Source organism: Vigna angularis, chromosome 2 (genome assembly GCF_016808095.1).
Source record: "Vigna angularis cultivar LongXiaoDou No.4 chromosome 2, ASM1680809v1, whole genome shotgun sequence".
NCBI lineage: Eukaryota > Viridiplantae > Streptophyta > Magnoliopsida > Fabales > Fabaceae > Vigna > Vigna angularis.
The window spans coordinates 22,538,647-22,610,735 of NC_068971.1; the positions used below are offsets into that span (position 1 = coordinate 22,538,647).

At 34.7% G+C, this 72,089-nt stretch overlaps 4 protein-coding genes across 5 annotated transcripts; 3 read left to right on the forward strand and 1 right to left on the reverse strand.

The window, feature by feature from the left end:
* Window positions 1-5,258: 5,258 nt before the first annotated feature.
* LOC108327407 (G-type lectin S-receptor-like serine/threonine-protein kinase At1g11300) lies at window positions 5,259-9,277 on the reverse strand. Of its 2 annotated transcripts, XR_008247223.1 has the most exons (8): window positions 8,013-9,277; window positions 7,818-7,925; window positions 7,499-7,728; window positions 7,213-7,423; window positions 6,753-6,990; window positions 6,532-6,682; window positions 6,081-6,460; window positions 5,259-5,584 (listed from the first exon to the last, which is right to left on the reverse strand). XR_008247223.1 is itself a non-coding variant. In XM_052873572.1 (7 exons), exons 1-7 carry the CDS (start codon window positions 9,250-9,252, stop codon window positions 6,152-6,154), a joined length of 2,487 nt encoding a protein of 828 aa, XP_052729532.1. In that variant the 5' UTR covers window positions 9,253-9,277; the 3' UTR covers window positions 5,982-6,151. The 2 variants fall into 2 exon arrangements, 1 of the variants encoding a protein (XP_052729532.1); XM_052873572.1 differs by lacking the exon at window positions 5,259-5,584 and having other exon boundaries at window positions 5,982-6,460.
* Window positions 9,278-23,009: 13,732 nt separating this feature from the next.
* On the forward strand, window positions 23,010-26,433 carry LOC108327406 (G-type lectin S-receptor-like serine/threonine-protein kinase At1g11300). The gene is made up of 7 exons (XM_017561113.2): window positions 23,010-24,297; window positions 24,417-24,524; window positions 24,663-24,856; window positions 24,931-25,141; window positions 25,280-25,517; window positions 25,588-25,738; window positions 25,828-26,433. The coding sequence occupies exons 1-7, from the start codon at window positions 23,010-23,012 to the stop codon at window positions 26,134-26,136; spliced, it is 2,499 nt and encodes an 832-aa protein (XP_017416602.1). The 3' UTR covers window positions 26,137-26,433.
* Window positions 26,434-30,427: 3,994 nt separating this feature from the next.
* Window positions 30,428-33,634, forward strand: LOC108327405 (G-type lectin S-receptor-like serine/threonine-protein kinase At1g11300). Its single transcript, XM_052872563.1, has 7 exons — window positions 30,428-31,709; window positions 31,803-31,907; window positions 31,997-32,226; window positions 32,299-32,509; window positions 32,652-32,889; window positions 32,960-33,110; window positions 33,193-33,634. The coding sequence occupies exons 1-7, from the start codon at window positions 30,428-30,430 to the stop codon at window positions 33,496-33,498; spliced, it is 2,523 nt and encodes an 840-aa protein (XP_052728523.1). The 3' UTR covers window positions 33,499-33,634.
* Window positions 33,635-37,966: 4,332 nt separating this feature from the next.
* LOC108327403 (G-type lectin S-receptor-like serine/threonine-protein kinase At1g11300) lies at window positions 37,967-43,618 on the forward strand. Its single transcript, XM_017561111.2, has 8 exons — window positions 37,967-38,109; window positions 40,165-41,486; window positions 41,574-41,678; window positions 41,774-42,003; window positions 42,074-42,284; window positions 42,507-42,744; window positions 42,817-42,967; window positions 43,057-43,618. The coding sequence occupies exons 1-8, from the start codon at window positions 37,967-37,969 to the stop codon at window positions 43,363-43,365; spliced, it is 2,709 nt and encodes a 902-aa protein (XP_017416600.1). The 3' UTR covers window positions 43,366-43,618.
* Window positions 43,619-72,089: the final 28,471 nt, after the last annotated feature.

The window sequence follows — 72,089 nt, forward strand, 5'->3', positions numbered from 1 at the left end:
ACCTTTATAAATAAAACAAACAATAACATTCCAAATAGCAAATTACATTACATAAACGTGCACTAACAAATCAACCTAGTTTCAACAACATTGATATTACAATTACATTACAAACACATATAACAAAGACCATCCCCATTAACACCTTCAACCCTTTTTCCAACTTAACAACAGTTTTCTCTAAACAACCTATTTTTAGCTGTTCAACATGTGTTTCTTCCATCTTCATCAGACTTTGTTCCATGTTCATCAAACTTCCACCCACTTCTTCATTTCTTGCACTCCTTTCTTCTAAATTCACCACATTTCGTTCATGAATTTCTTCTTGCTTGCACCACTCAAAGAAGTTGCAACCAACAAAATCTTCACTCCCACCCTGTTGAAAAAAAAACACACTCCCTCGTCAAAAGCTAGAATAAAACTAAGATTTCTGCTTCCATTAAACTTTCCTTGAAGTTAGGGCAACCCCAGAATTTTTTGCCCTTGTTTTTAGGGGTTCTCGCAATGCGGGAGACTGCATTGTGACCATAGAAGCAAGTGGATTTTACACTAAACTTGCTCCCACTGCCAGAACTCTGGTGAAAGTGCCAACCCGTGCATTTGCAAAAAGAAGATGAACTAGACATTTCGTCAACTGAACAGTGCTTCCAGAACTCTTCTTCCCAGACACGAACATGTATAAGACTTTGGATGTCAGGGGTTCCTTTAATTTAAATCTTAGGGCTACCAACATAAAAAATTAACTTCTCCTCGTGGAATGGTTGATTGTGCAACAGATAACCCATTCAATTTAATACACAATGCCACGTGATCTAAAAAACATACACCTCAGCATGTGTAGACGCCGTCAGTGAAAACTTAATAGAGAGGGAAAAATTGGCTCAATTTTATAAATATGTGGACCAAATTTTGATAGTTAAAAAACAAGGACTCACTTGAGATTCGCCAACAAATACGAGGACTAACCGAGGGTTTAAACGTATATTATATTAGGAAATATAGTAGGCAAAGATAAATGGATATTTGAATTGGTATTGACTTTACGACATGATGAAAATCAATATGTTAGGAAGATAACAAAAGTAATAGGCAGAAGAAGTAAAACTTCCATCAAATATATCCTATGTAAATAATATGTAAATAATAGGATACACAATAAAAAAGAGAGAAATTAGCAGACAAAAGCTTTTAAATGCGGGAAGAACGGACGAAAAACTTATATGATCTAATACAAACTTTCACTAATAATAATTAATGGTACATAAGTTTTTTTGGAGTTTCCAAAAATTAACCAAAAAATATATTTTTTACTAACAAGATGAATAACAACACAATAAAATCACAATGCGTACTTAATTAAAGAATATAAAGAACCAAATATATGAGATGTGAATAAAACCTCATCTCTAAACTAGCTTCTTTGCACAAATTTGCATAGGGTACTGATGAGTGCATATTTATGTCCATATTTATGCTTTAAAATTCAAATTTTTGATGGGATAATTGTGCTTAAATGGTTTATTTTAAGTGAATTTGGGATGATTGGAATTGTTGGGTTTGAGAATTAAAAGGGACTTAAAAAGTGATTTTTAGTTGCATAAATTATTCTTGGAAATTCTTACGTTTATTTGTGCAGCTGAGAATATAAGTTTTATTGGTCCAAATGGCAATTCAAGGCCTAAAATAAAATTTTGTTTGGAAAATAATATACAAATGGGCCGAACAGACATACTTTACCCTTACACCTCCTAAAATCCCTACATACACTCCTATTTCTGAAACAGGCCAACAACCAAGCTCAAACACTAAGCCTTTTCTACTACACCTCCCTAAGTTTCCTATACACACCCCTCCTAAACTAGACTCCACCAGATCATGCCATGTGGCAATCTAAAACCCTAAGTGCTATCTAACCGCATGCTGCCACATCACCTTCCTCTGCCATATCATTATCATCTTTCACCCACTGAAACCCTAATTCCTAATCCTCCTATGCACCGCTGCCAGTGGCTACCAGCAACCAGTTTCGCTGCCAACAGCAAAACCTGAGTTCTTCACGCCGTCGCGCCGCTGCTCACCGTCGCACCACCAGACCGTGTCCGTCACTGTCGAGCCACCACCACGCCGCGACCTCCATCATCAATCTCGCACAGAAATCGTTGCCATCTCCCTCACGCCACACCCCAGGTGTGACCTTCTAGCCGTCATTCTACCTTACCGTGTCGTGCCGCTGCAAGCCCTCTGTCACCATCGCAACCTTCAACGCACATCGCCATCAACCTTGCCGTGCCGCAATCGCAAGTCGCCGTTAGTCGCGAATGCTCCTTAGCCACTGCACAAACTTTGTGCCGCTACCAAACAACCATAGACCGTCATCCCCACCATCCTCCATCACCGCATCAAAACCTGCATCAAAACCAGATTTGCAATAAACCCAGCAATCACAGAAACAATGCGCTTCCAAATCGCGACTTGAAGAAGCAATCGCGACTCCACCTTGCTGTCGTGCCACCGCTGATTCAAAATCCATCATCGTCACTCGCGATCTTCATCAACAAGCATCTCCGATGACCAGCAACACCATCACCGCAAAAATGCGAGCAGCGTAGAGGAACAAGGCGGCACAAGTTTTCCCTTTTCCCCAATTTGCTGAAGCCCTAATTTTGGGTGGAGAAGGAGCCTGCCACGTGGCAAGCTCTCATTGGCCGTGTCCTTCCTTGGTCAAAACTGGTCAACAGATTTGAATCTGGTCAAGGTTGGTCAAACAAGGGTTCTGGTGCAATTTTGTAGAATTCTGAAGGGCTAAAGTGCAGATAGAGGAAATTTTAGGGTATTTGTGCAATTTTGAAAAGTCAGAAAAGATAAAAGATAAAATTAAGTTGTTGAATTAATTTAATTTGGGAATATCAACAGAAAATATCTTCCAAATAATGTTATAATTATCTAAATCTTTTAGTTATTTAGAAGATATAAGATAAAAGATTATGTCAGCTGAATATTCAAAGTTCAAGCCCAATCAAGCCCTATATAAAGAGACCCAGGGGAGGCAGAAAAGGGACTTCACTTCATTCATTCACCACTTCTCTCTCTTATTTCATCTTGTATTCAACTCCATTTATGGAGAGTTAAGCATCTAGGACCATTTATGGAGAGCTAAGCTTCTATGGCTATTCTGTTGTAATTCCATTATGGATTCTGAGGTTAGGTTGAGTTAATGAAATTGTTTATTTGGATTATTGATTTAAGTTGTTCTCTCTCTATGTCTTTCATCTCTCTATCAAATTAAAAGCAAATATTTTTGCATCATAATGGGTTTGAATCTACATGCATATTGATTATATGAGTTCTAAGGTTTCTAGGTTTAATTGAGAATCTACTTTGATTTAATTTAGGAACTTTCATATGATTAAATGGTTTTTACTAGGAGATTTAAGAATAGACATGATTAAACACAATATAATTTGATTGAGAATGTACTTTGGTTGAATTTATTGTGAATAATCTAGAAAGATTTTGCATTTGATTGAGAATTTACTTTGATTAATTGCATGATTGCCCTCAAATTAATTAAGAATGTACTTTAATTAATTTGAAATTTAAACAATAATCAATTGAACAATGAATTGTGAAAAACCGATGATGAATCTATTTTGGAAAAGCAGTGGAATTAGCCTATTTCATTATAATCATTTTTAAGTTTCTTATTTGTTCTTTAAACATTCTCCAAACATCATTTTTAATCTTAACATTGCATTCATAAGATTCAAATATTAAAAGACAATTCCATATTCGTTGGGAGACGACTCAGGGTTACTTTAACCCTATCTACTTTCTTGAATACTACTTGGCAATACTGAAGTTTCCTTGAAAAGTAGTATTAATTTGATAGCTTCAACGACAGCGTATCAGGTACACTAGTTGCTCTTTTCTTCTTCACTCTCTTAGTAACTTCTTTTCTTTTTTCATTGAAACACTCAATGTTATTGTCTTTCTATCTCCCTCCTGAAAACTTGACGCAAAGGATTGTATTATTTTAAATTGTATAATGGACTGGTAGCCTATAAAGAAAAATAACTCTTTCCTTTTCTTAATTAAATCAATGTGGGCTCACCTGACAAATCTCCCCTCACCAATTAATTGGAGCCATAGTCAACAAAACTCATTTTGTCCGGATAGATACCAAATTTTCCCATAAATAAGATTTTTGTCATCATATCTCAACCATTCTCATCATTATGGATTTTCTATAATGACAATTGTTTCATCTCTAATGCATCATGTATTCAATGATATCAAACTTTAGTATGCTTTGAATTGAATGAAACGTCAAGTTCTTGCTAAGACGAGTTGTACTTTGACTATCACAATATGAAATATATTTTTCTTGTAATAATCCCAAATTTTGTAAAAGTTTTTACATCCATAAGAGTGTTGGGTTTATCGAGGAGGAGATTATCCAGGGAGACACAAGCACCAATGTGATCTGAGCCCATCTATATAATAGGGATTGACACCACTCTCTACCCAAAACCTTAAGGCAATAGGTTAATGGGTCTTTCACCTTTATATACTGCTCTACTTTCTCATTTTTATCCAATGCGGGACTTCGATTCCCAACAATCTCCCCCTCAAGGGTGAGTCCCTTCCACATAGGTACACTCCCCCTCCAGCTGAAGCATTCCCAACCAACCACAAGCACGAGTAGCCCTTTCCAATCGCCGTTCATCTTAACAGGACTTGGTTACCTGAATATCATACCATTGTTGTATCTATCAAGGAGGAGGTTCATTGGGGAGACACAAACACCAATGACATCTGAGCCCAACCATATAAGGGATTGACACCACTCTTTACCCAAAACCTTAAGACAATGGGTTAATGAGTTTTTCACCTTTATATATTGCTATACTTTCTCATTTCTATCTAGTGTGGGACTTAGACTCACACTTGGATTCCCAACAAAGAGCTCCTTATTAGCTTCTATAATAGCAATATATTATACCTCTATAGAAGATAGAGCATGACACTTTTTACTTTGGATTGTTATGACACTGCTACCCTGTAAAAGTCATCATATAACTAGAGATGTAGATTTCTTAGAATCCACATCGCTAACTATGTTTGCATCTCTATAATCATCCAACACAAGCTTATCACTTCAAAAGCATAAACAAACTCTAGAAGTACCTTTGAGATGTCTAAGTTTTCACTTTACATCTTTTCAATGATCTTTCACAAGATTAGGAAGGAACCAACTCAAAGCAGCAACAACATGAGCAATGTCCTTATACACACTGTAACATACATCAAACTACCAATTGCAAATGAATATGAAATTTTATGCATTTTTTCTTTATTTTCCTCATTGTAGGACACTTCTTTGAGTTCAACTTGAAGTGACTTGCAAATTGGAGAGCTTGTTGACAACCTTTTTAGTCGTAATAAAGGCCAACAAAAAAATCTTTTGTCTTTTTTTTATCTAAATATCAAATTTTGCTTGTCATTGATTCTTGGTGAAGTGAAGAAGTATAGAAGGTTTTGTCTTGTTTGATCTCCCCACATACGGTGCCACTTGTTCAGATCTCTACAAACAAGACACAAGAATCGTTTAGATCACTAGAAACAAGACACAAGAATCGAGAAAAAATCGACTGAAAAAACATTGCATTCAAAATTTCTCAATAAAGGAATGCATCACGTATATATGTATTACGATGAGAAGAATGCTACTGAAAAAACAGAACCGTTAAAACGGTTATGAAAGATGAAACCTATATGAAGGGTCAAACAGCAACAAATACAAAGAAAATTTTCAATTATGTATCCAATTAAGAGTATATATCGTAATGACCAAACTAATTATTTATAGACTTAGTTGTCTTGTAGTAACTATCATTAGCTAACTAATTTGATTATAACGACTTAACTTACTATTAAAAACTATACACTCTAACATAGTATTAATGAAAAAGTTCCCTTTCCAACCATCAAACAACTTATTACAAAATATCCTTAGATATATTATAATGTAACCAAACATCATACTATCCTTGTTAATCTCTGCATGGCATACGTACTACCTGTCTGCATAGCCACGATCTTCTCTGTTACGTAATCAATTTCATGAGTTATCTTTCATAGTCTTCTTTTGCTACCTACCACGGATTTCTGTAATACTAATAATATTCACGGAACAAACTCTTTGACTTTTTTCAGACAACTCTGAATTAACCACGTTTTGCACCCGGATGAATGCAGGTTGACTTGGAGGAGGAAGAAAGACAACATCACTATTAAGCATAGAAACTACTGTAGCCATTGTGGGTCTGTCTGAAGCAAGTTCTTGTACACATAAAAGTCCTATGTGAATGAGCCTTAACATATCTTCATGATCATTAGGATCATATATTTCTGAATCTATTAAAGATAATATATTGCCTTCTTTCCACTGTGCCCAGGTCTGAAATGAAAACAAAAACAATTAGCTTTCGGCAAAGATTCCTAAAATTGAGTTAGAAATTGTTGACTTACATATCCTAAAAGGGTAAGAGAATGCTCATCAGCATAAAAGCTTGAGTTTCTTCTTCCACTAACAATCTCTAGCAGCAAAACACCAAAGCTAAAGACATCCGATTTCTCTGAAAACAGTCCTTGCATTGCATATTCAGGGGACATGTAGCCACTGCGTTCAAATTTCAACCGTTATTCTCCAATAATTTTCTTCAGATAATGGATAAAGAAAATATACTTACTATGTCCCAACAATCCTATTAGTATTAGCGTGATCTTCTGTTCCTCCAAAGATTCTAGCCATACCAAAGTCTGATATTTTTGGATTTAGCTCTTCATCTAACAAGATATTACTTGTCTTCAAATCTCTGTGTATAATTTTTAGTCTAGAGTCTCTATGAAGATAAAGCAACCCTCGAGCTATTCCTTCTATTATGCCACAGCGCTTCCTCCAATCTAGGAGTTTACTTTTTGATGGATCTAAAATATAATGGTAGAATTATACTGTTAAGAACACAATATTAGAAGTGGAAGTTATGAATCTGAGTCATGTAAAGGCCCTGGATTAACATGCTTGCAAATAAAACTCCCTATTTATGCAATGAATGTTTACATCTTAAACAATTGTATCCTAAATAAACAGAAACAATTAATATGGAATTGATTATGAGAAAAATACTAAAGAAGGGATAAAAAACTAACCAAAGATTAATACATCCAAGCTTTTATTTGGCAAGTATTCATAGATCAACATCTTTTCGTCACCTTCAATGCAACAGCCAAAAAGTCTTACAAGATTACGATGTTGAAGCTTGGAAATGACCACTACTTCATTCATGAATTCTTCTTGACCTTGTCCAGAGGCTCTAGAAAGTCTTTTAACTGCTATTTCTTGTCCATTTGGCAGTTTCCCCTGAAAAAAAAAAATCTATGAGGGCAACTATAAACAATTAATGGATTCAAATATGATAACTTTGTTTCAAGGTACCTTGTAAACAGGACCAAAACCACCCTGCCCAAGTTTGTTGGACTGGTGGAAGTTGTTTGTGGCAGTCGCAAGCTTTTCAAAATCAAACAGGAGCAGCTCCTGTAGTTTAACTCGTGACAGTTCTTCAAATACTTTGTTGCCTGTTTGTTCTAATGGTTCATCGTTCTTGAAACATAAAAAACCTTTCTTGCCCCTTTTCATTGCTGATTTGATTGAGTACCATATTTTAGCTAGAGTTATAAAGAAAATGTATGTTTATCTCCTTTACCAATAGAAACCAAACTGAATAATTGGCTAAATTCTGAAGATGGTGTCTTACCTGGACGACAGGAAGTCCTCCTCCATATTACACATGCAGAAGTGACAATGATCACAATTCCTATTATCACTGTTATTGTAATGATAATTGCTGTCTTTTTCCCTTCATCTGTTAAGAAAAAATATTAATCTAAAATATAGGGAATTCCGTACAAAAGAAACTATGTTTAAAAATGCTTGAGCAGACGTAGCATACCATGTTCAAGTTCAGAAGAGTCTACACGAACATATAGATTAAGTCCTCGACTTGAGAGTTGTTGGATGTCTAGTAGATTGTCATTCCAAAACATACAACCAATCCCATCATCGTGAGAATACGCAACACAAGAGCAATTTTCCAAGCATTGGCTTCTGCATGTCTCTGGCTCAGCACTAGACCATTCAGAAAAATCTGGAACTTTCACCATTTGCAGTTCCAAAAATTGATCTACATTTGTATCTGTAGTTGTGTTTTCATCTTTAACTCTTTCACACTGCAAGGGTGTGCTCCTGAAACATCCACCAGTCCAGTTTTGTGCATCCCATTCCTCTTTGTTGTTTGGCTCAAACCCTTCCAAACAGCTGCATATCGGTGAGCCATTTGTTCCTTGGTTGTGTCCATCACAAATTGCAAACGACCCGCATACACCATAAACATCACAATCCGATTGTTTACTCGTCCAAGTAAGTTCTAGTTCTTTCTTCTCATCATCCCAATATTTTTCTTCAAACTGACCTTGAGAATTCAGAACGTAGATTCCAAATTCAGATGCACTTGGGTTATAAGAGACTTCACCGTCTACAACAGAAAAGCTATTTAGATATGCACTAGCCATGTGCTCTACCCCTGTAAAGACCCCAACGCTCCAAGGACCACTGCGCCAGTATGGTCGAGTTTCATTCCAAATGAACACTTCAACGATTTTTCCGCGTTCAACAACACCCAAAGAGAAGTTCCCAACAGAGGGATTAGAAGGGTTCATCCATGATGTAAGTCTTACTCCCCTACCTGTTCTATTGCTTGAAATTTTCATTTGGGGCAGTAATGTATCTGAAGGTTCTTGAAAACTATCCCATAAGCTGTTCCCTACTGTAGTTTCTGTGATTTCAAGCTTCCCCTCGTCTGAAAGCCGGGCACATGTAATGGAGGATGTGTTTGACACAATTGTTGACGACCAAAGAACTTGATCTCCATTCAGCACCAAAAGATTGCCGTCTTCAGAAAAGGAAACAACTCCTGACGAATCATTCAGTGGTTGATTTCTGTTGGCAACCCATACGACTGTAGATTGAGACTTCCACCAAATTCCAACGTAAGTGTTTGTCGAGTTTGGAGGAATGAAGAACCCCAAAGTGAAATTACCATCTTTGGAGATTATAGTTTCTGGATCCTTGATGGATTCTGATGGTGTGATGGTGTCTGTGGCAACAACGTCCAACACATAAAAACACAGCATGAATAAAACAAAGAACAAGTTTGCATGGCTGTTGAAACCCATTATTCCGATTACAGAATAAGATCTACACATTATATGAACTCAGTACTCCTTTTAACGTTTGACTCTTCTCTGTTAAAGTAAACAGTGTAGTTTCCTTCCACGAAAGTTAATTGACACTTTCAAACTAATATTAGTCTTTCTATTACAATTTTTCAACCAATTCTCTAGATGGATACAGAACGTGTTTAGAATCAAAGGCTGCTAACAGATTTTTCCTCATTTATTCATACTAAAATATAGTAAATGGTTGTTGTAGATTAGTAATCTATTTGACCCGGGGTTGAAAGACAAAAATACAGAAAAACAGTATGAAAAGAGAAATAACATAAAAAAATTAAATTAAATGTTTAAATATCTTTGTCAAATTTAGGCTTTTATAGCTGAAACTATATTGATACTTCTTTTCCGGAGATATTCCTTTTTGTTTCTTGAGCGTGTTAATATAATTTCCAATCAGGCTGTGCTTCATGTGTACAAGGCTGTTGGTTTGAGTGTTGTGGATGGTTTACTTGCCAAAATCTAGAGCATGGAGTTCGAGGGATAAGTTCTTAATAATGCATGTGATATTTTTTTTATCACAATTGTCTTCTCCTTGTATTAAGGAACATATGATCTTGACGTAAATTGTTGAAGAAGTTTATCTAACTAGTTCGGAAGAGTGCAAATATCATTATTTTGTTAATAAAAGGTAATAAACTTCTCATGCATTTGGTTTTTTTTTAAGAAACTTGATGTGGCTAACGTCTGGATTAATGGAAAGCAATTCCTCATAGTAAAGGGTTCTATGAATTTTTTTTTCTTCGCTCAGGATATAAGAAGGATTTGGCTATTGGAGTATAAGAAGGGTTTTGGCTATAGGAGTTTGAAATTTGTCTCTTGGAATCAAAGCTCACAAAAATCCAATGGTGGGTGTGCATACATGACATTCCTTAGGAATATTGGCAATTAAAGGCGATTTTTTCAATTGCGCGTGACATTGGCAAACCCTTATCTTTAGATGATTATACTAAGAACACATTTTGAAGTTTCTTTGTTCGTGTCTTGCTAATGTTGATTTGTTATTTGATTATTGCCTAATCAAATCTTAGTGGAAAGCCCAAGATTTTCTTTTATTGTTGATGTGGAGTATGAGAAATTGTCTTATTTTTTGTTCAAATTGTTGTAAAATGATTGATCAATGTAGATAGTTACAACAAGATGCCAATGTAATTTTTGGTGGAGAGCAAAAATACAACTTCATCATCTTAAGGTGGTTGGTGTCGAAGACGGGAATAAGAATTCTATAGGTTCGGTTTTAAAGTCTATGGAGGCTAATGTTGAGCTTGTTGTCAAGCCTAGTGTGGAGTTCCTAGTTGAGCCCTTGGTGGAGCCTATGATAGAGCCAATGGTGGAGCCTATAGTTGAGTTTGTGGGACAATATGTTTCTTAGTCACAACCTGAGCCAAATAATAATGTTTGTGTTGTGCATGAATATTCTATTGTTAAAAATCTAAATGTTTTTACTAATGGTATGACAATGTATTCTGATTCATTGACTAATATGTCTCTTTTAAAAGATGTCACTCCTATTATTAATAGTTTGGAGAGTTTATTATAACACCTTAATTTTTAGCTTCCTAAAATCTATAATTAACACAAAATTACATTATTAAAATAAAATTTTATTCCTATTTTATTTGAAATCTCAATAATTTTTTTTATTATTTTAAAACTTAATTAAAAAGAAAAAATATTAAACTAAAAGACTGTTCTAAATCTTTCGATATTGACCCTTTTTTCTTCTATTGTGCATCTATTTTAACACCTTCTATCTTTATTGATCTTTATATATCTCCATATACTCTTCCAACCACACTTTACATCAAATCGGTGTCCTTATTTTGAATCTCACAAATTCCAACCTATCCCCTGATAACATTGACTCTTTCAACCACTTTCATTCTATTTCCTCTACTTTGAATTAGATTCTTTCCATACCTCCATGTCAGATGTTTTCAGTAGTAGTTTTGACATCCTGTGCGTATGTTTGTTGGTTTGATTTCTTCCTCCAGTATACCGCTCTGGTCTCTAATTTCCTTGACTCTGTTGTTTTCCTTCTTTCACTAATAGATTCTTCTTCTTTTCTTCTGTATCATGGTTCCAATCCTTATAGTATCTAGTTCTCTTTCTAGTTTTGCCACATTTTTAACATAAAAAAAAAACGGACAAACCCATATCTGCTCCCCCTCGAGTTTAACTTCCTTGAGATAAATACCTCCGCCACTCTTCCCCGTCATTGCCACATATCGGATTCTCCGTAGTTGTTTGGAAAATGAGAGAAGAAGAACGTTGTTAATGCCCCCCGTGCGATTGGTTCCACCATGAACGATTTGTGGGTGACCTCCTCCCTTCCATATCTAGCTTCACGGATGATCAGTATTTTCAGAAGAAGATCAAAGTTTTGCTTTTATTATTAGTGTTTCTCTCTTCAGTGTAAATTACGTTTTTTTTCTTTTTATTTTATTTGATAATGTTAATTTTGGCTCTGGGCAATTGTTATGGGGAAATTGAAATGATCTTGGCTGAATTGGGATATGTCCACGTATAATTGAAATGTAGTTTTCGTTCTCCTTGGTAGTTAAGTAGTAATGTCCTTCTAGTTACTTTGAATTAATGAGAGATGTTTCTAAAAAAAATACTTTAACACTGAAAGTGAATGTTTAAAAAAATAGCAATCTATATATTAGGATTGTCTCTTATGTTTATAATACTTCTAGTGACTTTTACATATATGGATCTCGTTGATGAAATCATGTTAGTTCTATTATTGGATTACTATTTTAACTTTCAAACGTATAGGTTGTATGTGTAAGGATCTTCTTTCAAGCTTGGGAGTGTGCTATTTTAGAGTCATCTATTAAGATCTTGATTGTTCACTAACTTCTTTTGTTTTATTGTGTTCAATCTTAGGTTGTATAATGATAATTAATGAAATTTCTTATGCTTTTATTTGTATATTGTCTAATATCTGAGTGTCTCTTCAGGATATTAAGTGAATAACAAAAATGTGTTTATACTAAAAAAAACTGTTTGATTCACTTAAGAAAAGAAACTTATACTTTAATTACCTGAGTATAGGTTACGATTCTTTAAATGAACTGTAGTTTATATACTTAGACACCTAGGCTTTCTTCACTTGAATGGATTTGAGGGAGAGTGATTGAGTGAATTTGAAGATAATTTTTGTTGTTGTTTATTTGAGTGAATTTGGAGGTAAATGAGAATGAATTTGAAAACAACATTTGTGAGAATTAGTGTAGGATTTGATTGATTTGACAGATTAAAAAAATTTACTTTCAAATCCATTCTCACTTACCTCCAAATTCACTCAAATAAACAACAACAAAAATTATCTTCAAATCCTCTCAAATCCACTCAATCACTCTCCCCCAAATTCATTCAAGTGAACAAAGGGCTAGAGTATAAGCTACGATTTTACAGTGAATCGTAACTTATTCACCAAGAAATAGGGCTACTTTCAACACTTTTGTTTTCTCTCTGGTGCAAAAGACAAACTTTCTCTCTTGTTTTCTTCCTTTGGTACGATCAGGTTCTTGAAACTTAGTTTTTCTCTCATTTTTATCCTCGTCTGAGTATACCCACATGTTTTGATCATCTCAGATCACAGTCCCAACTGTCTTATGAATTGAAGATGTTCTCGATTCCATCATGGAATATCAATTAGAGAATATGATTATTATATTGGTACAAAAACTTTTTTCCAAGCGCATGTGTACGACATGATGCCTATTGATGCAGAGACTTCATTGTATGTTAGTTCAACTAAGTTCACATAGTTGTTAACAATGTTAAGGTTGATGAATTTGAAGGCGACTAATGGGTGAACCAATAAGAGTTTCACATAATTTCTCGTTTTGTTAGATGAAATGTTTCCAAATGCAAATACAGTACTTTCTCATAATTATGAGGTCAAGAAAATTATTTGTTTGATAGGAATGGAGTATAAAATAACACATGCATGTCTTATTGGTTGCATATCACAAGAAAAAAATTTAAGGTTGAAAAAAATGTCCATGTTGTTTATCACAATAGTGAAGATAGTCAAGAGATAGAAAATGATGCCCCTTTATGGAAGTTGTTTACTACCTTCCAATAATACCCAAACTTAATATTTTGTCTGCGAACCTAGAAGATGCTAAGAACCTTAGATGGCATGTAGATGAGAGAAGATGTGACAAAATGGTTCGTCACCCAGCTAATTCAATGCAATGAAAGAATCTTGGCAAGGAATTCCTTAGTTTGGTCAAGAATTTAGACATTTTTAGCTTGGTTAGCTACAAATGGAATGAATTCATTTGGTAATTCAAGTACTAGCCACAGTTCTTGGCCTGATATATTATTTATTTACAACTTATCTTCTGGATTTTGCATGAAGAGAAAGTACATGATATTGGTTTTTATGATATCTAGTCTAAGACAACCTGCAAATAATATAGATGTTTATCTTGGTCTACTAGTTGAATATTTGAGGTTGTTGTGGATTGATGGGGTTGAAATATTTGATGCTTTTTCTTTTGAAACTTTCACGATGCACGCGATGTTGTTTACTATCAATTACTTCCCATCTTACAACAACTTATTAGTGTTGATATGAGGATTTTAGCTTTTATAGATTATGGTTTTTGATGATGAATAGGTCTAAATGATTAGAAATGTTTTTAATCATTCTTGCACAACAAAATGGCATAACAAATTTTTAAATCATTTACATGTTAGTGCTAGATGTTTGAATTCATTTTTATGTAATGAAATTAGGCCTAACATAGATTTAGAATCTATTTTTTGGTAATTATAATCGATTACATAAGTTATATAATCTGTTAGATTAAGCCAAAACACTTAGAAAGCTAAACTGGAGCAAATCACTTTATTATAATCAATTACATAAGTTACATAACCGATTAAAATAGAGAGATAGGAAAATGGATGACTAATGAGGCGAAGTGTCAATGTAATCGATTACATAAGTTAAATTATCGATTAAAACAGAAAGTAAGGTCTAATCCATTATACCGATAGCTTAATCTGTTAAGTCTGTTAGAAGGATCAATTATAGGCATTAATGTTGAAATAATTGATTATACATGTGTAATAATCTATATAAACTTGACTCGAGACCTGTTTCATTAATGGTTTAATTTTCAAATACTGATATACTTTTTGAGTTTTGTGTGTAGGGTCTCTCAAGAACGATTCTTAGAGGAATTTGTTAACGGTTGAAAATACCGTTATTTGTGATGTAATTTTGATACTAAATACACCTTTTTTCACTTAGTAAGTTGCTTGGACTCATGCTTTTTCATTTAATTGTGTGAATAAGAGAGTTGAGGTTGAATTTGATGATTTTATGACTAATTTCCCTTGTTTTCATAGGTAATGAGAGAATGCGGAAAGCAGAGATGAAGTGCTAAGGAGTTAGAGCTCAGAAAGGCCTGGAAAAGCACCAAAAGGAGGAACCGCACGAAGCTTGGGCGCCCTGTCCGAGGCTTGTGCCTCGAAAAATCGACGTCCACTGCCCGGGCACCCTCCTAGGCCGCTCGAGCGGCAGCCCCTGAAGCCTGGGCGACCAATTGAAGACTCAAGCCCTACATGAGGACCGTCCACCGCCCAGGCGCCTTAAATGGGGCGCTCGAGCGTCGTGCGTTGCAGATCCGACCCAATTTTTGCTCTGTTTTGACTTTTTTGGATCGGGCCCTGTTTCTACTCTTTTCTAACTTTATTTAAAGGACCCAAGCGCTCTAGGTTTTATATCTCTGGCTGGAGCAACACAACAGCACACTCTTCTACTCTCTGAAGGTAGATCTGGAGGCAGGAGCTTCCTCTTCTACTTTTAGGGTTTTACTATCACATGCCTTTCCATTGTTAATCTAGTTTTTCCATGCCTATGGGGAACTAAACTCTATTTGTTGTTGGGGAATGATGTAACCTTGTGAACTCTCATTTATTTGAATTGATTCTTAATTTATATGCTTTATTCATTAATTGTTAGGGAATTCATATGTTTCAATGCTTGCTCTATTTAACTCATTTAGTAGCATGATTTATGAATTGCATGAGTGCCGGGAGGTTCCTTACAATTCAGGTTCTTGTTCAATTCTCTCAAGGGTAATATTTCTCAGGGATGAGGGTATGAGTACTTGGTCGTCTTAAGCTCTTAATCTTCAGGAACGCTAGGAATTACACGAACTAGGAATTAAGGCAGGCTTAGTGCGCCGAGAGATCGGGTTCTAAGTAATTTAGTGAGTGACGTTGACATTAATGTATAAAGAGGAATTCTTATATACATGAGAGGGAACTTGGTGAAATCTAACCCCTACAACATATTCATCTCATATTAAAGAACATCCGTCCATCTTTGTGTTACTCTACTATTGATCAATTTGCATTCATATTTAATTTTATGCCTTTGCATTTGAAACCAACAATCTCGTTTTATTTAAGTCTTAATTAATTGAGTTATCACACAATTGTTTAGTGCCGAGAGTCTTCAGGGATACGATACTTGGTCTTACCATTTTATATTACTTGTGTGATTCGGTACACTTGCCGATCCATCAACAAGTTTTTGGTTTTGTTTCTGGAGATCAAAAATATTGTTAACAGAATTCAAGCATCATTGGTGATCAAACATTCAAGATTTCATTCAAACCAAGTGGACATTATTGTCGCTGATATATTTGCACTTGAAGAGTGTATTCTGATTAGTGTATTATATTTTCTACATTGTGTAGCACCTATGCGAGTAGGTTAGGGAAGAGATTGAGGGTTTTCATCTCTTGTAGTTGGTGAGAGTGAGTGTTTTCTTGTGTTACTTGTGTTATAATCTGATTTGAGAGTGGTGAGGATAACTATTGAGAGTTTCATTGTATTCCCAATTCAAATTTGATTTAGTAGAAGCCTCTGAACTCAAGTTGTTGGGAGAAGACTGGATGTAGGCTTTTTATAAGCTGAACTAGTATAAATCTTTGTGTTCTTTGATCTTTCTCTTTACTTAGTTGATTCATCTTATCTTTGATTATTGATTTCAAGTTTCAAGAACTCATAAAGATTTGAAAAACATTTCGAAAAAGGTTAAATCCAATTCACCCACCTCTTGGATTGAGATATAAGGCCTCCTATTTCTAACAATTGGAACCAGAGCTAGAAATCATATTTTAATTGATTTAACAGATCCACTAGGACTAGTATATCTCAAACTTTTGGAGAAGGTGCATCCACAAATATGCCACCTCTATTTACGGGTGAGAATTATCTTTTTTGAAAATCAAATGAAGATCTTCTTGGAATTAATTCACAAAGATGTATGGAATGTCGTGATCAATGGACCCTATGAACCAACCAAGATAGAAAATGGAAAGACCAAACCGAAAGATTTTTCTGAGTGGATAGCAGAAGAAAGTAGGAGAGCTCACTATGATGTGAGGGTCAAGAACATCATCTCCTCTACACTTACAGTTGATGAATTTTGCAGAATCTCGGTATGTCAAACAACCAAAGATATGTGGGATGTTTTGGAGGTAACTCATGAAGGAACAAATGAGGTAAAAAGATCTAGGAAGAACTCTTTGATCCAAGAGTATAAGATGTTTAGGATGAAGAATGTTGAGACTATATATGATGTTCAGAAAAGATTTACCCACATAGTGAATCACCTTCTTGCTCTTGGAAAGACATTTAACAAGGAATAGAGCTACACATTAAGATTCTAAAAAGCCTGAACCAAAATTGACAGCCAAAGGTTACAACTATCTCTGAATCAAGGGATTTAACTACTATGAGTATGACTATTTTGTTTGGTAAACTAAGGAAATATGAACTAGAACTAGGAAGATTGAAAGAAGAGGAAGAAAGAGAGTAAAGACACACAATTACTTTCAAGATTGTTGTAAGAACAACAAATAAAACCGGTTGAGGATGAATCAAAATACATAGATAAAAATACATAATATAATAAGAAAAATATATAGATAAAAATAAATCACAACAGGAATAAAAAAAACAAACAAATTTATTCATCTAACCTTAGAATCCAATTAAGAAATTACAGCACAATCAACCCTAGAGGCTTAGTACTCCATGGAATGTGGAAATAACATAAAAATGGAAGAAGAAAGGATGGAGAACATGAGACAAGAGAGAAAGGAAAAAATTTGAACCCCCCAAAGGGTTCCTAAGCTTCGTTAATGTATTTCCCTAAGTCTCTTTATATAAAAATTGGATTGAGCTTTGTTTTAGGCTTTTCTATTGTTGTAATCTTCTTTATGATAATGAAATCTCCTCCAATTATCTTCGCCATAATCCAATATCTTCAAGATATATTTGATTTTTGTGGAGATCTAAAAATATTTGAGAAGAAACTTGCTAGATTAAAAAAGATTTGGAAAATATTATCTTTTGATATTTATTGATATAGTTAAATAAGGTAATTATTTAACAATATCAAATAAAATACCTTAAGATATATTTTCCCTAAATTATCTTTAATCATAAACATTTATTAATTATCAAAGTCTTCTTTATAGAAAAAATAGAAAAAACCGCAAGATCCAATTTTTTTTGCTTCTTCGCTTTTCTTGACTTAGCCAAATTTCTTCAGTTTTTCATGCTATGTTTGGCTCGACTTCTTGTGGTCTTGATTATTTGCTATTCTTGTATTTATCTTTAAGGTGTCATGAAACTTTAACCAATTTATTTCTACACCTTAATGAGATCAACTTAGCTGCAATTGCACCAACACACCTCAAAATATCCAGAGAACATTTATGTAACTAAAAAGCTATTTTTAACATATTTTTGTATCTCATGCTAAATAAACCCAATTATAACAAATCCTAATTAAAATATTTTATTAAACTACAAAAATAAATTAAGAATCCAATATTAAAGGCTAAATGATGGCATAAATATGCACTCATTAATTACACTGGTTGGTACGAATGTGAACTGCTTTGTGTTTGACTGAATTGCATCATAATTGTTATGAGATGAGGTTTTGATACATTTGAAACTGTTTTCCAATCTATTTAAGCTTATTACAACTCTCTGGCTTTAGTGTTTGCTAATGTGTGGGCTTACTCGATGTGGAAAAGAGGCCAAAACTGTTTGAGATTATTGATAATAATATAAGCTTTATTAGATTAGAAATTACTGATGAAAGATTATTAGAAAAGTTTTTTATGCCGTTCAAAGTGATTGCAGTGATACCTTGTTTGTTGTTATGTGATTTTCGTGGCTATAAAATGTTTTAATATCCTTAAATATATAATTTGGTACTTGTTGTTTACATTAACACTAGATGAGTATATGAGGGTTATACTTTGATGTTGTATGGTTCTTCTAAGTAATGCCACTATTGTCTAAATGAATCCATAGTTTTGAATGTTGTAACATAATCATTTTTTATCTGATGGTGCATGTTGTGAATATTGGTTATATTTAATTTGGAATTCTACACTATTTGATTTTGGTTACATCTAATTTTGAATTATGCATTGTTTAATTAGTCTTTTGTTTAACGTTGTATGTAGGAAAAAATTGAAGAATATGAATCCACAACATCATCATCTCAATCTTAAGAAATATCCAATGCAGATTCATCGGTTCAAGCTTTAGGAACCCAAGAGCATTTTGGACGTGTTCGTGGTCTAGTGCATCATCTATAGCTTATCCTTCTTATGTTGAATTACAAACTGAACTTTAATGAATATTTGACCAATATTTACTTGTTTTGTTCCTTTAATGATTAATTTGTCGCTACCATTTTTCTTACCTTTAAATTCATTTTTAGTATTACAGGTATTTTCATTGACATCATAGGTCAATGAAATGAAGGCCATGATGACATTCATGTTCAAAATTATCAAGGTCATTTGCCTTCATAATTTTCCATATTTCAACCATCACCAGTAATAATAGATAAATGTATGAAATAATTTATTTAAAATAGATTAGTGACTAACTATTTTTTTATATTATAGGTATAGGATCAAGGAAGTGTACCAAACGATGATTGAATGAAGAAGATGACAATTAATTATTTTTAGTGAACATGTTTCTCTTTAATGTGTATTTGAGTAATCTTATTATTTTATGTTGAACAATTACTTGCATCAGAACATGTTTATCATTTATTTTATATAATATTCAATATTAGTTTCCATTGTTTTTTCATTTATTACAACATTTTTCTATCATAATAAATTAAAAATAATACCAAAAAAAACATTTTGATATGCATTCCTGACAGTTTTGGAACCCCTATAAGTTTCGATGGTTTCCAAACCCTAGTTAGTTCTAGTGTTTCTCTACAAGTACCAACGGTTTTGTGTAACCACAATAAATAGCTGTGGTTTTGACCAAAACCTCCGAAAACTACGACGGTTAGAGAAAAAACTGGAAATAATCATTTACTGACGATGTTTTTCCTGGTGATTTTCATAACCACAGGAAATTCATTTTCTAGGGGTTAAAACCATCGATAATGATAAAAATAACTTCTAGTAAAATTCAATTTTTTGTAATGCTATAAGCTTATTAGTTTGTAAGTTAAGTGTATAGTTTGTTAAAATTTTATTTGACGAATCTTATTTGAGAAAAGTTATTAATTTGAAAGAAAAATTAGCAATTTTTGGAAAAGTATCAAAATATCAAGAAGTGTTTTCCGTGTATAAATCTAAACAAAGAAATGACATGTCTCTTATAAATTGAATATATTTAGTTGGGAAATGTACTTATAAGAATTTTATATTTTGCATTTTAAATAACATTATATTGTTAAATTTCTATTTTTGATGAAGAAACAATAATACATTCAAAATACCTAAGAATGCAGCAAATATAATTTCTCCTAACTTGCAAAAATCTACTATGAACAACTACCATGAACAACAACAAATCACCAAAATCATAATAAAGACACCAATATTTTTAACATGAAAAACCTCTTAAAGCAAGAGTATAAACCACGAATTATCCCTACCAAAGAAACATTTCTACTAAGATTAACAAAATTTCTTGAACCTATTATTAAATTTTCAACATCCAATGGTGAACGAATATATAATATCAATTTTATATCAGAGTTATGTGAAAAACATAAATAATTTTCTCTCTTCTTCTCTTTCAATGTGTTGGTGTTTTCTAATTTAATGACTCTCCTTTTTTTTTTGTTCCTCTCATACTTTTCAGTCCTCTCTTCGCTAGGTTAAGTGAGAAATTAAGTGGGTTTTTCAACTTTAGGGCCTTTTTCTCCACATAGGAAGGGGGCCCAATACCTATCAAATCTCCCCTTTACAACTTGTGGAGATTACTGCCAACCGATGATCTCACAACAAACGTCAAACTTCTATCTTGGTAGTGCCTTAGTTATGATATCAGTACCATTGTCATATGTCTAATGTTTTTCCAACTCCAACAACTTAGTATCCAAAGCATCATATATCCAATGATACGTTACATAAATATGTTTGAATCTAAAATGGAAAGTTGGATTCTTACTAAGATGGATAGCACTTTGACTATTCACAGATAATGGATAGTTGTTCTGCATAAAACCGAGCTCTTACAAGATTTTATTCAACCACAACAACTCCTTGCATGCTTTAGTAATAGTAATGAACTTTGCCTTTGTAGTAGACCATGCTACACATCTCTACAATCTTGATTGCCAAGCCACAACTACCCCTGCATCAAATAAAACGAGATGTACTTCTTAGAGTCAATGTCTTCAACTATATTTGAATATGAGTAGCCTATAAAATTAGGCTTATCACTTCCAACACAAAGCTTCATATCAACAATACCATGAAGATATCTCAAAATCCATTTCATAACATTTCAATGCTCTATCTAGGTTTGACAAAAGTCGTTTGATTATACCAACCACATGTGCAATATCTAGTCTAGTGCACATAATTGCATACATCAATCTGTCCACCACAAATGCGTAAGGAACTCTACTCATACATGTCTTCTCACAACCTTAAAATGCGTAAGGAACTCTTCTCATATATGTCACTACATATTGCAGTATAACACATGTTGGTGCTCAAAGTCCCATTCTTCATCATATAAAAAATCCAACTTTTGTGTAGCAAAGACTAGAAGATGCAATATCTTCACAAACAACAAGTATTTCATCATGCCCTTTCACAAATGATAACTTTTACCATTTATAAAGTAATCATCTTTGTATTTGCCTCAATCATTCAAAGAATTAAACTCTAAACCAAGAGCTTTGATGTCACTCTAATGGAGAAAACAACAACACAACCAAAATACCAAACAATGCAGTGAATATAATTTCTCCTAATTTCCAAGAATCTATGAGGATCAATTTCCAGTGAACAACAACAATAAACCACCAAAATCATAAACAAAGACACCAAGGTTATTAACATGGAAAACCCTTCAAAGTAAGAGTAAAAACCACAAGTCTTCCAGACTAAGGAAATAGTTCCACCATGATCAACAAATAGTACAAAGGAGTCTTAGTCAATTGCATAAAATAACCAAACAGCAAAGCAACATAGCTTGCAAATAGAGAACAAAGAAGATAAAGAAAACTTAAATACACAGTTGTAGTGAAAACTAAATTTCTTCCAATTCATATCTCCTATCAACAATCTGAACGGTTAGAATGAAAAACAGGATTTCTTGAACCTACTGTTAAATTTTTAACTCGATCCAACAATGAATGAATCTACAATATCGATTTTACAATCATAGCTTTGTGAAAAAACATTGATAGTTTTCTCTGTTCTTCTCTCTGAATATGCTAGTGTTCTCTAACTGAGTATGACTCTCGCTTTTTTATCTCTCATACTTTTTCAGTCATCTCTCCACTAGGTTAATTGATACATCAAGTGAGTTTCACGGGTCTTTTCTCCGTGTAGGAAGGGAGTCAATACACAACAATTTTGTGTATATTTCTTTTAATTATATTAATGTAGATATGATTTAAATTTCAAAATGAACATAGTAAATAAAATGTCTTAAATTCATAAGAAAGATCTTCATTTAATATTAATATTTATGAAGTTTTACATTATATTCTGTCAAATATAATTGAAATGTATTTAAATTGACATATATGAGATATGAGACAGGAGAAAAAATGTATAATAAACTTTTTACTGTAGAATGTTTAAATCATATTCATTACAACCCTTGACATTACTATCAAATTTTTAACCATTTAAAAGAAAAGTCATTTCCTTAACCATTTAAACCTCTTATTATTATAGCCTTATTTTCTTTCCAACTGTCGCAATACTAGAATACTAAGAAATTGCAATGAAGACTTTCCCTTTGTTTTTAATGTCTGAATGACCGCAATCCAATCAACGTGGGACAATTTGTTTGAAGACCAATTAGAAAACTGAACCATGCTAGTGTCACAGACAACTTAAATAATTACGAAGTTCCATTTGACACCTTCCCAGAAATGAGGATAAAATATGATAACTTTAAATGATAATGTGTGAAAGAAATAAAAACACGTACAAGACTGTAGATTAAGCAGTGCTAAAAAGAGTAGCACGACACCAAACCGTGTTGATTTTTATGAGAAGTAACAGTCAAGAATGAAGTAGAAAAATGTTACTTGCAATTGCCTTAAAATTCATCTTATGGACAAGATATAATCACAATCTGTAATGGATTACACCAACTGCACATACTTGTTCTTCGTTTTGATCATAGCATGTTTTCTTTTTTCAGATGTTGGTACTGCCACAGACACCATCACATCATCTCAGTTCATCAAGGACAATGAAACTATAACCTCCACTGGTGGCAACTACGCCTTGGGGTTCTTCACCCCTCAAAATTCCACAAAACGTTATGTGGGGATTTGGTGGCAACCCAAATTCACTGTCATATGGGTGGCTAACAGAAACCAACCACTGAATGATTCTTCTGGAGTTGTTACCATATCTAAAGATGGCGATCTTGAGGTGTGGAATAGTCAGAATCATGTAATTTGGTCAACAAATGTGTACAGTGTTGGATCCAACACTACTTCTAAACTCTTGGATTCTGGGAACCTTGTCCTTCAGGAAAGCTCATCAAGAAGAACTATATGGGAGAGTTTCCAGCATCCTACAAATACTTTGTTACCCAATATGAAGATTTCAACAAACAAAGTAACTGGTGAGAAAGTAAAACTAACATCATGGAAAAGCCCTTCTGATCCATCCACTGGTAGCTTTTCTTTAAGTGTTGAACGCCTTAGTATACCTGAAGTGTTCATCTGGAATGAAACTCGTCCATTATGGCGAACTGGTCCATGGAATAGTAAGATCTTTACAGGGCTGCCCTATATGAAAACGTATTATCTGGAAGGGGTACATGTTGGAGATGACGGGGAAGGAAATGTTGAATTCCATTACAAGGGAGTAGAAGAGATTGGCTTCCTAATCTATATTCTGAATTCAACGGGAAATTATGACGAGAGATTGTGGAATGGAGAGAGGAAAGAATGGGTTGTCACATGGAATAGCCATCAATTTGAGTGTGAAGTTTATGGTGTATGTGGACCTTTTGCAGTTTGTAATTCTGAAAGCTCACCAACATGCAGCTGTTTGAAAGGATTTGAACCACGAAACAGAGAGGAATGGAATAGACAAAACTGGACTAGTGGATGTTTCAGGAAAACACCTCTGCACTGTGAAAGAGCCAGCAACCAAAACAAAAGTGCAGATCATACAGATGATGGATTTTTTGAAATGAAGATGGTCAAAGTTCCAGATTTTGCTGATAGCTCATCGCTCAGACTTCAACCAGACACGTGCAGAAGCCGATGTTTGAAAAATTGTTCATGCATTGCATACTCATATGATGCTGATATTGGTTGTATGTCTTGGACTGAGAATCTGATTGACATAACACAATTCTCAAACGGAGGACTTGATCTACATGTTCGAGTAGCCTACACAGAACTTGGTATACACTGTATAATGCTAGCTGTTATCTGCACAATAATCTTTATTAACTTTCTTCATCTGAGAACCTTTCTCCAGTGACAGGACTAAATTTCCTATTTTCATTTTTCGCAAATGCAGAGAAAGAGAGAAACAGCACAATCATCATTATTGTTACAGTGACAGTAGGAACTACCTTAATTCTCATTGGTACATATATCATGTGCAAAAGGATTTGTAGTGGCCACGGTAATTTGTCATCATTATCTGTTTAAATTACTCAAACTAGCTCATAATTTTGTTTTCTTTTTTGATTAACATTTTTATATCACTGCTAACTTATATTTGTTAATGTTGTTGCTAATTTGTGCCACTGTAATTAATCAGTAGAGATCATCAAAAGATTCCTTCAATTTAATGGAGATGGAGCACCTGCAGAATATATAAATGACAATGCATTTGGTGATCTGCCACAGGTCAAACTCCAGGAAACATTTAGTTTTGAAAACCTTGTAACCGCCACAAACAAATTTCACCCATCGAACAAACTAGGAGAGGGTGGTTTTGGTCCGGTATACAAGGTACTTAACATTTAGCTTCCTCATATATCAGAAAATATTATCAATTGTTTCTTTTTCTCATTGTTATGTTATAGGGGCAATTGCAAGATGGCAGGGAAATTGCAGTTAAAAGACTTTCAAGAGCATCTGGACAAGGTCAAGAAGAATTCATGAATGAAGTAGTGGTAATTTCCAAGCTTCAACACCGTAATCTTGTAAGACTTTTTGGCTGCTGTATTGAAGGTGACGAAAAGATGTTGATCTATGAATACTTGCCAAATAAAAGCTTGGACAAATATATCTTTGGTTAGTTCTTTGATTTCCCTACCTTGCGTCCATCAACAATTGTTCTTTCTGGAAATTAAAGATAAACTGTGAAAAAATTAGATTGTGCTTCATCTCAAAATGTTCCAATTCATACAATTCTACCATTTGATTCTTTAGATCCATCAAAAGATAAGGTTCTTTATTGGAGAAAACGCTTTAGCATAATAGAAGGAGTTGCTCGAGGAATACTTTATCTTCATAGAGATTCCAGGCTAAAAATCATTCACAGGGACTTGAAGGCAAGTAATATCTTGCTAGATGTGGAACTAAATCCAAAAATATCTGACTTCGGTATGGCTAGAATCTTTGGTGGGAATGAGGATGAGGCAAATACTAAAAGAATTGTTGGAACATAGTAAGCATACCTCTTTCTTCATGATTATATTCGTATACTTGGAAATAAATTGTGGTACATTTCAATGCAGTGGCTATATGTCTCCTGAGTATGCAATGCAAGGATCGTTCTCTGAAAAATCAGATGTTTTTAGTTTTGGGGTTTTGCTACTTGAGATTGTTAGTGGAAGACGAAATTCAAGCTTTTATGATGAAGAAAACTGTCTTACCCTTCTAGGATTTGTAAGTCAGAAAAATTCTTTCGAAGTTCACCAAAGGGGTTCGTATCCTTCTTCTGATAAAACTTTCAAATGTTTGAAATTTCTTTGCAGGCCTGGATACAGTGGACAGCAGACAAGATTCCCTCTCTAATAGATCCAGGAATATATGATCCTAGCCTTTATAAATATTTTTATAGGTGCATACACATAGGACTTCTATGTGTCCAAGAATTTCCAGCAGATAGGCCTACTATGTCTACTGTAATTTCTATGTTAAACAGTGAGATTGCGGATCGTCCTCCTCCAATGAAACCTGCATTCATCCTGAGAGAAAATATGTTAAGCTCACTTCCCTATGTAAGAGGAAATGACTTGATCTCCCTCAACACTGTCACTATTTCGGACATACAAGGCAGATAGAAAACCAAGAGCTCTCAGAAAGGTGTATGGAGGAAAAATGGGGATTATGATAGTACTAAAAACAGAGTTAAAAATAGTAATACTGTAGGTTTATCTGTTTTTTTGTCTATAGGTATGCATTGCTAGGGCTATTTAGAGAGAAGTTTTTAGTATAGAAGTTTGGCTATTTATAAATAGTGTAGGAAAAAAATATTTATGTATTACCACAAATGTACAAATGTTTATCAGTTTAAACTCATGTATCACACCTTTGTTTACATATGTATTCATTTGATCACCAACAAATGAAATTAGATTCCCAGCTTCATGCCTTCTTCTACATGCTTCCATAACCTATTATATAGTATAGAGACAATAGCATCCTCAAACCTTTGATCTTGAATTTTGTAAATGCATAGTAAATATCATTACTTGCTGTTTCAAAGCAGAAGTTGAGTTTATGCTTGCTGTAATGCTTAAGAATGCTGCAACTAATGTCATTCCTTTGAATTAGTTCAAAGTTTGTTTCTTGATTTAAGTAGTTTGATAAGTTCAGTACTTTTAGTGTGTCTGATCGAGTCCTTACTAGAGGACATGCTCAATTTTCATATCATAGGTGTTATGTATATTTTGAGTGAAAATTAACTATTTTCTTCTGATCTTTATTATTCTTTCTTAAACACAGAGGTGTCAATTTGACCCATAACTTATAGGTCATCTCCATCCACTTCTGAATAAGACCTTTTTGTATTGGTCCACCACATGAGTGGATTAAAAAGGCTTTAGCACCCAAAGTATCCTCTTAAAGTGGGTTGAGATCAAGGTCAAAATGAATTTGACCTCACTATAAGACTTTATATAATTCTTAAGTATTTTTCTCAATAATAGAGTTTAAAAATATTTTAAATTGTACATCGATCTCCAAATATATTACATTAATTATAAATTGGTTCTTACTTAATTTTTACTATTTGCAACTTAACAAAAAGTTGGGGCACAACCCAATTTGTCCAACTAGGTCAAACCAATCCAATTTGGTTTATCCTAGACATGACATTGTTTGATGTGAGTTTGAACTTGGTGGATCATGTCTAAACCCAAATTAACATGGCATGATCAGAACTTAGTTTGCCATCAACCTAACGTGGGTCAAACTCAAATCTAGCCATTGCCGATCTAACTAAACTTGACTTAATGTGAGCCTAACTCAACTAAGCTAATGGTTGGTTCAAATCGACTCAACTAAAGGTGGTTTTGATAGGTAAAATTGACTCAATCTTATGTGGGAACAACTAGACTCAGGCTAACATCGGTTTGACTCAATCTAACATGGCTTAGCTTAATTGACCTAACATGGACACAACTCTCCTCTACCCAATATGGGTATGATTTGACTAGGCTCGAGGTGGCCTGACTTGACGCAGTCCAAGGTAGGTCTGACATGTCTCTACTAAAGGTGGCGGGACTTGACACAACTTGAGATGGGTTCGAACCGACTCGACTAGAGGTGTGTTTGATATGACTTAGCTAAAGGTGGGACTGTCATGATTCAACAAAAGTTGGGCTTGACATGACTTGCCTAAAGGTGGCTCCTACATGACTCGGCCAAAGCTGGGTTTGACATGAGTCATTCTGATGTGGGCCTGCATAACTTGACCACAGGTGGGCCCGACATGACTCGACCGTAGGTGAGCCCAACTCGACTTAGCATGAGGTGGACCTCACTCGACATAGTCTGCGATGGACTCAACTTAACTCGACCTAATAAGTTGGGCTTGACCCAACCTAGCCAAAGGTGGGTTGAAGTTGACTCTGCTTGTGGGTTTAGTATGACCCAACCTTAGAAGATTTTTTGAAAATGTTAATGTTATGAAAACAGGTCTGAAGTTACAATAATATAGGTCGCAGTATAATTGATTATGTTATTTATGTAATCTGTTATGTTTTCCTTTCTGTTTTAACAAATTATCCTATGTGTGTAATCGATTATTTAAACACTTAAGCCAATTATTACTTCTTTTAACATTCTTAACAGATTAGGTTATTTATGTAATGGATTAAACTAAGTTCTCTATTTTAATCGACTATCAAACTTATGTAACCATATTAGCTATCCATTTGCCATCCTTAATAGATTATCTCACTTATGTAACAGATTATGGCTTTCTTTAATCGGTTATATACCTTATATAATCGATTATAATAGAGTGAATTTCCCCTGTTTAGCTTTCTAAGTGTTCTGGCTAAATCTAACAGATTATACTCTTTATGTAATCGATTATTTATATCAAAAACTATATTTTTAATCTATTTAAATTATGATTTACTCAAACATAAGGGATTCAATCATCTAGCACACACTTGTTAAAGATATAAACAATTGTTATGCCATTTTATTGTACAAGAAACAATTATTAATCTTTTAACCAATCAACATATAAAACAAAGATATAAAGAGACTAAGCTCCCCCTATCAACAGATCTAAGTTGGCATGTCTCGACCTTCCACCCGACCCAACTTATCTTAACTTTGAAATTAAGTCGTCTTTTTAAACCTTTGGCTTAGAGTAGGCCATCTTTCTCAAGCTTTGGCAGTGGTTGGTCCATATCAACCTTGTAGGGCCACCCCATCTCAATCCTTAGTCTATGATGGACTATCTTAAGCTTTGGCTCAAGTTAGCACGTCTTTGCCTTTTGCCTGACATTCAGGTCTTGACCTTTGTCTTAGCAGTCTCGACTCGACCTTCGGGTTGGCCTTCTCGGCATGACTTTGGTCTCGGTCTAGCTCGACTATGACTTTTGTTGGGGCTCACTTGATTCATCCTTTAGTCTCGACATTGGTTGGAATTTCGATCCAGGTGGACTAGGATTGAACTTCAGTTTGGGACTGCTTGTCACGACCTTTAACCCAAGTTGAAGGTTGTTTTCTACAGAATTAATTAAAGTCTTGTAGTAGGGCTAATCCCACTTTGACCTGGCCTTAACCCACTTTAATAGGGACTTTAGGCTATAGGCTTTCTTTTTGCCCCCTTGTTTGTCGGCCTTATAAAGGGGAGCGTATTTAACAATGAATTAAGGTTGACCCATGAGTTAAATTGATACCTCTACCTTCTGATATGAACTCCTCAACCACCTTTGGATAAGCCAACATAAGACCAAAACCTTGACTCATGAGGAGCCCCATTCAAAATACATTTAACAAATGTATTAGAAGGAGATTTCCTTATAACCATAAGAATCTTAGGAGCTTTAGACTAATGGATAATGAATACATGAACATTAAAATCATATGACATTACTTAAAATAAATAAACAAAACTAATCTAGTGGGAGTCAAGAACAAAAGTCTGTGTAACAAGCACAAAAGAAGGTTTTATATTGATAAAACAAAATGGCCACGTGTTAATAGGTGAAAAGAGTAAAGGAATGCACAAGAACACACGTGAAAGAAGGGAGAACGTTAAATTGTGGGATTTGATACGTGAAAAGCAGACTATTGGTACGAATCTCTCCTCCTGATTTCCTTTCTCTCTCTGTCTGCTTTGTAACCATCTCTGCTGCTGTAATCATCTTCCACCTGAACATTTTCTAAAATTCCTTTTGTCTTTGATGTCACGTAGTCTGTCCGGGTTCCACAAGATCTGATCGAGCTCAGTGGAGTCTTAATTGCCGAGCTTAACATCACCCCTGCCAAGCTCCATAAAGTCTGGTTGAGCTCATCATTTCAGCTCAGAATCGTGGTGGCCGAGCTCTCTCTGTTACTGTTTTAGTCATTTTTGGTTTCGACACTTGACATTTATATATAGTACTGTTTCAGTCTGACATGTACAATAATGCAACCTTTGCTCAAACTTGAAAGCCTTATACATTTTTCTTTTATTGTATTTAAATTTTGACTATTCATTCCAAATTGACCAAAGATCTTTGGACTACAACGATAAAATAGTATACCTGCATACCTACTACTTGAGAACTATTTTGAAAGTACAATTTAATACCAAAATACAAAACAACTGTATAAGTTAATTAGTGATTATATGACGAACAAGGAAAGTTTGACTAGGCTTCCTTACAAATTTGAGAAGCTAGCATAGTTGACTGAATTAAAGAACAAAGAAAAAAAAAAAGAGAATGACGACAGAGAAAATGAAAGGTGAAGGTGAAGCCTGTTTATTCTAAATAAACACGTTATCTAACTTGATCGAAGAGAAATTCTCATCTGAAGATTCCATTCATTGTGCTGTGAGAACTAGCTAGAAATTCTCATTTGCATGCCATAGATAGTTGACTTGAAGAAGGGAGTGTTTCAGTAATGGGTTTCAGCAACCATACAAACCTGTTCTTTGTTCTGTTCATACTGTGTTTTTATGTGTTGGACGTTTGTATTGCCATAGACAGCATTACATCATCACAATCCATCAAGGACCCTGAAACTCTAAGGTCCAAAGATGGTAACTTCACTTTGGGGTTCTTCACCCCTCAAAACTCCACAAACCGCTATGTTGGAATTTGGTGGAAGTCTCAGTCTACAGTTATATGGGTTGCTAACAGAAACCAAGCACTGAATGATTCTTCTGGAATTGTTACAATATCTGAAGATGGCAATCTTGTTGTGCTGAATGGACAGAAACAAGTGATTTGGTCAACAAATGTGTCCAAAACATTATCCAATACAAGTTCAGAGTTTTCAGACTCTGGTAAGCTAGTTCTCATGGAAACCACAACAGGAAACATCTTATGGGATAGTTTTCAACAACCTTCAGATACACTCTTGCCCGGCATGAAACTTTCAACCAACACAAAAACTAAAAGGAAAGTTGAACTTACATCATGGAAAATCCCTTCTAATCCGTCTATTGGGAGCTTCTCTTCTGGGGTTGTTCAACACCCTGGTATTCTTGAAGTGTTTATTTGGAATGAAACTCAACCATACTGGCGCAGTGGTCCATGGAATGGTGGGGTATTTACAGGGATACCGACCATGTCAACGTATCTTAATGGTTTCAAAGGTGGGGATGATGGCGAAGGAAATATAGATATCTATTACACAGTGTCAAGTGAATTAGATTTTGTAATCTATATGTTGAATTCTAAAGGCCAATATGAACAAAAACTGTGGGATGCTGAGAAGAACGAAATGGGAATTAGATGGACTAGTAAAGAGTCAGATTGTGATATTTATGGTATGTGTGGACCATTCACAAGCTGTAATGCACAGAGCAAACCAATATGTAGCTGTTTGAAAGGGTTTGAGCCGAGGAACGAGAAGGAATGGAATGGAAAAAACTGGATTGGTGGATGTGTTAGGAGAACACCTTTGAAGTGTGAAAGGGTAAGAGATCAAAACACAAGTACGGATGCAAAGGAAGATGAATTTTTTAAACTGCAGATGGTTAAAGTTCCTGATTTTTCAGAAGGGTCTCCTGTTGAGACTGAGATATGCAGAAACCAATGCTTGGAGAATTGCTCTTGTGTTGCTTATTCTCATGATGATAAGATTGGTTGCATGTCTTGGACTGGGAATCTACTAGATATACAACAATTCTCAGAGGGAGGACTTGATCTTTATCTTCGTGTAGCCTACTCTGAACTTGGTATGCTAACTCTCCCCTGCTCAAACTTTTGTAACATTGTTTCTATGGACTTAAATTCTTATAGCTTAAATTGAAGTTGTCCTTTTATTAAAGATAAAGGGTCAAACAAAAAAATCATCATTACAACAGCAGTGATAGTAGCAACTGTGATCATGGTTACTGGTGCATATTTTATGTGGAGGACTTCCAATCGTCCAGGTAAGACAAGATCTCCCTAAATTTCAGAACTATTAAGGTTTTGTTGGTAAGGGAACTAAGCTTACGTCTACTTGTGTTTGTTCCTTCAGCTAAATTTTGGCAGCTAATTAACTCAGTAAGGAAAGGGAAGAACGATACTTTTGTAGAATTTAATAATGGTGGAACACCAGAACATGAAAGCCATAGTGTAATTGAAGAACTTTCACATGTTAAACTACATGAGCTGTTGCTATTTGATTTTAAAATGGCTGCAGCAGCCACAGACAACTTCCACCTTTCCAACAAACTTGGGCAAGGTGGTTTTGGTCCTGTGTACAAGGTACATGAAAAACAAGTTATCTAATTTGAAAAAATTGTCGTTTTTCTCATAAAACATTTAGTTTTTTCTCAGGGGCAACTGGAAGATGGACAGGAAATAGCAGTTAAAAGACTTTCTAGAGCCTCTGGACAAGGTCTAGAAGAATTCATGAACGAAATAGTCGTGATTTCCAAGCTTCAACATCGCAATCTTGTAAAACTTTTTGGCTGCTGTGTAGAAGGTGATGAGAAGATGTTGATATATGAATACATGCCAAACAAAAGTTTGGATGTATTTATCTTTGGTTAGTTCTTCAATCCCTCTATTGTGATTTTCTCATGGACAATCATGTCATAACCATTGCGGTTTCTTTAAAGCATGTTAACGTGACTTACCTTCATAAGTTCCTCTTCCATATAGTTTATAATGTGACGATTACATTTTAGATCCATCAAAGTGTAAACTCCTAGATTGGAGGAAGCGCAGTAGCATAATAGAAGGAATAGCTCGAGGACTACTTTATCTACACAGAGACTCCAGACTAAAAATAATACACAGAGATTTGAAGGCCAGTAATATATTGCTAGATGAAGAACTAAATCCAAAAATATCAGATTTTGGTATGGCTAGAATCTTTGGTGGAACTCAAGATCAAGTTAATACTAGTAGGGTTGTTGGAACCTAGTAAGTATTCTTTCTTTCTCCAATATGAAAGAAGAAAGTGTGAAGAATTGACTTTTACATTTGAATGTAGTGGCTACATGTCTCCTGAATATGCAATGGAAGGACTATTTTCAGAAAAATCAGATGTGTTTAGCTTTGGTGTTCTGGTACTAGAGATTGTTAGTGGAAGAAGAAGCTCAGGTTTTTATGGCAATGTGCATGCTCTTAGCCTTTTAGAATTTGTAAGTCTCAACAATTTATTTACAAGAACTTTTTCCATTTGCTGATACAACTTCTAAACATTGACCCTTTTGTTCATTTTAGGCTTGGACACAATGGAAGGAAGAAAATGCATTATCTCTAATAGATCCAGAACTATATGATCCTATTCATCATAAAGATATCCTAAGGTGCATACACATAGCTCTTTTATGTGTACAAGAACTTTCTGTAGACAGACCCACTATGGCTACAGTAATTTCTATGCTCAGCAATGAGTTTGTGCTTCCTACTCCAAGTCAATCTGCATTCATTCGGCGACAAAAAATGTTGAATTTGACTTCATCGGAAGAAACTCAGAGATTTCGCTCCATCAATGTTGTTAGTGTTACAGAAATTCAAGGTAGATAGAAAAATAAAAATTCTAAGAAAAACCAAGTAGAGCTTTGCTCGGTATAGCTGTACCAATGATTATAAAATGGTGTACAAGAAAGAAAGTTCAATTTCTTTGTCCATAGGAATCGATATGAAATCAATCAAAAAGCAAATTTTGTGTCCTCCAAACTTTAAACAATTTCCTTAATCATAAAAAGATCTTAACATTATATATTTGATTAATCTTAGGAACAAATAAGCATAAAAGATTAATTTGATATCTAAATGACTTATAAATATAATTGTTTGCATATCTTTCACAATAATATGTGGTATATTTCCAATTAAAAATGTTAGATTTAGTTGAGTTATTTGAAGAACTCTTGATCATGAGTTGTTAAGTTTGTACAACCACTACCTACAAATGAACCTTCTACTTATAAACAAACTTTTTTGTCAATTTGTTGGTTATAAAGTATGATGTTAAACAGAGTTGTACATGTTCTACTTAATCATCTAAAACCTTTACAACTTGTTGATTTCGAGACCTCATATTTTACACATGTCCCTAATTATCATACTCCTGGCTTTCATATTTAGCCTCCATCTACATTAGGGTGGGTGATTACTTTTTTTGCAACAAAAATAAGGCGAATAGAAATATGCATTGTTTTTTGTTTTGGTTGCATTTTCTATCATAGTTCTTATCTTAGAATCTCGCTCAACATATCGTTCTTGCCACACAAGCCTCCTTTAACTTATTGCATTCAACAATTTTGCTGGAGTAATGCTTAATAAATTTCTTGAGCTCTCTTTGTAGCTTCAAATGATTTAGGTATTGAGATAATTTTTTTAAACAATTCTATCATCTAAATACCCAATAACAAGGAGTAACAAGGAGCCTTACATTGTTGATCATGCCAATAAGCTTGCTAGAGTATTCCTTTATGTTGTTTTTTATTTCTACATTATTTGCATCTTGAATTCTCAAACCATGACACTTGGATACTTTCACCTTTACATTTTCACCATACTTTTACTTAAAAAAAATTCTCAAATCTCATGGGATGTTTTTATAATCATTACTCTAATCAACATAATAGATTATAATGTTGTTGAGTATGTGGAGTCTGAAGGGTTTATTGGACCTGACCCATTTATTTGATCTATTTTTTTATAAATACTTATGTAATTGTAAGCCTAATTAATAAATCTAAAACGTAGTTCATTTTTATTGAACCACGTAAATCCTTCGTGTTCTTGTTATTTTGACAACTCATCCTTTAGACCTAGGGTTTTAAGGTTCTTGGATGAAGAAGAAAAGACAAGAAAATGGAAAGAACGAGAGAAGATAAAAGAGAACCCTACCCTTCAAATGAAATTCGACTCTGATTCCAAACCCTCTCACTGCATTCTTTTTGGGCTTCTCGGTCTAGCCATAAAAGCAACGTAACAAAAAAAAAAACACAGAAAAATAAAAGTAAACAAGTTTTGTTTCCAATTGGTTTTAAACAGAAGCATTTGAGCCACACAGATAAGCTCAGAACACATTACCACTAAGTCATTTGAGCCACACAGATAAGCATTTGATTTTCATTATTACTAATTTTTTTTAATTAATTTTGTTTTTATGTTTTTAATATAACTATTATAATAGTAGAAATTATATTTTAATAATTAGTAAGATATAAACGTATGTTAAATAATATTAAAATTTTAAATTAAATTAAATTATTACTAAATTTTAAATATAAAAATGAAATTTAAATAATTTATAAAAGAGATTTCAAATTTCAAAATTTATTAGAGGGATGCAGGATGACTTTAACAAGAAAGAGAAAAAATTAGAGGAGTGCAGAGTGACTTTATCAAGAGAGAAAAAAATTAAAAAAATATTAATTAAGATTAAAATTGGAATTTTTGGAAGTGCAGGATGAAAGGTTGGAGGTGTAGGATGAAACACCCAGAAAAATTTAGAGAAGTGTAGTAGTAAAGACTGCCAGTTTGACTCATTTATATATTTTTTTTTAAACAAAATCTGATTTTTGGCCTATTTTAAAATTTAGGCCACTTATTTCCATGCTTTAAATCAATAAACTCTAATTTCAACTGCATCAACAAACATTATAACATCCAAGAATAATTTATGCAACTAAAAATTACTTTTTAAGCCTCATTTATTTTCAAACCCGATAAATCCAATCGTTACCAATTCTCTTCAAATCAACCATTTAAGCACAAAAATCTCGCTAAAATTTTGAAATTAAATCTAAAATGTGGGCATAAGTATGCACTCATCAACCTTCATTCCAAAGCACCTTTATCATGCAAATTTCCTTCTCTCTAACTTGAATCTCATCATCCTCTAACACATGCTTCGGATCTAGAACATACTTCCTTAATTGAGATACATGAAAAATGTTAAGCAAATTTTCCAATTGAGGTGGTAACACCATCTCATAAGCTACTGGCCCAATCCTCTTGAGAATCTAATACACTCCAAGAAATTTGGGTGACAGTTTCTTCATCTTGATAGCCCTCCAACACTTGTAATTGGCATCACTCACAAGAACACATGATCCTCCACCTCAAACTCCAACAATTTTCTTCTCTTGTCAGCATACAACTTCTGCCTACTTTGCATCGCTCTCATCCAATCTTGGATCAATTTGATCTTTTCTGTAGTTTACTGTAACATCTTCGGTCCTAGTGTCATTGTTTCTCCATCTCAAAAGAAACACAACAATGTTCTACACCTCCTTTCATATAAAGGTTCATATGGAGCCATGCCGATTATAGAATAATAATTGTTGTTGTAGGTAAACTCTACCAATGACAATATCTTATTCCAGCTTCCAAGATGATCCAATACACAAGTTCTTAGCAAATCCTCCAAACACTAAATAGTCTTCCAAGGAAATAACTAAGTTTTTCCAAGTCTTTTATTTCAAATTGGGATGTCAATCAATCCTTGAAAGTCAATTTCTCGGTTTCATCATCTCTTGCAATTATCATGTCATCCGTATAGACCAACAATAATTCAAGTTTACTGTAACAAAGTGTGTTCTCCTTAACTTTGCTTATACTCTATAAGGAAACCAATAATTTTGTAAATCTCTTAAACCATGCTTTTGGAGAGTCTTTTAAGACCATATAAGGCCTTTTAGGAGCATATGCATACCTTGTTTCTTCCAGCATGAGTTTCAAATCTAAGAGGATTCTCTATGTACACTTCTTTTAAATCTTCATGAAGAAAACTAGTCTTCACATCTAATTGATGTAATTCTCATCCAAAAATGAGCTACAAAAGGAAGAAAAACTTCAGTTGTATTCATCTTTGCTACATAAGAAAAGGTTTCCTTATAGTCAATTCCATAAGTATGATTATAACCCTTCGCAACCAATCTAGCTTTATACTTGTTTATTGACTCATCTGCCTCATGTTTGACTATAAATATCCATTTGCATCCTAATGTCTTTTTGTCTCTTAGTTTGTCAACAATCTCCCATGTTGAGTTTCTTTCTACATCATCCATCTCCCCTCTCATATCTTGAGTCCAATGTTCCTTTTTCATGACTTCTTGGATTGAGGTCGCAACTTTTATGAAAAACTAAATTAGGATGCGATTTGTAACATAAGAACAAATTAAAAACAATTTTTTAATGAAAAACATATTATGAAACTCAAATCAGCAAAACAAATTAAGGTTTTTTCACTTCAACTGAAACATACTATATTGTTAACAAAAACTGAAAGTTGGATATAGCAAAAAATATTATTATAAAAAAAGAAAATAGAATAGAGAAAAAAAGAAAGCTAACTCATAGTTGAGTCATCAATAACGTTACAATGTCTTTAGTATCCGAGAGTCAATCCATGTGTGATTGAAACTTATAGAGAAATCTTGAGAACAACTAAAACTAAGAATTAGAGCTACTATAGTAAATGAATCGTCCCTTAAACATTTGTGGTCCAAGCTTATATAAACTAGGCCAAGTCTAAAAATTATAAACTAGGTTTGGAGCATAAACTTAAATGTATTAGTTGTTGGAGTCTTATAGGAAGTTAATGTATTAGTCATTGGAGTCTTATGGGTAGTCAATGTGTTAGTCATTTTTAGTCATTTATGCTTTTTTTTTCTTGTTTTGAGTACAACTGTCAAGAATATATGATTTTATAAATTGAATTGATGATTGCATGAATAACAACAACACAAAAACATGAATAAGTTTATTCACAAGAGATATTTGTTGTCTAACAAATTGGTATCAAGAGCTAGTTAGCTTGAGTGCCTTAGTGAAAAAGACAATGATAGTGATTTCTAGTCTTACAAACAGTGTACCCTTGCCCAAGTTGACAAAGGTGGTCAACTATGACAAGTGGAGTCTCAAAATAAAGGCTCTTATTTATTCCCAAGAAATTTGGGAGGTGGTGGAAAATGGTCAAGTAGAATTAGAAAACATCATGAATGGATCGAATGGCTAGATGAATGCATTGAGAACAATGCGTATGAAGAACATGGCAGCTCTATACATATTGTACCAAGCTATGCACGAGTTTGACTCTAAGAAGATTGCAAGTATAAAATCTTCAAAAACAGTGTGGGACATTCTTGAGAAGGCTTATAAGGGGGATGATCAAGTCAAGTAGGTGCAACATCAAATACATAGAGGTGAGTTGGAGTGAATGAAAATGAAGGAGACAAAAAGATTAGCTGAGTACATAACTCGGGGTTGAAACCGTGGCAAACAAACTTTGAAGAAACGAAGAGATGTTGCTTGCCAGCCGAGTGTGAGGAAGATTCTAAGGTCATCAACTGATGACTTTGAGAACATGGTGTGTGAGATTGAGGAGTCCAAAGACCTATCAACACTCACAGATGAAGATTTTATCGAGTCCCTTAAGGTGCACGTGTAGTAGAAGAAGAAGAAAAGTGTTGAGTCGCTTAAACATGTGCTCCAAACAAAAGAAACGATCAAGGAGGAGCATGCATTTTACAAGGTCCCGGTGGTAGAAGCCAAGGACAAGAAGAAGAGAAAGAATAGTATGGTCAATAGAATTAGTACGGAAGACGACAAGGTCCATGGAAGGGAGGTCAGTCAAGCAACTTAAATGTTGAGTGGTTTAAGTGTGACAAGTATGGTCATTATGCAAATGAGCGTTGCTTGAATAAGTGCATTAGTTGTGATAAGGTCAAGCATTTTGCTAAAACTTGTCAATATGATGGAAAAGAAGAGACGACCAATCTCATATAAGAAGTTGAAGAAAATGTGATGTTGTTGATGGTGGAACGTAGCTCAATTTCTTTTTAATATAATGGTTCAAATAAGTATTTCACCTTAAACATAAAAATGAAAATAAAATATAGAATAGAGACAAAGAATAAGCTTTCTAATCTATCATTATAAGAAAATAAATATTTAGCATTGATAAAATATTGATGCATATTCACTAATAGTATCATATTTGTGTCGCATGTGTATGAGATTCCAAAATAAAAAACGATAATTTATTATCATCAACTTTGAAAATCGATTCAAAGTATCATCAACTTTGAAGGTCAACTCAAAGTATTATCGGCTAAGCTGACTCCAACCAGTGTTTTTTAATTAATTTTTCAATTGGAGCGGTTTAACGTCGACTTAGCTAATGTTAATTCTTTTTATTTTAAATTTATTTCAATCAATGTTAAATAACTTTATTTTTCACAAATTTGCATCTATTTGAAAGACGTTAGTAATAATAATTTAAAAATTTTATTGTGGATGAAACAAAATAAAAGAAAAAAAAATAGAATTTTTTTTTGTAGTGAATGAAAGATATGAATGTAAATGAAAGATATGAATTTGATTGAGATGAGTTTGAATAAATTAAATAACAAGAAAAGTGTGAATAAAAAATATGAGTGTGAATGAAGATACTGAGTGTGAGTGAAAGAGATAAGTGTGGATTTGTCATTAAAATATACTAATCCAAGACATTTAAATCAACGTTAAGCCTAGACGAATAGATTTTATTTATGAAACCTTATATATTTTTAATATTTATATTTAGTTAGAATCAGTTAAATTGACTGTAATAACATCCTTAAGTTTTTTACATTAATATTTAAAAGTTAATTTAATGTTTTTTATTGAAGTAATATAGAGTTTTTTTTTCACGGATAGATTTGTTCTTATTTACAAAAATTAGAATTTATTAAATTTATTAGGAAAAAAAATCTAAATAAAATTGTTGTCGGCAATAATTATAATGATCATGGTTCAAATTTATGACATATTTAGTTTTACTTAAATTTAACTATTCTTTTATTTGCCAAGAGATTATAGTTGAAACTTATATGACCTTGGCAACTACAAAAGTAAAATATTGGATAGCAACTCCCATGAAAACTAATTTAAATGATAGTTTTAAAAAGAATCAGACAACTAACATTAGTTTAGTAAAATTACTTCAGCAACATACCCAGTCAAAGTTGACTACAGAAATATTCTTCACAAATTTGACGAGGTAAGTTAACTGTGTGGAACAAGAAACACTAGAGGGAGTGAAATGAAAGATGTGATAGTGAAGCCTGTTTATTCTATTCAGTTTTTCATATTCATCTAAGAAAACTGAATTCAACAATTATTTAGTCAAGAGGGAGATATCAGTTTTAAATGGTAACAGTTGCATGGGACAAACCGTTGACTTTAAAATAGCCCTGTCAAATCTTACACTGGCCATTTGGTTCATGGTAAAGAGTTTCAGAAGCCGTATGCAAGCATGTTCTTTGTTTGGTTCATACTGTGTTGTTATGCTTTGGATATTGGCGCTGCCACAGACACTATCAACTCATCTCAGTTCATCAAGGACAATGAAACTATAACCTCCGCTGGTGGCAACTTCACCTTGGGGTTCTTCACCCCTCAAAATTCTAACAATCGTTACGTGGGAATTTGGTGGCAAACCAAATCCACTGTCATATGGGTGGCTAACAGGAACCAACCACTGAATGATTCTTCTGGAGTTGTTACCATATCTGAAGATGGTAATCTTGTGGTGTTGAATGGTCAGAATCAAGTGATTTGGTCAACAAATGTGTCCACAACATCATCCAATACAAGTGCCCAGCTTTCAGATTCTGGTAAGCTAGTTCTCGCTGAAACCACAAGGGGAACATTGTGGGACAGTTTTCAGCAACCTTCAAATACGTTAATGCCCGGAATGAAAACTTTAACCAATGCAAAAACAGGTAGGAAAGTAGAACTTACAGCATGGAAAAGCCCTTCTAATCCCTCCGTTGGGAGCTTCTCTTCCAGTGTTCTTCGACGCATAAATATACTTGAAGTGTTCATTTGGAATGAAACTCGACCATACTGGCGCAGTGGTCCATGGAATGGTGCGATCTTTACAGGGATACCCATGTCATCGTTTCTTTATTCTTTCAAAGCTGGGGATGATGAGGAAGGAAATACATATTTCTATTACACAATACCAAGTCCGCTAAAGATTTTTATCTATGTGTTGAATTCGCGAGGCCAATATGAACAACTATCGTGGAATGATAAGAAGGAAGAAATGGAAATTTCGTGGACTAGTCATGAATCGGATTGTGATGTTTATGGAATATGTGGGCCATTCTCTATTTGTAATGCAACAAACTCACCAATTTGCAGTTGTTTGAAAGGGTTTGAGCCGATGAACAAAAAAGAATGGAATAGAAAAAACTGGTCAAGTGGATGTGTTAGAAGCACACCTTTGCGTTGTGAAAGGGTCAATCAAAACGTAAGTGCAAAGGAAGATGGCTTTTCGCAACTGCAAATGGTTAAAGTTCCTGATTTTCCAGAAGGGTCTCCTGTTGACACTGAATGCAGAAGCCAATGCTTGGAGAATTGCTCTTGTGTTGCATATTCTTATGATATTGGAATTGGTTGCATGTCTTGGACTGGGAATCTCGTAGACATACAACAATTCTCAGAGGGAGGACTTGAGTTATATGTTCGTGTAGCCGATTCTGATCTTGAATCTGATCTTGAACATGGTATGCTAAGTATGCTCAAACATTAAAAACCCTATTTCTTTGAACTGGATTCCTCATATTTTAAATTTGATTTTTATTTCATGACAGATAAAGGGACACACACAGCAATCATCGTTGGAGTTACAGTGACAGTAGTAACAGTCATCATAGTTACTTGTGCGTATGTCATGTGGAGGACTTCCAATCACCCAGGTATTACATCTTTGTCCTGTTTCAGAATTAATTTATAATAAACTTTACTTTTTGGTAGTAAAAGAGCTAATCTTAGTTTATGTTTTTAACTCCAGCTAAAATATGGCACTCAATCAGATCAGCAAGGAATAGGAACATCAATGATTTCCAACGATTGAAAAAAGTTGAAACACTAGAACATCCAAGCCACAAAGTAATTGAAGAACTGTCACAAGTTAAACTCCAGGAGCTGTTACTGTTTGATTTTGAAAGGCTTGCAACAGCCACAAACAACTTCCACCTGTCCAACAAACTTGGGCAGGGTGGTTTTGGTCCTGTGTACAAGGTACCTTAAAACAAAGTTATCATATTTGAATAGTTGTCTGTAGTTGTCCTCATAATATTTGTTTTCCCAGGGGAAACTGCAAGATGGTAAGGAAGTAGCAGTTAAAAGACTTTCTAGAGCATCTGGACAAGGTCAAGAAGAATTCATGAATGAAGTAGTGGTCATTTCCAAGCTTCAACACCGTAATCTTGTAAGACTTTTTGGCTGTTGCATTGAAGGTGACGAAAAGATGTTGATCTATGAATACTTGCCAAATAAAAGCTTGGATGTATTAATCTTTGGTTAGTTTTTTATCCCTTCTCTAGTATTTTTCTCATAACCAATTCCATATTAATTGTTTCTGTTTATTTAGGATACAATTGCTTAAGATGTAAACATTCATTGCATAAATAGGGAGTTTTCTTTGCAAGCATGCTACTCCAGGGCCTGTACATGACTCAGATTCATAACTTCCACTTCTAATATTGTGTTTTTAACAGTATAATTCTACCATTATATTTTAGATCCATCAAAAAGTAAACTCCTAGATTGGAGGAAGCGCTGTGGCATAATAGAAGGAATAGCTCGAGGATTGCTTTATCTTCACAGGGACTCCAGACTAAGAATCATACATAGAGATTTGAAGACAAGTAATATCTTGTTAGATGAAGAGCTAAATCCAAAAATATCAGACTTTGGTATGGCTAGAATCTTTGGAGGGAGTGAAGATCAGGCCAATACTAACAGAGTTGTTGGAACATAGTACGTCTGCTCTTCTGTCCACCATAATTTATTTCAATACTTGGAGAATGACTTTTTAACATTTTAACGCAGTGGCTATATGTCCCCTGAATATGCAATGCAAGGACTGTTTTCAGAGAAATCAGATGTCTTTAGCTTTGGTGTTTTGGCACTAGAGATTCTAAGTGGAAGAAGAAATTCAAGCTTTTATGATGATGAACATGTTCTTAGCCTCTTGGGATTTGTAAGTCTCAGCAAGTCATTTCTCATTCACAGAAACATTTGTCTTTTGTTCATACAACATAAAAATGTCTGACTTTTTTTTCATTTTAGGCTTGGATACAATGGAGGGAAGACAACATATCTTCTTTAATAGATCCAGAAGTATATGATCCTAGTCACCATAAAGATATTTTAAGGTGTATTCACATAGCTCTTCTGTGTGTACAAGAACTTGCTATAGACCGACCCTCTATGGCTGCAGTAATTTCTATGCTTAACAGTGAGGTTGCGTTTCTTCGTCCTCCAAGTCAACCTGCATTCATCTTGAGGCAAAATCTGCTGAATTCGGAGTCATCTAAAGGAAGTCATAGATTTTCCTCCACCAACACTGCTAGCATTACAACTATCTCTGGAAGATAGAAAATAAGAGCTCTAAGAAAGGTGAATCAAGAACAGTCACAAGCAATTGCCCCGCAATGAGAAAAGAACCCAGCATTTGGTTCCAAGAAACTGAATTAGTTCTCTTCGATGGGTGTTCAGTGCTGATTGTTGACAATATAAGTTGGTGTTTTGTCCCATTTTGAAGATGTTTTTGCCATTTTCTTGTTTTTCCTCCGTAATAATTATAAACATTTACTTTATGAATTAACATGAACTTATATTTTTGGTTTCAGTATGTTAAATGTATTCGTAGTTGTAAGTTATCGGCACTTCTAATTTAAAAGAAAGTCAGTATGATAATTATATCTCTTAATTTCTTAGTCAGTTCAAACTTTCATTAATCATAAATATAAATAATGTTGATGAATGAGAAAAGTAGAATATTTTATTAAAATGACTTAAATAGCTTTTGAGTTCAAGAAATTTGATACGAAATTGAAATTATTTCTTGTTCAAAATTTTTAGATATTTTGGTTCTCATGGAAAATTAATGAATATAATTTTTTTAATCTAATTAGTTTAATTTTTTTAAAACATATTTTTAGTTCAAGAATTTTTACGCGAATTTGAAATTAGTTCTTGTTCAAATTTTTGAGACATTTTGGTCTCAAACATTAAGAATGAATTAATATAATGTTTTAATTCCAATTAAGTTAATTTTTTTAATATGTCAAATGTGTTTTATATTAATATTATAGTTATTTATACTATTTGGTATATTTTCACTTCAATGTAGTTGAAAAATGCATTTGACAAAAAAAATTAATATAATTGGGTTAAAAGGACTTTATTCATTTATTTTTAAAATTTAGGAACTAAAATATATTAAAGTTTTGGATAAGAAAGAATTATAAATTTACATCTAAGTTTAAAAACTAAAAACATATTTAACCCTAATAAAAATTATTCCAATGTAGAAAGATTCCAACAAATACAGCTTCCTCCTTTCCTAGTTTTATTTGAGTCATAATATCTACCTACAATTCATCCAATTACCAGAGCAAAGAGAGAAATCTGATGTAGTTGTTCTTCAATAGATGTAAGAATGAATGTGGAGTTTTAGGCCCTTCCCATATTTCACTCTCTTCTGAATTCAAATCATTTATCTTCATGCATAATGTTGTTAATCTTTATTCACTACTTAAAATGTGTTTTTTTTTATGGAAAACAATTAAATGATGTTGTACTTAAGGTTGCAATTGAAAAATTATATGAATAAGAACTGCTAACTCGATAAACACAATGAATGACTCTTGGAATGAAACATGTTTCACTACTCGCATTAGAGGTATGGAATAGTTTGTTATAATAAAGTCAGCAACCCTTGTTATGTTGTTGACAAATTTAGTTTTGTTAGTTAGCTATAAAATGGCAAGGACAGATCTAACCAGAAATTCATTCATACTTGTATTCTCTAATATTCTTATTATATTTCTTTTCTAATACACATTCTCGGAACTTCATTTTCTTGGATTCTTTGTTTCCTTTAGTTCTTGGAATGTTATATTCGTAGAACTAGTCTTTTTAATGTATCGGTTAGAATGATTCTTTTTTGCAACCCTTTTCACGACAAAGGCTATTAAAATAAACTTAAATTTAAAAGTTATTTCATAGTTATTGTGAGCAATAATGTTTTAATGTTTTAGGAGAGAAAAATCCAGTAAGTTAGCGTGAAAGGCTAAATGTTTGTCCTTTAAATTGTAATGTTCACGTGATATAAAAGATATAGTAAAGTAAACCTTATTATACAAAAAATGTGTGATTTATTAACAAATTGGTATCAAGAGAACTTAAGTGTCTGAGTGAAAATAGAGCTAGAAAAAAAGCTGAAGTGTTTGAGTAGCTAAAGAAATATTGAGTGTTTGATTGTTTAAGGAAGAAAGAGTTAGATGACCAACCTCACAAACAATATATCCCTCCCTTAGCTGACAAAGAAAGTCAATTATGATAACTAAAATTTGTAAATGAAGGCTCTTCTTGGAATAAGATTTATACGTGTTGTATCGAGTTGTGGATGAATCTTGGTTTGAGAAGATAGCAAACACTACATCTTTAAGAGAAGCATGGGAGATCCTAGAGAAGGCATATAAAGGGAATGCTTTTGGTTGGAGAGTTTGCCAGGTCCCTAGAGGTGCACGAGCAGGAGAGGAGGAAGAAGTGGGAGCCACTTGATCAAGAACATCAAGCAAGGCTTGATGTGAAGGGAGAAGATCAAAACACACAAGGTCGAGGTTCTAATGGAAGATACTAAGAAAGTCAAGGACGAGGAGGTCAAGGCCAAATAGATCATGAAGACGACAAAGATCAATCCAGTGTGTAGAATTGGCGTGGCCGAGTACAAGGTAGACACTAGAGAGGTTGATCTAGTAGCTCAAGAGTTGAATGTTTTAAATGTGGCAAGCACGACCACTACGTAAATGATTATATATCGAAAAAATGCTATAACTGTGGTAAGGTTAGTCACATCACAAAGTATTGTCGGCCTAAGAAAAAGGATACAAACTTTTATACTAAAGAAGTTGATAAAGAAATATAGCGATATTAATGATGTCTAGGAACCCAAACGTTGAGCTAAGTATGATCTAGTGACCCGATGTCGAGCTAAGTTTCAGTTGTATGATGTTGAGTAGATCAAACGTTATGCTAATTCTGAGTTGGAAATTGGATGTCGAGCTAAGTCTGTGTTGTATGATGTCGACGAGATTGGATGTCGAGCTAAGTCCAAATTGGAGATTAGGTGTCGAGTGAAGTTCGAGTTGTTCAAACAACTTGGTTTGGTATGTGGAGCTAGGAGCGAGTAATCAAATGTTCGATGATGAGAATTTGTTCAAAAATCTCTCCAAAGTTGAGACCAGACACGTATCATTTGACGATGACTTCAAGGTGGCGGTGAAAGGGTGAGGTACAATCTGGTACCTACAGAAGAATAGTCGAGGTGGAGAAATTAGAAACTTGTATAATGTACTCAGTCTCAAAAGCAATAGAAAAGTTAGAGTTGAAAATAGTCTAAAAGAAATACTTGAAGCTCGATGTGAAGGATGAAGCCATGGTGTGGCATTTATTTTGCCATTTGCATTTTGGCGGACTGGCCAAGCTGGCGAAGAAAGGATATGTTCAAGAACTGTCGAGTATGAAATTTGAAAAAACATTTTGAGAGAAGTGTGTGCTTGGAAAACATCCGAGAAGCAAGTTTCCAAAGATAGTCGAGTACCAAGCGAAGATACAGCTTCGGTTGATCAATACCGACCTTTGTGGGCCAATTACCCCTAAATACTCAGTGGTATGAAGTACTTGATCTCATTAGTGGATGATTTTTGACATGGGCGTATTTCTTAAGGGAACAGTTTGAGGTATTTGAGGTGTTTAAGAAGTTCAGAATGATGGTTGAAAAAGAAATCGGCAAGCACAAAGAAGAAGAGATGAACAAATGAGAGAGATAGAAAAGAAAGAAAGAGTTAAAAGAAAACAATGTCTTACTACCTTAGAATAAGAGCTTAGAATTCTTAAGAAAAAGAAGAAAAAGTCCAAAAGAATTTCAGGAAGATTAAGAGAAGAAGAGAGGAAGACAAAAGAAGGAAGAAAAAACAAAGAAAGAATGAGGAGCATGAGAAAAAGAGAAAGAACAAAGAGAGAAAGAGGAGCAAGTAAGAAGAGAGAAAAAGGAGGAGGAAAGAAGAAGAGAGTATGAAGAGAAAAAGATAAAAGAAAGGAATGAGAAAGAAAAGAGAGAAAAAGAAGAGATTGAGATAAGAGAAGAAGTGGATGAGTTACTAAAGCCCCCGACCATTCCCACAATTAAGGTTAAGACTAAGATGATGAAGGGAGTTTTCTAATCCTTGAACTTTTCTCAATACATTCAACCATCTTTCATAACTCTAGCTTTTAGTTTTGAAAAATTTTCAACTTCTTTTTCACCTCCCACTATTTTTAACTCCTCAAAATTTTCCAAATCAAACTTTAAGTTGATATTACCTTTTAGGATACAATTAACTTAAAGTAAACACAAACAATTTTGTGGAGTAGACCTCCAAAGTTTTCAAGTAAATTCTTTTGAGATTATCATAAGGCCTTATTTAAACATTTCACCTAGATACATGTTGTTTGTGACTCATAAGATTATTGGTTTTGTGTTTGATGACACATGCATATGGAATTTTGAACCTGGAGGAAAGACATACAAGTTAACCAATAATAAGGAAAAGGTTTTTTTCACAAACGAACATGAAGATTTAAGGACAAATCCTTTTCAAAAGGGAAGGTATGATGGCATATACCTAAAAAATTAACTCTTGTGTTGGAATGGATAGTCTTTCAAATATATACATCCAACAAAAGACAAATAAAAGCTTCAAAGATGCTCCTACTCTACAAGACATTAATCATTCATTTGATTTAAGGTGTATCATTGTTAGGAGCTATATTCTTCATTTACTCACTATTATAACATTTATTCTAACTTGTGTTATAAAATGGGTATTTGACCTTGGTAGAGAAGCACATAAAACTCCAAAGAAGATAAGGAAGTTTGCTTTTTTCCATGTTGAAGATTTGAGGGCAAATCCTTTTCAAAAGAGAGGGAGTGATGGAAAATCCTCTAGCCATGGTCAAGTAATTTTAAGAGAGTTGAAGCCATCCATTAAGATGGCATCAACTCTACCTTGTGGGCCACCTTTGGAGCCATCATGGCGCATGGATTGAACAATAATGTAGGATATCTAGGCCATTGTATTCGGCCATGTAGTGTAGGTCTATTTAAGGTTCTATTAAGGCCTAAGTAGTATAGGATTTTCCTTAAGTTATACATCCAAACCAAGTGGAAAGTATGTGTCATGTGTCATGCTTCCATTGGATAGGATTTACCTTTTAGAAGTGGCCACATGACACCCTAAGAGTCGAGAGAATTTCTTTTTGGTAATGGCCACATATCCCTCCACCATTGGAGAAGATTTTCTTTTAATAGTGGCCACATGACACTCTAAGAATAGAGAGGATTGTGTTTTGTGAGTGCCCACATGTCCTTCCATCATTGGAGAAGATTTGTGGACACTTGTGCACTCCTTAGAAGGCTTCATGTTTGGCCAATGAGAGTAAAGGTGTGAGATCATGCTTTTAGGGTTAGAAGGAGACACCCTTGGCCTATAAATAGACATGTCTCCACCATTGTATTTCATCTTGGAAATTAGTAATGTTATGCTGCCAAATTGTAGCCTCATTCTTCCTTGATCAAGACTAGAATAGTCCTAAAAACCCATCTAGTTGATAATAGTTGAATTTATCGTTATTTGATACTTAATTTTGATACTAAAAACACCCTTTTTGACATAGAAACTAGCTTGGAATCATTATTTTGTTGAATAAGAGAGTTGAAGGTGAATTTAATGACTTTGTGCTAGATTTCAGTGTTTTCAACAGGAATTGAGATGATTTGGGATTTTAAAGTAGTAAGGAGTTGGAACTCAGGAAAAGATGGAAAAGCATCAAAGAAGGGAGATCACAACAGCGTTGAGCGCCACTTTAGGGACCCTCAACACCAAAGTACATTGTCTCACGCTTGGTTTCCCTTTTTTGGACCCCTGAGTGCAAGATGCTTATAGCTCAAGACCGGACGCCCTTTTCAGGGGCGCTGAGCGCAACTCTGACGAGACGTACCACGCTTCCTTGCCTTCTGAGCTGACCGTGAGCGTAACTTGTGACTCGCACACCGCTGAGCGCCATAAGTGGGGCGCTGAGCGCCACTCTTGTGGGATTGGACCCGTTTTCTATTATTTTGATGTTCTACTTAAGGACTTGGACGTCCTAGGGTTCATATCTTTGGACGAAATAAGCTCAGAAAAACATTCCTTGCTCCCTTGAAGGCGGAATTGGATGTGGAAGCTCCTATCTTCAATATCTAGGGTTTTATCTTTCATTCTTTTTCCATTATTCATCTAGTTCCACCATGTCAATGGTGAACTAAACACTATTTGTTGTTGGTGATGATGTAACCTTTGTAAACTCTCATGTATTGAATTGATTCTTTATTATATATGCTTCTTTCATTAATTGTTAGGGTAATTCTTCTTTACGTAATGCTTGCTTTGTTTAACTCATTCTTTAGCATGATGTATGATTTGTATTAGTACCAGAAGGTATTTTACAATTCATGATCCGGAGAATTATTCCTAGAAGTAGTATTACTCAGGAATGGGGAATATGAATTCTGGTTGTCTTAAGCTTTTGTTCTTCAAAATTAACTATTTGGAATACAAGTTAAGGATAGACTTTATTCACCGAGGAATCGGGTTTTAAGTGTTTTAGAGAGTGACATTGACAATAATGAAGAAGTAGAATTCATATATACATGAGAGTAAACTAAGTGAAATCTAATCCCAACAACATAATCATCTCATAATATCAAAACTGTTCATATTTGCACTTTTGTCCAATTGATCAAATTGCATGCATATTTACTTTTTAGTATTTGCATTTTAAACCCAAAAGAGTATATTTTCAAGTCCTATTTAATCAAGAAATCACATAGTTGTTTAGGCCGTGAGTCCTTTGGGATACGATACTTGGTCTTACCATTTTATATTACTTGATACAATTCGGTACACTTGCCAGAGTCTTAACAAGTTTTTGGCGCCGTTGCCGGGGACTCGTGGTTTAACTATTCTATTTGTGTGATTATTGATTAGCTTTGACTTGATTTTTATTTCTTTTATATCTTTTAATCTTTTAATCTTTTTATCTTTGTTTTTTCTAACAAAGTTTTCTAGGGTTTTGTTTTCTTGTGTATGCAGGATACAATTAGAACTAGAAGCAAGAAAACCTCGGAACCTCTTCTTGAAGGATTGGATGAGAGTAGAAGGAGGAGGAGAATTCAAACATCTAGAGAATTATTCCCTTCTCCGGAGACACTTTTACAACCTTCACCGCAAATATCTAACCAGAGAGATGAAGAGATGGCCGAAGAGAATAATGGCAGATGCACTCTGGCAGATTACTCAACAGTTGTTGGCTGATGAGTTGTCGCACCCCATACAAATTTAATGTGCAAATAAGAATGCAGTATAACTAGGAAGTGACTCCTAAGTCATCTCTCAAGGACGAAATGTGGTTCAGAACTTAGGTCAAACACGCAGTGGGGAGGGGTTTGAAAGTGTTTTTGTGATTAGAAATGAACTACATTAAAACATGAAATTAAACACAACCAAACGTAAGTAAAAACGCTAGAAAAGATGTTGAAAGCATGAAGACCGATTTGTTGGAACAATCGGTACCGTTATAGAGTCGCGCAGCGGAATAAAATACTTAGAAAGCGTGTTACGGTCACAAATCAAGTTTAATGGTCCGTTTTAGAAAAACAATTTTCTTAGAGAAAATTTATCAAACAGTTGATGTACGTACAATAAAATGAGTGTAGGGAATAAGAAGATCAACACATAATTTTTATCCTGGTTCGAATCAAAAGATTCTACGTCCAGTCGTTAATCACTATAAATAGTGATTAACCGTTTTCACTAAAAATGGTTTCACAGATTACAACAAATAGTGAATAAAGCAGATAAATAAACCTTCCTTCGACGAACGAACCGGAAGAAGAACACTCTGCCAACTCGAAGAGAACCGCTCCGACTATCGACAAACAAAACGCGAGCTTCTCCTATTCACGAGACCAGGCAAAGCACCTTGCTAACTCGAAGAGAGCTTGCTCCGACTATCGACACATGACACACGAGCCTCTCCTGTTCACGAGACCAAGCAAGGGAACTTGAACTATAGCTTCTGAGAACTTCCTCTGACAAACAGTATTCTGCAAGAGCTTCTGTTCAACAACGTTGTATTCTAATTTCTCCAAAACAAAATATATAGCCAAGTACACTGAGTGCCAAAGATCAGCTCCCAACTGCCATGAATAATCGATTATTGTAAGTGATAATCGATTATTCAAGTCCGTTACAGGGTTTTCAAAATGTGATAATCGATTATATGAAGAGATAATCGATTATTCCTGTATGACTTTATGATAATCGATTATTGCCATTCCATAATCGATTATTGCAGTTAAAAATGCAAGTTTACAAGGTTTACAAGAATTTCCTACTACATTTAATTTCTACAAATTGCTTTTAACTAATTCTAATATCTTCTTCAACTAAAACTTCTTGTAGCATCATCAAAACAAATTTCTTCAAGATTTACCAATACTCCTTATTGGTAACACGATTAGTTCTAGAGTGAGACCGAACAGTTTTAGCATTGAGACCGAATGGTCTCTAAAGTATACGTGTAAAAAGTCGAGCGGTATGATAAATTAAAAGAAAAGCATGAAGGTGTAGAAACCGAGTGTAATAATAATGAGTCGAACGGCTTAGACAGCAAGCGAACGAATGAAAATGTAAATGGCCGAACTGTATTAAGTAAACAAGCTAAGAACCGACCGGTTTTAAAGGTGACAAAATAGAAAACTTAATGCGGAAGAAAAGCCGAACGATCTCTAACAACAAAGAATGTTAGAGACCAAACGGTGAAAATCAAAGACCGAGTGGCATGCAGTAAAAGAAGAAACAATAAACGTGCAAAATCAAAACACAACAGAAAAAAAATATGCAGAAACTAAATGCTGGAAAAGTGCAGAAAACACAGAAAATGAAATTGTAGGAAACGTAACAACGCTGAATTAGAATGCACTAAATTAACTTAAACACAAAACGCAACTCCAAAAACACCAAATAAGAACGAAGCAGCGATTGAAAAATGAAATGAACAATAAACACGAAACCAGAATGCAACAAAGCATGAAGATGACGATGAACAGTAAAAACACCGAAATGAACAGTGCAAAGAAATGAAGTGCAGAACGACAAAGACTGGTAAAACGAAATGAAGCAGGAACTAAATGCAGCACAATTTCAACTCTTAAATTGCAATGAAGACAATATTCAATACATGAAAATGGAAATGAAAGCAAAACCTAAACCTCCCCTAGGGGAGGAGGAAGAAGATGCTCCACAAGAACAAAAAACTAAGTGGGGGCGGGGAGACTTCTAGAGAAATCTGCTTTTGGGATTTTATATAACCCAAAAGACCAAAATGTCCTCCTAATGTGCTTGTCCTACAAAATAACCTAAAATTGGGCCCAAAGTCCTAAAGGTTGACCTATTGACATTCTAGAACAAAATTAAACTCTAAATTTGACGTGGCCACCCTCTTTAAGTCCTAGAATATGCTTACAACACTGTTGTTGAGTTCCTCTGGTTACTGCATCTGACCAATTCGGTAGTGACTTTGGCAGATCGTTCGATCATTACTTTGTGAGACCGCTCAGTTTGTAGTGCTCGCCCATAAGTGCAAGCTTCCTCATACCGCTTGGTATGTGCTTCCACAGACCGTTCGGTTGTTCACTCTTTGCCATTCGGTTCTATGGTGCGCATACATTCGGTGCAGGCTTTAACACAATGGTTCGGTCAAGTCTTAAATAGACCGTTCGGTCAATTCTTCAGCAGACCGTTCGGTTCTGAGGAATACATCCAAATCTTTTCTCAACCTTTCAAACAGTGATTATCCTGCACATAATGATTGAAATAACTAATCTCAAATAATTCAAATTAATTAAAATAAGAATTAGTCTTGAAATTAAGCCCAAATAGTGAAAATGAGACAAAAATGGAGAATTAACCACACTTCACTAACAAAATATGGTGCGGAAAGCTAAGTGTATAATGAAAAATGGTGACTCATCAAAATAGACCACACTTAGTCTTTTGCACTCCTTGGCAAAATCAAGACGCAAAACAAGGAACCATTCTAAATACATCAAGAGTGTGACACAACATCTAGACACAGAAACACAAACACACACAAGACACAAAAGAAATTTACACAATCCTCAATGATTCTAGAAAAAGAAAAGAAGTGGACAACATCCTTCACACAGATAATCAGAGAATGCTGATACTCATAGAAATCATTCAAGCAATTTCAAAATGGTAAAATAATAAATCAGCTCAAGAGGTGAATCAAAAGCAACAGAACCTCATAGATGCACTATCACTATTTCTCTCAAGTTTCTAGGATAACAATGCCAACTCAATGCACTCAAGAAAGCAAGCAACAAACAAACTTGGCAAGCCTCTAATATCAACACTCAAAACATATGCATGTTCAAATCAAAAGGTCTTTTCATGGTTATAATGGGGCCAAGGACAAGGGAGGATATAATATGGATGAGAAGCTACAAACGAAAAAGAATAGAGGAGCAATGGGGAAAAAGTGAAAATACAATCAATTTACACCCAAAACCTCTAATTCAATCCTCTTCTTGACTCCATTATTCACAAAATTTTTCTTTTTCTCATTTTTCTCTATTTCTATTTTGTTTTTCATTTCTCATCTTGTCTCTTTTTCTTTTCTCTCTCTTTAGGACACAATTGTAAGAAGAGACAAGATACACATCATATTTGCAAAAACAAAACAAGAGAGGAACCAGCTAGCCAATTCATAAGAATCCCCAAGAAGACCACACTTGTTCCCAAAACACTTCCAAAGCTCCAAAATTCCCTAAGGTTAAGGTAATCATGGTTTTTCACTTAAGGCTAGTGAATGAGCTTCAAAACAAAGAAATGGGGAAAGTATAAGCTCAAAGGGCTTATCAAAGGATCGAAACAAGGTAAGCTTATTTGGCTAGAGAGGCTCAAGAACAAAATTTCCTTTATCACTTCCAAACATGCATATCCATCAAGAGTTATCAAAAAGAGTCAAGCCAAGGCATATGTGCAAGTAATCAAGAGTCATATCACACAAGAAAGAACATAAAGTGGCTCAAATCTCACACAGGGTATTTGTCACAATCAAATCAACCTCTCAAACATCATAATCATCTTTCCAAGCAAAGGAAAGCAAGAATTTCAAACCATAAGTATCAATCAAGTGGAGTGAAAGACGAGTCTACAACTTAAAAAAACTCCATAAATGAAGAGTATCATGAAAAACTATCCACAAGACACGACAAAAACAACCTAAAATAGAAAAAATTTATCAAAGAAAACAAAAACTAATAGAAAAATCAAAATCTCCCCCAATAGACCACACTTAAACTACACATTATCCTCAATGTGTCGTAAGCATAAGATCAACAATCAGAATAGTCAATAGATCATGGACAAGTGCAATAAAAGTGGGGAAAGGAGGAGAAGGGAAAAGAAAACTCCCCTGAGTCAGGGTGGAAGTTGCCAATTTTGGACTATCAAGGAGATGTTTTCCACCATTGGATCCAGGAAGGAAGTTTTGAGGAAGAACTGCTTCATCCTTCATATTTGATCTAGTAGGGAAATGTCTTCCATAGCTAGATCTAAGAAGGAAGGATTATTGATGAGCGGGTTCAGCCGGTGCTTATTGATCTTCAACTTTTTGTGTATGTGAGCACCTTCGTCGTCATGTGTACCTCATGCAATAAGGTTAGTACATTGTGGCTCCAAAGAATCTATATGTAGAGGTATAACACCCAATCCTAATGTAACAGGCTGAACATCAAATATACTCTCAAAACATGAATCACTTTCAAATTTAGAAACAATATCAACCACAGGCTCAGATTCATGTTCAATGCATGAAGAATAAACATTCAGATGTGATAGCAATAAGTGAGTCTCATCATGCAGAGAGGGAGAATTAAAAGCATGCTCATCAACAATATAATCATCAACATACCTATCAACAGCATAATCATGAATAACACAATCATGAACAGCATAATCAATCTAAGGTATGTTTACCTCCACTTCCCTAAAGATTGGTTGAGTGGTGGAAGATGAAGGTTGTCTACCTAGCTCAAAATTTTTTCTTATAACTGCCTGGTCCTCAAAATCATCTCCTAGGTCGATGGCACTGACATCTTGAAACTGTTCCTGATTAAGCTGACTGGCCATCTGCCCAATCTGATCCATCAAACTCTGAAGGGATGCTTTGGTCTCTTGCATGAACTGAATGTTCTGCATGGCCATCTGCCTCAATAACTCCTCTAATGTAGGCTCAGAAATAGTGGAAGGATGAGGAGCTGCTTGGGTAGGCTCATGAAGCTGCAACTGCTGTATTGCTGGACTGGTGGAGGCATACAAGTACTCTGGAATGGTATTTCTTGATATTGATGCTTCTGTGGAGTACCATACCATTCCAAGTTAGGATCATTCCATTAAGGATTGTTGTTGTATCCATACTGAGCAGGGAAGAATTCATCCAAGAACAGTCGCTTGAGATCTTCCCAAGAAGTGATACACCCTAAAGGAAGACAATAAAGCCAATCTCTTGCTGCTTCTTGTAATGATTGCGGAAATGCCTTTAAGAACATATCGTCATCCTGGACATGTGGAGGTTTCATTGAAGAGCAAGTGATGTGGAAGTCCTCCAAATGTTGATGTGGGCATTCACTTGCAAAACCATGAAACTTAGGCAGCAAATGTATCAGTCCAGTGTTGAGAACGCAATGAACATCATCCTTAGTAGGTGGAACCAACTCCCAAGGAGCACTCTCAACAGTTTGAGGATGAGCTATATAGTTCTCAACATATAAATCAGCAAAATATGCATGAGAAGCAATATCAGAGTTAGATGCAGAAGGAGAATCATAATCATAGGCACAAGCAGAAGAAACAATATTCACATAATCAAATTAGGTAGACATGGTGAAAAAAGGTGGGAAAGGAAGAATGCAATGAAAATATGCAACAAAAGATATCTAAATGTAACACACAATACAACACACACAAACCAAAACAACATACTCACATCACAAGACAAAACACAACACACACTAACATAACAAAAAACCTAAGATTGAATCGTTGGTCCCCGTCAATAGCGCCAAAATTTGATGGGTTATCGAATCTCATACAAATTTAATGTGCAAATAAGAATGCAATATAACTAGGAAGTGACTCCTCCTAGGTCGTCTCTCAAGGACCAAATGTGGTTCACAACTTAGGTCAAACATGCAGTGGGAGGGGTTTGAAAGTGTTTTTATGATTAGAAATGAACTAAATTAAAACATGAAATTAAACACAACCAAACGTAAGTAAAAACGCTGGAAAAGATGTTCAAAGCATGAAGACTGATCAGTCCTAGAGTGAGACCGAACGGTTTTAGCATTGAGACCGAACGGTCTCTAAAATAAATGTGTAAAAAGTCGAGCGGATGATAAATTAAAAGACAAGCATGAAGGTGTAGAAACTAAGCGTAATAATAATGAGCCGAACGGCATAGACAACGAGAGAATGAAAATGTAAATGGTCAAACGATATTAAGTAAAAAGCTAAGAACCGATCAGTTTTAAAGGTGACCGAATAGAGAACATAATGCGAAAGAACAGCCGAACGGTCTCTAAAAGCAAAGCATGTTAGAGACTGAACGGTGAAAATCAAAGACCGAGCGGCATGTAGTAAAAGCAAAAACAATAAACATGCAAAATCAAAATACAACAGAAACAAAATTTGCAGAAACAAAACGCTGGAACAGTGCAGAAAACACAGAAAATGAAATTGTAGCAAACATAACAGCGCTGAATTAGAATGCACTAAATTAACTTAAACACAAAACACAAGTCCAGAAACACCAAATAAGAACGAAGCAGCGATTGAAAAATGAAATGAACAATAAACACGAAACCAGAATGCAACAAAGCATGAAGATGACGATGAACAGTAAAAATGCGGAAATGAACAATGCAAAGAAATGAAGTGCAGAACGACAAAGACTGGTAAAACGAAATGAAGCAGGAACTAAATGCAGCACGATTTCAACTCTTAAATTGCAATGAAAACAAGATTCAATACATGGAAACGGAAATGAAAGCAAAACCTAAACTTCCGCAAGGAGGAGGAGGAAGAAGATGTTCTCCAAGAACAGAAGACTAAGTGGTTGATGGAAGACCATCTAAGACACACATTGGACCTCTTACTATAACCATGGCAAAGAGGATTCAAGAGGAAGAAGGATCACCTACCATTTTGCTTCTATGGAAGGTAATTTACATTAATCCTTCTTCCCATAATTAAAAGCACATTTTTCTTTGCTTTGTAGGATTAATAAAATTGGAGGGAGCAGCGGCCAACATAGCATTTGAGCACGTGAAAAGAGAGACTTGGAGGGAGAAGCTTGCTGCCAAAGCTATCAAAAAGCTCAGCCAATAACCTAGCTAGCCTAGCGTTTCAGAATAGGTGTTGTTTCACGTGTGCTGTTGAGTTGGAAGGAGGCATGTTTGAAGCTGAAGCAAATTGGCGCCTTTTTCTTTAATTTCATTTGCTTTTGGATTGAATTTCATTTCAGATTTGAGGCTCTTATCTTCCTATAAATAGGAGACCTCTTCCCTCTTTTGTAGACACTTTTGAGCTTAGTCTAATTGCTGCAGAAATGAAATTCCAGCTTACCTTTGCTCTTGAGTCAACCCAATTCTTCACTTTCTTTCTCCTTACCTCTAGCTTCCTTCCAAAGTAGGAAGGCCCTCTGAGCTGAGAGGTTCTAACCCACTCCATTCTTCACTGAAACCATACCATTCTTTGCATCTATTTCAGAATTCTGCTGCCTTCATTCTGCTCCTTGGAACGTTTGTTGTTTGGCTTCCTGGTTCAATGAGTCTCACCCATAGCAAGCTTCCATCAAGTGGTATCTAGAGCTCAGGTTGTCCACGCAAACCATAGCTAAGTGCCTTTCCATTCTACTGTTTAATTATAGTCCACTTTGTGCTATTTCTGTTTCTGTTTTCAGTCCAGTTTGTGCTGTTTTTGTTTTTGTTTGTTTCTGTTTTGCTGTTGTTTTCAATGTTGTATTGCTTTTCCAGTCATTCAATTTTAGTTTCCTTTGTGTGCTTATATTGTCCTTTCATTTTAATCGGTGAAACCTTCTTGTTTGGGTCATTTTCAGCTTTACATTTCAATTCTGTATTGTTTTAAGTCTTGTGCAATTTACTATTGCAGTATTATTTCTGTCTTTGTTCAGTTTTATTTTCTACTGGATTATTTCATTTTAATTGATTTGCAAGTGTTAAACAAGCTGTATATATACCAAATAAGGCAATGAAGACTTGATCTAGACTGGGTTATACAAGCTTAAGCATCAAAATGCAAATCTGATTTGTTTTCCATTGTGAATTCTGATACAGAATTTAAATCTGGTGCTAAATTTCTAAAACTGTTTCAGTGGTTTTCTTTTGATTATAGAGCTTGGTACAACATTGTGTGATGTTGTTGAATCTGTCTTAAGGTATAGCAAACAGAAACAAGCACTAAAATGCAATATGCATAGTGTGGTTGCTCAAAATCCTTAACCATTCACCATTTCAGCTTGAACTTCTAGCTTTTCACCGTGCTAATATACTTGATTTGGTCTAATCTAAGTTTGGTCATGCTAAGCATATTAAATCTAGCTTAGATCTGTGTTTTTACACTTCTTAGAGTCATTTCCTTTCCTGTCCAGTTTTTGAATCCATGAAAAACTAAAATTGGTTGGTTAATTGATGGTTTTTGCTGCATAATTTGGCCATAGCAAGGGTGATTTTCGAATCCTGCTATTTATGTGCTTTTGGAAAGCTTGAGCAAGTCTAAATGGATGTTTGAAATTTGTTAATACTGCTCATTTGGTCAAAAATGAATTTATATGTAGATTGGATATTTAAACCATCATTTTTGAGTTAAAAATGGAAGTGGATCAGTGATTCTGAATATTAATCATTTTTTTAGCTGTTTAAGAGTTTAAACATGTTTAATATCACAAAGAAAAGTTGTTGGAACATTCATCAAAGTTGTTGAATCACTACCACTCATTTTGGGTTCCAAAACCACCATTTTAGTTCATTTCTCTAGTGCAGTTTCTGTTTTTCCAGCCACTGTTTTGGTAATTTTAGTGTAAAATTCATTGCTGGATTGTGAAAAGGCTGGTTCAATGTTTAAAAATGAAAATATATGATCAAAAGAAGAATTATCAAGTGCTAAAAAGCTGTTAGAACAAACCAATCCAGATTACAGGCCCTGAAAATCAAAAACACAAAATCTGAAATTCATTGGGGCATTTTATCAAACACTTCTGAAAATGATCAAATAGTTTGCATTTGGAATAATTTCTGAACTGTGCTTGTGTTTTTCTTGGTTTCTTCATCCATTCTAGTGCCTTTGATAAGTTCCTCTTGTGTACCTACTTTCATTTGTGTGTTGTTCCAATTGTTTGTGTCTATTTTTGGCATCTAAAGTGTTCAATAGAGTAGCCTATACTGGTGCAGTGTGCAGAAATTTGGTGTAGATTTTTAATCTGTTTGGTGTGATTTCTAATGAGTTTTGGAGTGTGTGTGCAAGTTGTTTGGGGCATCCAGCACCAGAGACCTACTCCTACTTTGGTAGCCTTCTAGGAAGTGGTTTGAGAATTGAAAGTGGAGCAAGAAGGAAGACTCAACAACAGCCCAAACACCACTGTCTAGCAGCTGAAAAACTCTATTACAGTAGCATTTCAAACCTGGAAAAAGAGCAACTCACACCTTCATTTTGAGTAGCTTTCTGCAGCAGCAAGACAAAGCTCACATTACTTCTAGGCCTCATTTCAAATTTATTTACACCAAATATCACGAAATTTGCTGTTTGAAATTGTATTTTATTTTTTTCTTTGCTGTTTTTGAGCCAAGTGACTTGGAAAAATGCTCTTGAAGCAATTCCAAGTTCACAATTGAACATTGTAATAGTCCAATTTCGTTTTCTTAGTGTGGAAGTGTGTTAAGGGGCTCCAAGTGTCACTTGCACTTTCACTTAGGGCCATCTAGCATTTACATTCTTGCATCTTTATTGCTTTCTTTAATTTCTTGCTTAATCTTTTTGTTTTTTTTAAGTCTCCGTGGTATATAGGATTGCATAGCATTTAGTCAACCTTTCTTTGGTTTTAGGTTCATTTCATAACATTTGAAAAGAATTTGAAGAATTTCTACTTATAAACTAAGGTAAAAAATAACTCTAAGGAAACTCTAGCTAAGGAAGAACTTGGTTTCTAAGCTTGTCCATTTGTGACTCACCTCTTCTTCCTGGGAGCTACTTAGAAACATCTTTTGCCTCTAGAATCTCTTTAGAAATTTTTCACCAAAAACAAAGAAAGCTTGTGAAAATCTTTTCACTCATTACTTGTCAAATATTTTGAAAACCTTGTGAAAACCTTTTCCTTTGACAAGAATGAGTCAATCAAGTGTGCAAGGAAGTTTGAGACCCCAAAGTGAGAGTTCTTTAAGGGAGGAATTTGAGCAAAAATTTGAACAAAGGGATAGAGAGATTAGTGAGCTCAAAGACATGATTAGTCAACTTTTGATTAATCAAGACAAAAAGAAAGAGAGATCTTCCCATAGGAGAAGAGAAGAATCATCATCTTCTCCTAGTGAGCTTGAGCAATATAGTAGTCATCACAATGATGACCACTACCAAATGCCTCCTAGAAGACATCATAGAGTTAGAGAGCACCATCCAAGAGAGCCCAAAATTGATCTTCCTTCCTTTCATGGAAAGGATGATGTGGAAGAATACCTAGAATGGGAAATGAAAGTTGAGCAATTGTTTGAGTGCCACCAAATAGATGATGAAAAGAGAGTCACCATGGCTTCTCTAAGTTTTCAAGGCTATGCCTTAATTTGGTGGACAACCTTGGTCAAGGATCATAGGCTAAGACACTTACCTCCCATCAGGTATTAGAATGAGTTGAGAACTGCCTTGAGAAGAAGACATGTACCAGCCTACTATGATAGGGAGTTAATGGATAAGCTCCACAAACTCCAACAAAGGAACATGAGTGTTGAAGAGTATAGGCAGAAAATGGAGTTGCTCATGTTGAGAGCTGGGATAAGAGAGGAACCAAGGATAACAATTGCTAGGTTCCAAAGTGGACTCAACTATGACATAAGAGATAGGGTTGAACTTATACCCTACAATGATCTCAATGAGTTAGTCCAACTTTATATGAGGGTAGAGCAACAAATCAAGAGGAAAAGCTCCACTAAGAAAGATTACCCTCATAGTTCCAACCATAAGAAAGAGTACAAGAGGGAAGGTAGTCTAACCAACCCAAGGTATGAAGAATTTAGAGAGAGAGAGAAGGAAAGAAAAAGTCAAAGAACCTTCAAGAGATCATAAAAGTAAGGAGACTAAGTGCTTTAGATGTGCGGGAAAAGGGCAATATGCATATGAGTGTCGCAATAGAAGGTCAACTTACATTCTTGAGCATGAGAGTGAAAGTGAGGGTTCTTCATATAGTGAGTCTGAAACATCCACTTCTGAAGAAGAATAAACTTTACCTTGCGATGGTGACTTACTTATGGTGAGGAGACTCCTAGAAAGAAAACATGTAGAATTAGAACAATCACAAAGAGAAAACCTATTCCACACAAGATGCAAAGTTTTGGAAAAGACATGTTCAATGATTATGGATCGTGGCTCTTGTTGCAAGTGTTGTAGTTCTAGAATGGTAGAGAAGCTTGGCTTAACCACTACTCCTCATCCTAAACCTTACAAACTTCAATGGATTAAAGAGGATGATGGAATAGTAGTTAAAGAACAAGTAAGAGTACCCATTTCCATTGGAAAATATGAAGATCAAATTGTTTGTGATATAGTACCAATGGAAGCTGGGCACATATTACTTGGAAGACCTTGGTAATATGATAAGCAAGCACTAGTGTAGAAAGGGCTTTAGACGTCGGTTCTTTTGGCTTTTTGACATCCGACCTTCCCCCGACGTCTTTGTGGGTGACGTTACCCAGACGTAGGGGGTCCACATCGGACGTGTGTATAGACGTCCGATGTGTCAGGCCCGACGCCTATCCAGACGTCTGGTGTGCACCCCTCGAACGTCCATATAGACGTCCAATGTGCCCCCTCTGACGTCCACACAAACGTTTGTCGCCTCCTCCCCCCGACGTCTATACAGACGTCCAAGGTGTATCCCCCGACGACCACATGCCTGAATGGTTTTATGGTAGGGGTGGGGTTGGATGTCGGTTTGTGCACTGCTAGACGTCTATAGACTTCTGACAGTGCACTAACAAACGTTTACTAGGTGTATTTTTTGAAAAACCGTTATTTTTATGCTTAAAATTGATACCAAAAGCAACCTTTAAGACTTAGAAATTAGCTTGAACTCATATTTTTGCTTTAGTTTTGTGAATAAGAGAGTTGAAGGTGAATTTAATGGTTTTGTGCAAGATTCCCTTGATTTTGTAGGCTAATTGAATGATTTGAAAGAAGAATTGAAGTACCGAATGATTGGAATGCTGAAAAGTCAACCAGTCAACCAGAAAAGTCAACCAGTCAACCAGAATACGGAAAAAGTCAACCAGACGAGTTTTGGGCCAGTTTTCTGCGATTTTATGATCTGTTTGGGCCTGGACCCGTTTTCTATTATTTTTATGTCCTATTTAAAGACCTAGATGTCTTAGGGTTTGTATCTTTGGCTGGGAGGAAGCAGAAACACACTTTTCACCCCTTGGGGGTAGATTGGGAGATGGTGACAACTCTCCTCTTCTCTTTCTAGGGTTTTTCTATCTTTCATTCTTTCATTATTGTTCATCTAGTTTCAGCATGAATATGGTGAACTAAACCTTGTATTGTTGTTGGGGAATCAATGTAGTCTTGTGAAACTCTCATATATGGAATTAGTGTTTAAACATCTTATTTGAGATACATGCTTTCTTTCATCATTAGTTAGGGTTTTTCCTCTTTGCTCAAAGCATGCATTGTTTAACTCATTCGATGTCATGATTATTGATTTTGTCGATATGGGAACGTACGGGGAAATCTAAATCCGGGGAATTCCTCCCAATAGCATATTGCCTAGACATAGGAATATGAGGGTTGGTTGTCGTTAAGCTTCTGCACTTCAGAATTAATTATTAGGGATGCTAGGAATTATATGAACTCGTAATTAAGGATAGGCCTTCTTGCAAGGTGATTTAGAGAGTGGCATTAACATTGATAAAAAGATTGATGAATTCCTAAAATATATGAGAGTGGATAAGATGAAATTGATAACCCCAACAACATACTCATCCATATAATTCATTAAATTGTTTGATTTCCTCTTCTCCATTGATCAAATTCATGCATACATGTTTAATTATTGTCTTTTGCATTAAAAAGCTACAATCAATCGTTCACAAGTCTTAAATAATCAACAAATCAGATAACTAACTATGTCGTGAGTCCTTTGGGAGAACGATATTTGGTCTTACCGAATTTATTACTTGATACGATTCGGTCACACTTGCCGAGGGTTAAACAAGTTTGTGGCGTCGTTTTTCGGTGTTCATAAATTTGTCATCAGATGTACTCTTGAAGCACTGCAAAATTCAAGAAAGATTCATTATGGTTTCATATATGTTTGAAGATGAATTTGATTTGTAATGTATTGAAGGTATACATCATTACCTCATTCCAGTCATCTGTAATGACAGCTCGAATGATGGTCTTAATCCAACACATCACATAGAAGCCACATTCCCATGAATCTAGCTGCTGGTTACACTAAAATGACAAAATAAATAGTTAAGAATTTAGATCATTCAATAACATAGAAAATGAATTAGAACTATAAATGACTTACAACCTTTGGATACAAAATTTGAACCAGTTGACCATGAGATTTACCAATAACTCTGTACATATTGAAAACACAAAGTATAATTAATATGACTATATTTATCATAAAAGTTGAAGGTGAACATCAAATTCAAAGTCATTTTTGGAGAAACACTTACCCTTGAAGCATTGTTCTCAAGTCATTTTTCATCATCCTATGCAACGAACAAAACCATACAATTTTACATGCTTTGGGAATGATGACCATCAGCTGCCAGTGCAACCTATCACAAAGGACAAATAGTTATTTAACTAATTAAGGAAACTATAATAATGAACTGGCCACATATAACAACACCTACCCATCAATGTATGGCACAAGGTATACGTCTCTTTTTGACTCATCCATCCATGTTTACAAATAATGTTATCTGTCTTGAAGTGTGTTACTAGATGGTTAAATGGTCTGAGGTTCAACAAATCCATACATGGAAGACCGACCTTGGTCTACAACGATTGTGTCCATGTACCTAAAACAACAAAGTTAAGTTGTTAGAAACTATAAGAATCTAAATAAAAGTAATATGAAAGACCAAATTGACTATCTTACATGCACCACAGCTGAGTGATGGAAATATTCAACATCCTGTCTCCCCCAATCACCTCCAATGCATCAGAGAATGTGATATAAACTGGCACATGTGGGGGAAGACCAAATACTCTCAAATCCCAGTATAGTTCTAATGGTGCTTTCTTCAACCTGGGTAATTTTGTCATTAGCTTTGATAGAGGATCATCCTCCACTTCAGCCATGTCATCATCTTCATGTATGACTGTATCATGAATTGGTTGCTTCTGAGGACATGTAAACTGAAGATAAGAATTTACGTCAAAGAGTTATCAACAAATATTTGAAGAATAAACATAGAAATACTAAGGAAAAAGACATTATACCTGTGGAGTAGCGATGTGTGACATGATCAATGCTCTAGGCCAGGCAATAAATGATCCTATGGCCTCCCCCACAAAGTTAATTTTTTGAGTAGGTACAGGCACCTGAGCTTGGGGATCCCGAACCTCGTCAATCGTCACATGCACGTGCTGGGTAATATGGCAACACCATGAATAGTCTGCCCTCCCTCAAGCAATCGTCTGACAACCACAATGTGTGGGGGATCCCCATCAATCAACAGCTCATATTGACCGCTATACTGAGTGGGTCCTACAGCAAAGCATGATCCTCTAGTGCTGACACGAGGTGGTGTGGGAGTTTCAGCGGCCCCCATGTTGCCTTGTGTCATGGAATGCAGCTTTTCTTCAAGTGCTCTTTGTATTTCTTTTTGTTCTTGTAGTTGCTCCATGAATCGTTGCTCCATTGATCTCATGCTTTGGTTGAGTCTTTCCTCCCACTGAAGATCCACAACGGACGTTTAAGGGGCTGAAGACAATTAATTCTTCAACCACCCTGTCAGCACCCTAAACGTCCGTTGGGGGGGACGGACGTCTATAATATTATAGATGTCCGGCCCCTCCACAAAGGACGTTTAAGGAGCTAACAGGGGAGTTGAAGAGGTGATTGTTCCAGCCTCTTAGACGTCCGTGGGAGGGGCCCGAACGTCTATAATATTATAGACGTCTGTCCCCCCCAACGGACGTCTACAGTTTCACTTATTTACGGATATGCCACCGGTCAATTATTTACGTTGGTGCTTTTGTGGACGGACGTCTATGGGAGACGTTAAAAGCCAATTCTGCACTAGTGAAGCTCTACATGATGGAGTCACCAACAAAATCACCATTCAACACAAGGGAAAGAAAATTATTTTGTGTCCTCTTACACCTTCACAAGTAAGAGAGGACCAAATAATTCTTAAAAAGAAGTTGGATGGAGAAAAAAAAAGTAGGAAAGAAAGAAAGGAGAAGTCCATGAATTTGGTAACCCATGCCTCAAATAAAGAAGTTGTCCAACCTCAAACTTTGAACATTTCTAAAAATCTTTTTCTTGGACAACCTCATTTTCTTCTCTATTGCAAAGAGGCATTTGTTTCAATCACTCATGAACTTTGTTCTCTACCAAAGGGGTTGCAAAAACTTTTAAAGGAATTTAATGATGTATTTGATGTTGTTTCTAACCTAGACGATTCTAATTTGGCTTTCTAGAATGGACTCAGTACTAAACACTTTTATGAATGCAATATGACTTTGACTTCAGACGATATGTCTTAGACCATACAATTGACTATGATATCTTCAAACGATGTGTGTTTCGATGTTTTACACTACTTGTTATGCACGAGTATCACATGCATTAACGTAAAATATTTATTCAATAAGTGTCATGCCCAAAAGATTTCTCAAGAGACCAAATCTTTCTTCTACTAAAGGTTTTACATATACAAATCAATGATATTTTTTTGGACATAGTCTCTTATAAAATGATGTTTAGAAAAAAGAACAACATTTTGCATAGGTAAAAATCTAGAACAATCCACATAAGTTTTGGTTAGCATTTGCTAGAATAATATATAGGTCTACAAATACCCTTGTACTTTACCATCTAATGTAACACATCATCTAACACAACTAAGACAACTACAAAATACACTACTTTCAACTATTATTTTCACATTCTACTATCTACACATATTTTATATCACACCTAGAGATTTCAATCATGTCACTTCTATTTTCAAAAATCCAAAAACTCTCTTAATGTCTAATATTTGGTCAAATTATGATAATTTGATTATATCCTATAATGATATCACAAATACATTTTATACTATATATCAACGAAATATTTGATTAATTAGATTAAATAATATATTATTGTTATTATCATGTTGATATATAATAAATATGGTAATAGTAAGTTTTTATTATCTTTTATTTTATAACATATTTCACAAGATCTATAAACCCTATAAATACACGTGGTATTTTTGTAGAGAGTACAATCACATTCTCACATTCATATCACTTATATTTCATAGATCCTAAAATCTCTTAATGACTAATATTTAGCCAAACTTTGATAATTTAATTATATCATATATAGATATCATAAATATCACTTTATACCATATATAAACGGATATATGATTAATCTGATTAAATAATATATTATTGTTATTATTATGTTGATATATCACAAAAAATGATAATGGTAACCTTTTAATATTTTTTTATATTATAACATATTTTACAAGATCCACAAGTCCCGTAAATACATGTGGTATTTTCCTAGAGAGTACAATCACATTCTCACATTCACATCACTTTTATTCTTAATTATCATAAAACTCTCCTAATGACTTGAACATTGCATAATTTTGGACACGTGAATCTTCCTCCTCTAAACAATGTCATTTGTCCAAATGTCTATTATTCTCCAGATCTCACTAAAAACAAACTCTTAATTACTTTGGAGAATATTACTTGGAATTTTGACAAACTGACATGGGACTTCTATTATAGGAAACCTTGGTAAAGGCATTCCTCTTCCACACTATTTAAAGAAACAATAGCTAGTGAAAGCTTTGGGTAAAGGTGTCCATCTTCCAAAGTTGCACTTAGGCGTGGAGGAAGTGCATCATTAACAACACACTCTACTAAACTTGAGATAGGAGTATAGGTGGATCAGTTATTGAAGGAGTTTTGTAATCTGATTGATAAACCATGCAATGAGCATAAAATTCCATTGGTGTAGGAATTGGTCCAATTAATATTCGGCCTTATAGGTATGCAAAAAACTAAAAAATATATTCTAGATAATCTAATTAATTCACTAGTACAAAAATATCATATAACGTTGTTGTTTTTTAGCCTTTCACATCGAATTTGAGGTCGATGTCATATCGGGAGACGTTAAATTGACATCAAATTTAAAAAATTTGACGTTAATGAAATTGACATCGAATTTTGTTAATATTCGACGTTAAGCAATTTTTTTGTTTTTTTAAATTAATTTGTAATCCTTTTTCACTAGTAAAATAATCGCGTATAGCGTCACTCGTTCAACATCCAATAACAGAACAAGCAACGTTAACAATGACCAGTGGCATTTTTGTAAATAATTTCATTCGCTCCACGTCGGTTGGATTTTATAAAATTTTACAACTCTACGAGACCTAAAAAGCAAAAAAACAACAAATTTCAGTTTATTGTATTTTATAAAGCATGAACTATGAACGTGTAGTATAGTATAACAACAAACAACAATAAGAAACAAAAAACAAATTCAATCAACCAACAACAACAAACAAATAAGTTCAACCAAATAACAACAACAAACAAGTTTAACAAAAAATAAAAACAAACAAGTTCAACAAATAAGTTCTTCAAAACGAAAACGAAAACAAAAACTAACTTTCAAAGGGTGGGTTCGTCGGAATAAAGTGTTTCCACCAATGAGAGAGAAAGCAGAATGCGCGTATGAAGGACAAGAACATGAAAATAATTGATCAAAACAAACGAAAATTATACATAAAGTAGTTAATTAACATGCATTTGTATCAAATGAAAGAAAGATTACATGTGATGGTCGTCAAACTTCGTTCGAGAAAAGTTTGAGAAGAGAATAAGGTCTCGCACGCTAAGATAAAGTGAATGAATTTTCAATCTCCCGCTCAAATTAAAAAGGGAAAACTTTTGGCTGACAAATAATACGTCGAAACTCCTGCAAAATTCAACGTATTATATGTGGTTTAAAAGAAAAAAAAAGAATTAAAAAGGGGTTACTTTTTGGCTTATGGATGACAAATAATACGTCGAAGCCCTTACAGAATTCGATGTATTATTTGTTGTTTAAAAGAAAAAAGAATTAAAAAGGGTGACTCTTTGGCTTCTAACTGACAAATATTACGTGGAACCCCTACAGGATTCGACGTATTATTGGTGGTTTAGAAGAAAAAAGAAAGAATGTCAAATTGGGGCTTCGAGGTTCTACAATTGCATTTATTTACAAAAAAGTCACCGGTCATTTTTAAGGTTGATTATTCAGTGGTTGTACATTGAACGCCTGACGTTATACGCTGTTTTTGCACTAGTGATTAAGCAGTATTTACCGTCAGAATTCATTCAAAATATTCATAATATAAATGTCTTTACTAAAGCACCTAGAGAACCATGAAGGGTATACTATATAAAAATGTTATAAGTTAAACAATCAATTTCAACAATATATTTGTAGTAATAACATTGAATAATTTCTTTACAACCAAAAATAACTCTAAGAACTTTGTTCTCCCTTAACATTGAATAAGAAGAATTTGTCTTCAAAGCTAAAAGTAAGACGTTCAAATTTTGTTTTTCTAAACTACACAATAACCAAATACTTAATATGATATAAACATTCCCAGGAACTCTAAACTCTCCAAACTCAATTATATTTTCATAATTCACTCTTTTATATATATATATATATATCTATATATATATATATATATATATATATATATAAAAAAGTAATTTTTGTTGTTGATTTTGAAAGCATCATTGAAAAAATAACTAAAAATATATTTAGGAAGATTAATTATTATTTTAAAACATATTAAAGATAATATAATTGATAGAAAAATTATTATCAAATAAAAAATACAAAATACGGTCTAATCCCATTCAAAAGATACACTTTAACCATTATTTTAATGTGATTGGAAATATTTAAATATTTAAATTATGAGAGAAAATTAAGAAAAAATATTACATCATTAATTTTCAGTGTTTAATATGTTCAATTCTATTATTATGAAAATAGATAATTTAAAAACTAATTATCATTATAAGACAAATTAAAAATACATATAATTATCAAATATTAGAGACATAAAATATAGTATAATTCCATTAAAAAATATAATTTAATTATTACTTTGTGCGTGATTGGAAATAAAGGTTAGATTATAACATAAAAAAGTTCAATATTATATATTTCAGTAGAAAAAAAAAACAAACTAGTATCAAATATACTTGATATAAAGTATATTCTACTGGCTAAAAACAACTAAGACCAAATATCACAATATATTTTCAAATAAATTTAATCCAAAAAAAAATACTTTTAAACTATCTAATAAATTATCGATAACAAAAATGTCACATATCTAGATTTATATAATATAATTACAGGCGGTGATGCTTCAATGGTTATAGGTGAAGGCACTGACGAAGTTTGTGTGAGTGTTCCAATGGTTATTTTGTGAGTGATCCAATGCTTATATGCGAAGGCAATGATAATGTTTAACTACAACAATAACGTCCACCAAGTCAACATTAAGATGTGCATGAGCTTTTTCATTTTTTATTTGTGATGAGAGCCCTAGCAGAAAATAAAATAAAATAAAAGTATTGGGCCTTTTGCGCTGGGTCAGATCGATTTACTTAGCTTCTTCGTGTTCTTCCATATTTTCTCCCTACACCCTTTAATTTTTCTTGTGTATCCTATAAATATGGTGAAAGATACTTTTACCCTTACTGAAAATAAACAAAAGCCCTAGTTTTCCATTTTCTCCTCTTCATCTTTGTTCTTCTTATCCCATGTAGCAGCAGCCTCATACCTTGGTTTTTGATTGGAACCGTCTTTAAGTGTCATTATATTTTAGTATGTTCAATTTACACTAGTACAAGATAAGGAAATGGCATCCGTTAATTTTGTAAATAAGATTCGGTTCTGCAACCGAGTCATATTCGGACGGTGTAAAAGAAGGTGACTTTATGCCTCGGTTCTGAACCGGATTAAAAAGATACAGGATGATGCCTCGGTTCTTAGATAACCGAGGCAATTGCGTATTTTTTTTTCAAAACAATCCACTTCTACCTCTTCGTTGCACAGTCCAGACAAGCAAAGGTTATTGAATTTTTTTCCCTTTTCACAGAAAGGGATATCAGAAGAGAACCAAATATCAGAAGAGAACCAAATATCAGAAGATATACACATAACCAAATATCAGAATAGCAAAGGGTTATTGAACTTTTTTCCCTTTCAGAGAACCAAATCTCAGAACATAGAACCAAGTATCATAACAACACAGAAAAATCAACTACACCAACCTTAACAAAATTGCTCCCAAAACAACATAGAAAAAAAGTATGGATTTTGATACAATGAGCATTTAGGGAAGAAGAAAAGATTTGGGGAAGAAGGGAGGTTGTTCGCCACCGCTGCAGGACGCCTCGCCGGCACCTCTTCGTTGCTCGCCAACGCCACCGCTGCAGGACGCCCTCGCCGCGACCTCACCTGACCTCGCCACGACCTCGCCTGACCTCGCCTGACCTCGCCTGACCTCGTCGCGACCTCGCCGCAACCTCGCTACAACCTCGCCGCCACCTCGCCGCCACCTCGCCAAGGAACTCCGTTCAACTCTTAGATCGGTGAACCTCCCATCATCTCCAAGGCACCATCTTCTCTGCTCGCCAAACGCCTTAGATCGGCGAGCCTCCCATCACCGCCGCCGCGGTACTCGTCTCCACCATCGCGCCTCCCCTCCGCTTTCGACGCCGGCCACCATCGCGTCTAGTCCTCGCACCGTGGCTGTAGAGTGGGAAAGGAGAAGAGAGATCGCGCCCTCTCTTTTTCTTCTAGATGAAAGTGAGATGAGAGTGAGATGAGGAGAGAACGAGAGGGAAGATGAGAGTGAGATGAGGAGAGAACGAGAGGGAAGATGAGAGTGAGATGACAGTGTTAGAGGAAAGAAGAGGAAAAAATGAAAAAGCGGGTCAGGTGTGGTGTGACTGATTTGACCGGGTAATAGGCCTCGGTTCTACCTTTAACCGAGTCAATAGGGAGGGGTTCAGACTTTTCAGTGACCAGCAGAGGTGTATAGGCTTCGGTCTCATTCCAAACGAAGCAATAGGGAGGTGTTTAGGCACCGGTTTCGTAGCAAACCGAGGCAGTAGTTACGTGTCAGACTTCTCAGGTCCGTTCAAACAGCGCAGCAGAGGTGTATAGGCAGCGATTTTGTGTTAACCGAAGCAATATGACTTTTGGACCTCGGGTTGGATGGGGACCGAGGTATATAGCCTTGTACGCTTCGGTTTCTCAATAACCGAAGCGTATATGGGGCGTCAGAATCTGCTTTTTTTACTAGTGTTAGAATGTACTTTCGGATATATATATATATATATATATATATATATATA

What these genes read in the sequence shown, in the direction of transcription:
- LOC108327407 (XM_052873572.1), bottom strand. Translation starts at nt 9,252, where the DNA reads ATGCTGTGTTTTTATGTGTTGGACGTTGTTGCCACAGACACCATCACA. An exon ending in GTTTTGGTCCTGTTTACAAG is followed by an intron (nt 7,424 to 7,498) that starts GTACCTTGAAAC and finishes TTTTTTTTTCAG; the next exon opens with GGGAAACTGCCAAATGGACA. An exon ending in AATAGGATTGTTGGGACATA is followed by an intron (nt 6,683 to 6,752) that starts GTAAGTATATTT and finishes ATTTGAACGCAG; the next exon opens with TGGCTACATGTCCCCTGAAT.
- LOC108327406 (XM_017561113.2), top strand. Translation starts at nt 23,010, where the DNA reads ATGGATTACACCAACTGCACATACTTGTTCTTCGTTTTGATCATAGCA. An exon ending in CTTGGACAAATATATCTTTG is followed by an intron (nt 25,142 to 25,279) that starts GTTAGTTCTTTG and finishes TTGATTCTTTAG; the next exon opens with ATCCATCAAAAGATAAGGTT. An exon ending in AAAAGAATTGTTGGAACATA is followed by an intron (nt 25,518 to 25,587) that starts GTAAGCATACCT and finishes ATTTCAATGCAG; the next exon opens with TGGCTATATGTCTCCTGAGT.
- LOC108327405 (XM_052872563.1), top strand. Translation starts at nt 30,428, where the DNA reads ATGGGTTTCAGCAACCATACAAACCTGTTCTTTGTTCTGTTCATACTG. An exon ending in TGTAGCCTACTCTGAACTTG is followed by an intron (nt 31,710 to 31,802) that starts GTATGCTAACTC and finishes CTTTTATTAAAG; the next exon opens with ATAAAGGGTCAAACAAAAAA. An exon ending in CTCTTAGCCTTTTAGAATTT is followed by an intron (nt 33,111 to 33,192) that starts GTAAGTCTCAAC and finishes TGTTCATTTTAG; the next exon opens with GCTTGGACACAATGGAAGGA.
- LOC108327403 (XM_017561111.2), top strand. Translation starts at nt 37,967, where the DNA reads ATGCGTATGAAGAACATGGCAGCTCTATACATATTGTACCAAGCTATG. An exon ending in CTTGGATGTATTAATCTTTG is followed by an intron (nt 42,285 to 42,506) that starts GTTAGTTTTTTA and finishes ATTATATTTTAG; the next exon opens with ATCCATCAAAAAGTAAACTC. An exon ending in TTCTTAGCCTCTTGGGATTT is followed by an intron (nt 42,968 to 43,056) that starts GTAAGTCTCAGC and finishes TTTTCATTTTAG; the next exon opens with GCTTGGATACAATGGAGGGA.